At 41.3% G+C, this 61,580-nt stretch overlaps 6 protein-coding genes across 7 annotated transcripts; 4 read left to right on the top strand and 2 right to left on the bottom strand.

Annotated features, from left to right (window-relative positions):
* Positions 1-20,375: 20,375 nt before the first annotated feature.
* cplx3b (complexin 3b) lies at positions 20,376-23,971 on the top strand. Its single transcript, XM_079554878.1, has 3 exons — positions 20,376-21,094; positions 23,087-23,174; positions 23,272-23,971. The coding sequence occupies exons 1-3, from the start codon at positions 20,937-20,939 to the stop codon at positions 23,494-23,496; spliced, it is 471 nt and encodes a 156-aa protein (XP_079411004.1). The 5' UTR covers positions 20,376-20,936; the 3' UTR covers positions 23,497-23,971.
* Positions 23,972-26,373: 2,402 nt separating this feature from the next.
* Positions 26,374-28,870, top strand: LOC306962635 (growth arrest-specific protein 1). Its single transcript, XM_079555845.1, has one exon. The coding sequence runs from the start codon at positions 26,879-26,881 to the stop codon at positions 27,632-27,634; it is 756 nt and encodes a 251-aa protein (XP_079411971.1). The 5' UTR covers positions 26,374-26,878; the 3' UTR covers positions 27,635-28,870.
* Positions 28,871-32,054: 3,184 nt separating this feature from the next.
* Positions 32,055-39,748, bottom strand: ulk3 (unc-51 like kinase 3). Of its 2 annotated transcripts, XM_079555737.1 has the most exons (17): positions 39,663-39,741; positions 39,191-39,327; positions 38,958-39,098; positions 38,763-38,883; positions 38,575-38,670; positions 38,327-38,470; positions 38,147-38,229; positions 37,435-37,590; positions 37,150-37,255; positions 36,973-37,013; positions 36,764-36,866; positions 36,540-36,604; positions 36,374-36,452; positions 35,307-35,347; positions 33,192-33,239; positions 33,055-33,118; positions 32,055-32,385 (listed from the first exon to the last, which is right to left on the bottom strand). In XM_079555737.1, exons 2-17 carry the CDS (start codon positions 39,293-39,295, stop codon positions 32,369-32,371), a joined length of 1,410 nt encoding a protein of 469 aa, XP_079411863.1. In that variant the 5' UTR covers positions 39,296-39,327; positions 39,663-39,741; the 3' UTR covers positions 32,055-32,368. The 2 variants fall into 2 exon arrangements, with proteins under 2 accessions (XP_079411863.1, XP_079411864.1); XM_079555738.1 differs by lacking the exon at positions 33,192-33,239 and having other exon boundaries at positions 39,663-39,748.
* Positions 39,749-40,203: 455 nt separating this feature from the next.
* tars3 (threonyl-tRNA synthetase 3) lies at positions 40,204-47,412 on the top strand. The gene is made up of 19 exons (XM_079555302.1): positions 40,204-40,519; positions 40,676-40,756; positions 40,859-41,046; positions 41,131-41,254; positions 41,728-41,852; positions 42,013-42,130; positions 42,196-42,260; positions 42,342-42,420; positions 42,511-42,657; positions 43,498-43,596; positions 44,048-44,214; positions 44,295-44,457; positions 44,705-44,842; positions 45,100-45,177; positions 45,255-45,355; positions 45,665-45,769; positions 45,864-45,936; positions 46,005-46,119; positions 47,162-47,412. Exons 1-19 carry the CDS (start codon positions 40,208-40,210, stop codon positions 47,308-47,310), a joined length of 2,427 nt encoding a protein of 808 aa, XP_079411428.1. The 5' UTR covers positions 40,204-40,207; the 3' UTR covers positions 47,311-47,412.
* Positions 47,413-48,058: 646 nt separating this feature from the next.
* On the top strand, positions 48,059-51,488 carry tm2d3 (TM2 domain containing 3). The gene is made up of 6 exons (XM_079555174.1): positions 48,059-48,192; positions 48,450-48,551; positions 49,440-49,600; positions 49,694-49,868; positions 50,414-50,489; positions 50,573-51,488. The coding sequence occupies exons 1-6, from the start codon at positions 48,084-48,086 to the stop codon at positions 50,736-50,738; spliced, it is 789 nt and encodes a 262-aa protein (XP_079411300.1). The 5' UTR covers positions 48,059-48,083; the 3' UTR covers positions 50,739-51,488.
* A 4,611-nt stretch (positions 51,489-56,099) lies between these two features.
* On the bottom strand, positions 56,100-60,679 carry larp6a (La ribonucleoprotein 6, translational regulator a). Its single transcript, XM_079555964.1, has 3 exons — positions 59,809-60,679; positions 58,432-58,630; positions 56,100-57,988 (listed from the first exon to the last, which is right to left on the bottom strand). Exons 1-3 carry the CDS (start codon positions 60,558-60,560, stop codon positions 56,882-56,884), a joined length of 2,058 nt encoding a protein of 685 aa, XP_079412090.1. The 5' UTR covers positions 60,561-60,679; the 3' UTR covers positions 56,100-56,881.
* Positions 60,680-61,580: the final 901 nt, after the last annotated feature.

The raw sequence follows: 61,580 nt of genomic DNA, 5'->3' as shown, positions 1-61,580 counted from the left end.
CAAGACTGTGCTGCTGTCAGGACAAATGTCGACACTTCGACTTTGTCATCTTATCTGGGCTGCACGTTATTCCAGCCCCTGGCGCCGAGGCCCAGGACGAGTCCTCAGCTATGCAAAAGCTGAAATCATAAAACCAACGCTTTAGTTTACCTGACTGCCGAAAGCTACCACTGGGAGGCGATATACAATGCAGAAATCTCAAGGGAGTTTGAAATGAGCATCACCAGGGTTTGAATTCTGGAGACAGTTTTATTTTTCGGGAAAGGTGAAGCTGGAGACTCTGCGGTGAACATACAGGCCTATCTGAAAACCATAGGGCATATGAGGTTATGACAGAATGACATTCAGATCTGATTTAAAGACGAGTTTCTCAATGAGTATAAGGCATTCCTCTATTTTATGTGTTATTATTATTATTATTATTATAATTATTATTATTATTATTATTATTATTATGAATAAGTCATTCTAGCATTTAACCATCCGACGTCCTGGTGAGATGAATTTCTAAATCCAACTTGATGAGAGTGCGTTGATGGCAGTGTTAATGCACAGCTCACATTTCTGGTTGACTCACACTCTGGTTCACATCATGACACGCGCTCATCTCAGCACTAGCAGCACAAGCAGGAGGATTGATGTGCTAATCAGCTTTTGATAAGTTATGGATGGACTGACAGTGCAGCAGCCTCATACCACTTACTCTGTGGCAACAAATGAGCTCCTGCACTAATCTGATTACTTTCACCACACGTTTGGAGTAAGATGCTGAGGGTAGCACGTGTGTTTTGAAGTGTTGTAGCATAGTCCACCCACTGACCAGACGGATGAACGCGTATGTGACAGAATGAGGATGAGCTGCAGGTGACAGCATCAGGCCAAAGGGCCACACTGACAGTGGTCACTGACTAGTCCGAATTCAGGCAAACCGCGTGGCCAATATAACAAGGAATAGTTTGATGATAGAAGAGCAGGTACAGTAAGTGAGCTCCTCAAATGTTGAAAACAAAGATATTCTCCGGTGAATCGGTTCCTAACAGCTGAGAATTGCAGTTTTGAGGTGCAAAATGCTTTGGGTGCTGATTTAGACTGAGAACTGGACAGCAGTATTCAGGTAAGTCACATAATGTTGGCTACTGTCACATAGGAGCAGAATCTCAAGCTCTGTGCATTTTACATCCAAAATAAGCATATGACAAATGTCTTTTGTATAGGTTCAGTGAATAGTGTTCACCAACACGGTACTTGCTACAAAGAAGCTATAGCTATTTAGATTGTAAGGTAAGTTCACAATGATAATAATTGATTATAACAGTTCATATCCTCTTCTCACCTTGATGTGAATACATTAACATCATAACTGGATGTCTCACCATTTGGAATTTTTTGTTCAAGCCAGCTGTTAAATAACACTTTTAATCACACAGAAAACAAAACATTCAGTTCCCTAAAGCACTTATGAAAGGAGAGGGCCACTCAGAAATCCAACATAAGCCGTGCAGCCGATAATGAGTGGTTTGGGCGACAGCACATACAGTATAAGGGAACACTGTTCTACCCTAAGCATCATGTGTTTTCGCTGAATGTCTCTCTGTTCTTCACCCCATTCTCCCAGAGCTGTCCTACTCCTATCAAACACAGCCTACACCACTGGCCAAAAAGTGTTGTTAAAAAAATAACCTTACCATGTTGTCACAGTAGGCTTTTTTCCAAGTATTAACATATACAGTACTAATATTTTCTAAAACTAAATGTGCTCTTTCCTCATCACGAAACCTAAATGCATATGCAGTACATAAGGCCAGGACCAGAATATGGTTTGTCGCATCTCTGAACATTTTTAAATTAGATCCACTCGGGGCTTTGTTTATACAGCTTGTCTTGCTTTGGCTGGTGTGGGAGTGCACCATTCCCTGCCTGTTGTGGTGACAATGTTCATGCCTCCAGTTGAGCGAAATGATATTGACAGTATTAGGTCAACGTGGGTCCATGTCAAAAGTACACAGCCTAAGCAACTCACCACAAGCCTTTTCGTGTCTGGACTTTACCACTTTGTCGCAGAGCCTTAAAATAAGCTGATGTTTCCTGCTGTAATTAGCGTCTGTTTGGGGAAGTCGGTAATGACAGGGAGGTTAACACACGTCCTTGTACCGTGCTGTATATTTAGCAGCCGGAATCACTGGCTGCAACTTGCAACATATAGACTACCGGTATTATACAGCACCACTAAATGTCTGACCATTCGCTTCAACTTATCTTTAAATTCTTGCTTTCATACATTTACGATAAGACTCTAGACCTCAATTCGACTTCACAGCATCCTAACCTTTTCCAAAGATGCATAGTTTTGTGTTCAAGTGAGTGTACCTCTGTGTCATTTGGAAATGTCTTGTTCATTCAGCGTCCACAGACTGTATTATGTTAATTTCCCTCTCAGCAGCTCAGACCAAAGTGAAGTGTTTTGCTAAAAAGATACAGTGTGGTGACGTGTTTTGCCTCTCACTGTGACGGCAGAGGTTGTCATGGTATTTATTCAGAGATAAAAAGTGCATGTGTGCTAAAAAACACTTGATAAGATCTGTGGAGGGTATTGCACACCCCAAAGCAAGATTAGTCAGATTATGCGCATCCTCTCACCACACTCTGGTCTCTTTTCATGAAACACTGTGTGGATGGTGTGTGGATTAATGAGATTCAAATTTGAATGCACGTCTTAAGCCTTGGTGTTGTCCTGCAGCTAATCAAAGCTTAGTGCCATTGCAGGATCCAGATAACAGTGGGTGAACATGGGGTGAGAGGGTGCAACCTCCATGTGAAGATGCACTAATGGGGATAGTGTATGAGTCAGGGAGCGGCCCGTGGCTCACAGACAGAGGCGCTGGATAACAACCACAACAAAGGCCACGGAGCAGCACGTAAACAGTCTCACTGCTGTGATGTAACACCAGTATGTTTCTGAAGCTCTTCTTTAAATAGCCTTGTAGTTGCCCCCCAGTGTTGGCTGACATGTTCATTTGACTTTGTGAAATATCAAGGTTCTCCGAGTCGCTGAGAACATGTTTTCTGCACGGCCTGTCAGTATGAATTTGCATTTTCCTCCTGACATTTCACCTCGCCGTGCTCTAGGCCCACGGTCTGCTGCTTTCCAATGGGGAGACCCGTGCCAGCACATATCCCAGCGAGCAGAGTCGGAGGGCCCCAAGGAGCTGCCGCCACTATGGCTTTCCTCAGCTTGGTGTATCGTTCGATTGAAATGATGTGCAGTACAGTAAAGCACGTATTATGTTTGACAGTAGTAATTACTGACTCACTGGCTCATTTGCTCCTTTGTGTCTTTTGAGAAAATGGAAAACACAAACAGGAGCGGAACTTCACACAGAAGTTCCCTCGTGGCCATCAGGGCTGCTAGTGTGTGAAGTTTTAGTTGAAGGATCCTCCATGCTGACAGTTGGAGGCTGGCAGATGATGTGAGATTTATGCTCACAGTATGAGTCAGAGCTACAGTCTCACACTAAAAAGCCGTTGTGCTTGCTGTCACTCAGGGGTAGGAGTTTGATTACACTTTTTATAGATGAACAGGAGGCTGCTCGCCAGTCTTTCTAAGTAGAAGAGGATGGCACGTTTGTAATAGTATCAAGCTTGACAGACATCTCTAAAAATGCAACATTATGATGCCTGGGCTCGTAGATTTAAGCATGTCTATGTGTAAACACTGATATCATGTACACATGTATTGATGAACAGGTTAAGTATACATACAGTATCTTCTCTCAACACAGTGGTGACCCAGGCTTTCCGGCCAAGAGTCGACAAAGGACAGACTATAAACTGTTGTGACACTCGAGGAACTGCAGCCAACTGAGAGTAATGTTCAGGTTCACAAAATGCCTTGGAGGCAGCAAATAAACCATGTAGAACAGCACCCAAAAAGGTCTTCTCAAAACTATTACACTATAATTTCACTTTGGAAAAGACAATCCCATATTTACCATTGTATTAATTACTCATTTTATGTTATTGGGAGATTTTTCTCCCAACAAGTGGGGGTATGCAAATACCTAAGTTTGACAATGTTTGGCCAAAACAACATCTACCTCCTGCTGGCACACGGTGGCAGAACCTGGGCACCATACAGCTGCTGATTTAACCACAAAATCCACTGTAAACAGCAATATTTTCAGACAAATGGGAAGCCATCTGTCCCACAGCAAAGGTTTGGTCCAAACTAGATAATCCCACTGGACAATGGTATGGAAAATACATTGTATACAGACATTGTATTTCTGACATTAAATGAAACTGATGCGTTGTGCCAACGTGCATGTGAATGCACATGTGTATATGTTTCACATGACATCAAATAGACAACCATGCACAGTGGTCGCTATCGCTCTTCTATGATCATGGCCTGTCTCCTTTATTTTGACCCTTTGTTGTCAGAATTTGACACTGCATCTGCAGTAATAATGTAGCACTTGACTCTCAGATCACCGCTGGGTCATGATTATTGCAGTGATTGTAAGAATGGAGACATGAAAGATAGTTATTTGAAATGATTGTAATGACAACAGCATGCTACCAGCCTCTGTTTCTACTGTGCAAGTGAGTGCATATGCTGACTCTCCTAATTGCATGATTGTAGCTGAATTCTGTCTCGTTATAATTAGAACAAACATAATATCCAATATGAATGATGAACAAATGAGGAAAATTAACATTTCCTTTCCAACATTCCGGTTATATGAGATTGGCAAGAAAGATAACGAGGCTCTCTGGATGCAATGGAAGATTGCAGTCCCAGCCATCCTCCCACTGACTGCCCTTAATCAGGGCAATTGTTTTGAAAAGACACATGTCAGTAAAACTTTTTACTCCATTTCCTATGGACCTCTTTGTCTCTGCAGGAACAAGTGGATAGTTTAAATGGGTTTGTGTTATCTGGTGCTTGCAAGTTTTTGCAGTCAATTGATAATAAATATTTTCAAATAAAAAGTGATGCCAAATAATGAAACAGCCAAAAAAACAAAAACAAATCAAAAATGGAATTGAATAAAATAGCCAAACTGCTTTTGCTCTGCCCGATCCCGTCAGATATCGGAAACTAAGCAGGAAAGGGCCTGGTTGGTGCTTGGATGGGAGATTGCTGGAACGTCAGAAAATTAGTAAATGTAGTGTGTGAGAGAGAGGTTGATGGTGGTCGGAGGGACCGATGGCGCAGATTAACAACCTCACTCCCGCCAATCTACCCCAGGGCAGCTATGGCGTCTTGAAAAGCTATATAGAAGACTAATGCATAATAATAATAATAATAATAATAATAATAATAATAATAATAATAATAATAATAATAATAATAATAATAATAATAATAATAATAATAATAATAAATTATATATATTACATATATTATTATAATAAAGGTAGAGTGGTGCTGGATTGTCAGTGCACAATGGATGCCACATTTTTAGCCTGAGATGTTGCAATGACAAATCATTACGGTCAGGACATACTGCAATATAGCTGCAAGTTTCTAGTGTTTTTTTGTGAAAATCTAAAATAACAGCGCACATTAAAGGAAATTTTGAAGTTCTACACAATAGAACATCTTTTTCTGGTTCCTGTCTGACCCATGGTTCATCTGATATAGTCGCTTTTGTGCAGTGATACATGTTATGTAAGAATTACATGAAACCTCTGTTGTTTATTCAGCCTGCGGCCTCTTGTACTTCACCATGTTCTGGTAACCTCTTCACTGAAGCTTGTGTTTTTCTTTGAGGTGATGGTCACCTGAGTCATAGTCTTCTGTTTACTGTGAAATATATTTCAGTTGATTGTATTTTGAAACACAGGATTAAAAAGTGCTTTCTGGACTAGTTCTTCTTTCTCTTATTCTCCCTTAATTTCCCCCTCTGCAGTAATTCAGATTACTCATCAGCCCCACATATAGATGTGGGCAGCAGCATTGAGTATGACTCAGGTGGCTCTAATGCCCATTTTAATTGTGAGATGGATCAAAGGAGGAGGCGGAGGGTACGACGGCCAGGGGAGACAGATGACTAATGTGGAACCTAACATGTATACCGTCTTTCAGAAGAATGCAAATACATATAAAACTCCTCCTCACCCTCCACAGGTGGTCACTTTTTTCTCCAAGCTTGGATCCTCTAGGAGGAGGTGGGGGTCTTGAGGGGTCTGTGCAGTATCTTCACTGCTTACAGCTGAGAGTAATGTTCAGGTTCACAAAATGCAGTTGCTGTTTATGGATGTTAGGACCCTGAGCTTCAAGCTGTTTCGAAGCTAGTGTGGATTGTGGGTTTCAAAGTAACCATTTTTCCCACATTCTTTACATGTGACTCCTCTGACAAAGGTTAATGGAGCAGAAGCATATTTATAAATTACATTATTTGCTATATTAGTCAGAGCATATCCTCCATTGTTTTATGTGGAAAGATTTAAATTTGATCGAATATATATATATATATTTTTGATAAATGACGTCTCGTGTTAAAGCCTATGCTACACAATCATATTAAAGAGTATGTAACCACACACCCGCCTTCTCTATAACCCTGAGCATTACTATAACCGTGTATTCATAGCAGCCTGTTTCCGATGACGTGTCTCACTGTGCAGAAATACTCTCCTCCTTAATGCCTATGGTAGTGAAAGAACAGGAATGACAGCACTTAGTTGCATGAGCACTCACAAAGTACGTCAATAACTCATGCCTCACCTAAGCATGATGCACCTTTTTGCCAGCATTATTCCATTTTCCTTTGTACTGTATGGCAGGGTTCTAGTCGAATATGACTGGCTTTTCTGCACATGCTAATAGAAGCAGCACCTTTGAGGCGATGTGCCAGGTGCCGTGGGACTTTGACAGGCCTGGCTTCACAGAGACAGGCCGTTACAGACACTCTTCATGACTGACTGTGAGCGGAGCCATCTGAGTCACGTGTCACCAAGCTAACATCTCCAGGCAGCTTGTCGCATAAGTCCCACATCCTCACCAACCCTTACGAGCCATGGATTTCACAAATTTCACAAAAAAGTGGACAGTTCGCCGTACCTTCAACTTGGGCAGCGTATGACGTAACCGGCTACTCTGATTGCGCCCCAGTTAATTGAATTGAGTGAGTAAAGGTCCGATGGAGGGGAAGGAAAGGACGGCGGTGTTCCAACCGGGCTGAAGATGATGAGTTTGCCTTTGGGGCCAGGCTTGAGTCAGTAGAGCATATGAACCATTTTCAGGGGTTTCGTCAGCATTTGCTTCATGTTAGAGCAGGACCGAGGCAATATAGAATGCTGCATTTTATTGATACTTAGTTAAACTTCTTCCCACTCCTTTTTGGACATGTGCATTTGTAAACAAGTTTGCTTTTGTTCTTATTGATGTGTAACCTCCTTTATGCTCAAATGATTTGTAGAGGTGTGTTGTGTTGCTCACATGTTCAAAATAAAAATAATGTATTCATTCATTCATATTTATTGAACCTTGGGATGTAAGTGAACTAGAGAACTAGGTAATGTAAACAAAGCAATATGCACACACAACCTTTTGTCCTCTCAATTTGACTTGACCAGCAGGCAGCCTCTGACACGGCAACAGTCGTAGTTATCAGTCAGAAATGATATCCAATACAACAGTATTTGTTGTGTACTTAAAAGGAACAGGCCACTGTTTTTACATACTGAGATATATTCTTGTGTGTGAGATATGTTCAAGTGTTGTTAGCATTTAGCCTCTCCCAGCAAAGGTATAGCTCCAAACTGGAGTGAAGTTTGAAGCTACCAAGCTGTTCGTTACGCAAAACTAAACATTTCGATGTTCTAAGTGGATAAAATGGGGCACTATATTGGGAGGCGTAATAACACCTGGATTACTTCAATGTCCGTGCAGTAATATCGTCAAAGTACTATTTTGTGTATCTAGACTTGGATCATGTAAAGGCTCACGTAACTGTATTTAAATAGGGAAAATGTGGAACAGCTTGGTAGCTTCTAACTTCACCCCAGTTTGGAGCTATACCTATGCTGGGAGAGGCTAAATGCTAACAACATTTGTGTGAATGAGCGCACCCGCAAAGACCAGACAGGTACACATCAACTCGTCTAACGTAACACATCTCAGTATGTAAAAGCGGTGGCCTGTTCTTTTAAGATTAACAGAGTTAACCAAAGTGCTGAGACATTTTAAAAAGACAACAAATAATACACATTCAAAAGTCAGAGTTGCAAGCTGTCTTGAAAACCAGAGGTAAAATGTGCTTTAAGGCAAGAAAACAAAAGATTAATTTTGTTAAATGTCCTGGGTTCCACAGTTTTGGACCAACAGCTAAAAATTATTTTTCCAACAAAGAGTGATGTGCTGACCTGAGGTGGCGTGCAGGAGAGCAAGGCTGTATGTCGGACAGACACTGGAGGGCAAGACCATGGAGTCATTTAAAAACAAAAGGATTTTAAAATCAATGTGACAAGAAACTGGGAGCCACACACTGCAAAGACAAGTTGCAGGCAGGCGTAATAAATGAGTGAATGATGGCAGTAATGAAATGGCTTTGTTTTAGGCAGTTGTCTGAGCTGATAAAAACTGGTCTTAAACAGAGCCAATCTGTGAATCGAGTTTCAGAGCACTTCACCCCAAGGTTGGTCAATGTGGGTTTTAGATGTGGACCTAATGCCGTCCAGCCTGACTTTCTCCATGTATCTTATACATGAATTCACATGAGAGGAGGGAGCATCATTTGGACAAAACAACGACAAATCTATTACTAAAATGAAGAAAGTTTAAGGACATCCAAGCTTTACTTTCCTCAATACACTTTAAAACTGTTGGCACAATAACCATGTTATGCTTATAAAGGCACATAAATTTGGCTCTTATCAGCATAGAAATGAAAAGTGAGCTATAGGGGTAAAACATCAATTTACTGTTTTGCATAAAATCTTAAACTTCAACACCTTTTGAGATCTTCTGATAAGATATTCCACAATCCCAAAAAGGTAGAATCTCACAACTAGATAGATGTCAAATCCCAAATACAATTGGTTATTGGAACAAGACACATCTTGCCTTGTCTGATCTTCGATATGAGAAGGCTAAAGGTGTGAGACGGCTCGGCTCTGCTACATGGTGTTACATTATACAAGTGCTGCTCTCTCCGGAACAGTGATTTACTTGATTATTGTGGGCTGTATGAACAATCTGACACACTGTCACCATTTCTCGTAAAACTAACACAATATTGTGCTATAGGGCAAAAACCTCATCTGAGTAAATGCCAAAAAACTCAAATTAAATTCAGCCGTCACTTTTAGTAGGAACATACTTTGCATAAACAGAATCAAATTGAAATGTTGGGGAAACATGGGAGTGGACTCAATTAACATACTGTAACTTGGTCAGAGCATGGTGGGAAAAGCATGGATTGCTCACACTGAAGGAAGCTAATCCACAACCTCCAGTCCCCAATTTCACCATCTAATTATATTTGGCAGGACAGCGAATAGTGCTCGTGCTTCACAGCTAGAAGGTGCTGGGTTGGATCCTTTCGGTGTGGAGTTTACATGTTCTCCCCGTTTCTGCATAGGGTTCCTCTGGGTACTCCGGTTTTCCCTACCACTGAAAACATGTACAATAGGCCAGGATGTGTAAGAGTGTGTTTGAGTGTGTGAGTGATATATATACTATAGGTTGCTAGCAAATGGCAACCTTGAAGAGGTGACAAGGAAAACGGCTACAGCCAAATACCTCCAAAGAGTAAGGCAGGTCCTAAGAAGCCAGCTACGCCCTGCCAGTAATCAGATACCCTGCAGGAATAGTAAGAAGCTGGCCAAAGGATGAGACACAGACCACAGATGTTAAGACACGAAAGCTCCAAACCATGCACGGAGGGTTCCACCCCAGATCCAGCAGCCAGAGACTGTACGCTAGCCGTAAGGAAGGAGGCCGAGGACTAGTGAGCGTGAGAGCCACGACGTGCTCAGTGAATGTCTCAGACAATGGGAAGATGATCCTACCAATGGCTAGACAGAGCCGGACTAAAGGACAGCACAGAGGCTCATCATGGCTGCACAGGAGCAGGCCTTGAGCACCAGAGCAATAGAGGCCCAGATCTACCACACCAGACAAGACCCCAGGTGTAGACTATGCAAAGAAGCCCCTGGGACAATCCAGCACATAACTGCAGGGTGTAAGATGCTGGCAGGGAAAGCTTACATGGAGCGCCATAACCAAGTGGCTGGCATAGTGTACAGGAACATCTGTGCAGAGTATGGGCTGGAAACCCCAAGGTCAAAGTGGGAAACACCTCCAAAGGTGGTAGAGAATGACCGAGCCAAGATCCTGTGGGACTTCCAGATACAGACGGACAGGGTGGTAATGGCAAACCAACCCGGACATTGTGGTGGTGGACAAAGAGCTGAGAAAAGCCGCTGTGGTTGGCATAGCAATATCAAGCGATTTCAACATCAGGAAAAAGTAACACGAGAAACTAGAGAAATACCGGGGGCTCAGAGAAGAGCTGGAGAAGGTGAAGGCATCAATAGTGCCCGACCGTGGTCATTGGGGCACTCGGGGCAGTGACCCCCAAACTGAAGGAGTGGCTACAGCAGATCCCAGGAAATACATCAGACATCTCGGTCCAGAAAAGTACAGTTCTAGAAACAGCAAAGATACTGCGCAGAACCCTCAAGCTTCTAGGCCTCTGGCAGAGGACGCGAGCTTGGAGGAAAAAAGAGACCACCCTGTTTGAATATTCGGAAGCAGCCGTCATGTGGACTCACTAGCCTGGCAATGATCTGATCTTATGTTGGAGCAGTGAGAACATGTCTTGAGACACCTCTTTGCAAGAATGAATTAACAAGCTGAAAAAAGCCTGCATTTTGTTTTGTCTGCCCCTTATTGAAAGTGATGCCACTGGAATGAAAGAGGAGCCCTCTCCTGCAACCTTCATCACTCAGGCGCTTAAGTCTGCTCTACCCTTCAACTCCAGCACCTGGGACACACACAGGTGACCGCTGTGCAGCACACAACATTCTGTGTGGCTGTCTTCTGCAAAAAAATCTATTGTGTGAAGTGAACAGGTAAAACTGGCATTCATGCTTTATCACTAATATTTTCAGTCACATGCATATGATAATAAACCTGGATTTTAGGTTCCTCCATGTGATGAAAAACTTCCCATTGCAGCAGACGTCTTCATCTTAAGTAGCATTTGGGAGACTGTCTTCTTTGCAATAACCATGTATTTAAATAACCATATTTTACGTAATCCTTCCTTGATAAATTATTTATTTATGGTACTCCAATTTCATTCAAAAAGATGTAAGGGGTGCTTTTCCCACAGACACAAGTCACCCACAGTAGCCACATGTGTAAATGACAACAACAAAAACTAACTTGTGAAATAATGAAGGTACAAGACAAATCTTTTAGTTCACTGTGTGGGCCATCTGAGGCCCCTGAGCCCAAAGCAGGCGCCGCAGTTTTGAACCTGATCTGTGTGTGGTCTACTGTGTATGCTTCCCCAGAACCTGAGCTCACAGAGGAACACAGGAAGTGACAGGATGAGGGCGATTAGCCCCGCCTCCCTCACCCCAAGGCACGTGCAGCACTTCTGACTGAATGACTCATGGCCCTCCTCACATGTGGAGCAGCACGACCTCTTCCTAAACCACTGCAAATGCATCTTCGGCGTTGACTGATATGAGGCTTCGAAGGATAACTGGGATTCAGAGGCACTGATGTGTGGGCCCTGATCAGATGAGGTCAGAGGCTTTGTTTTGAGTGGCAGCAGAAAGAGCTAGCCAGGTCAGAGAGGTCATCATAGCTTAAATGTCCCATTTGCAGTGTAGACATTTTGAATGAACTGGTCTCTGCCATGGCATTACCCATCTCCTCTTCTTTTTTTCCCTGATTCTGCAAACTAACTAATACAGACGAAAACCTGGTATACTATCGGTATTTGCAGTGCACATTCCCTCCAGCATCTGTTTTTTCCCCCAATAATGAAAGACATAATGTATATAGAATGTTTATTTAACGATAGAATTATTTTACAGGTCAGGGGTCATGTAGCTCACTACTGTGTCATTGAGGCATACTTTGAAGACCACTGACCATGTAAATGAAATATGCATATAATTCACCTCATTTGCATTCGTTATGCAACAAAATAAGTGGAAACAAACACTGGACACCTATTAATAGCCACAGAAGAAGAGTGTTGGCAATGAGTGCGAACACACATGTCTGCACATATAGGCATCATCCGCCCCCATCGCAATCTGTCCCAACCTCCACAAGGCTTCACGTTCAGCTGTTTTCACGTTGAGTATGTCCACGGAGACCATTATGAGCTAGCATCAGTGCTCTTGGCTTTCCAGTGACTAATAGGCAGACAGGCACGCAAAGCCAAATAACACACACAAACACACACACACGCACACACACACTCTCCATGAGGATGTTTTGATACGAGTGGGGTCAGTAAGGCAGAAATGGCTGCAGGAGCAAGTCCAAAATAAAAACATGCTCTGTCTACAGTCTGCTGCTCCCTTTCAGTTTGTGTACTCTACATTTTCACGAGAGTAAGCTAATACTGAATCGAGGCGGGTTTTTGGTGTGAGTGTTCGGGTTCAAGTGTTTTGAAATCGAAAAGTTTATAGCGATTACTTCTGTGTGCATAGTGAGGCTACATGTTACATGTTACGGTGTATGACAGTAACGCCACTGAGGTCCAAACTTGGCATTGCACGTTCGCTGGGGGCGGCTTATGCAACCAGGAGAGATGGATGCATGTTATTAGCATGATCACACACGTGGGAGGATGAGGATGAAAAAATCTGTGAAGGTGTTATTGGATTTGTTCTTCATTTTTTATTTATTTGATAGTTTTTTTTAGTGGGGGGACCCTTTTTTTTTGCATGTGTTAAGTGCTGCAAGCCAAGCCTCCAAGTACGCAATATTAAGATTTGTTTTTCTTGTCATACTGTTTGATTGAATCTTGATCTGAAAAGTGCCAATTGTGTAAAAATGTGTGAAACAGAAAAGCAGAGGCAGTATAGAGGCCTTTCCTATATTAGAGTCGCCCACCATCCAGAGTTTAATTACAGTCTGCATTATATTAGTAAGCATTTTAATGTATAGAGCATAGAAATGTGTAAAGTGTGCATATTCTTCCATGTGAAGAATCATAATGTGTGGAAGGATTTGTGAGAGCTATACAACAAGTTGGAGTTTAAATTTAACTTTCTGCTTCTGTCACTGTCTGAGAATGAGAGAAATCAGGTGCAGCATTTTGTGCTTGACCTAAAACAGGATTAGGAGAGTTTGTGTCGTGGACAGCCGCATTTCTTGCCAAAACGGCAAGGGCCAAAACTCACAATTGTAGCCCAAAGTAAAGCACATTTTTTCTAAAAATATTAGTTTTGTACATCATATATATGACCTAATGGGGTGTTTTGCCAGAAAATGTGAAAATATTGACCGTATTTTCCACATTTTAGAGTCCTTTATCACGTATTTGGGCTCTGACTAATTTCTTCAAAATCCTCTTGTGGGCCAAAGGTTTTATGCTGGTGGGCCAGATTTGGCTCCCGGGCCTAACGTTGCATCCCACACTCTGACCGGACTTGGCTGAAGCTCATCACTGTCTCGTATTTTTTTGACAAATGAGGTTATTCCATTGAGTATCTTAACAGTGAAATAAAATGGTCATTTGGGCTATTAGAACACATAATTTATTTCATGGTAAAATGACTGACCCTATTGCCCCAAAGACAGACAGCAATGTTGTATTGTAATGCATAGTGTATTATTTTCTTGTTAAAAAAAAACTTGATAAAAAAACAAAACCATAATGGACCAAATGTAAAATCCTTCATCTGTCGTTTCTCTGACAAACCATGTGTAGATGCTTCACGGTAGATGACTTTCAGATGAGCAGATGTTACAGATGCTTGGGCTTCAGGCCAACTGCAGGATCACTACAAGAAGCTGAACAAAAAAAACATACCCGCACCATTACCACTGAGGGAAATATATATAACACATTGACTCAATTGAGACTTCTATCACAGATGAACGTTGTGACAGCACCGTGGGAAATAATCCTTAGGGAATGCTAATTAAACAAGAAAGTCCTGAAATATCACTCACCAGCGAGCGTTTTATACTCATATTGACTGAGTTATTTCTAATTTAAATGATTCTGTTGGGACACCAATGCACTGTTATATTATACTTACACTTTTACTGTCGGAGAGGATTTGTGACTTAAGTGGATTTAAAACAATGGACAATTCACAAAGGACATTTTTGCGATGTGGGAGAAACGTATCGTTCTCTATTGATTTAGCCAACTGGTTGCCACAAATGCCAAATGTTCTCATAAGGGTTGTTTTGACATATTCCAATCTCTACTGGTTGCATAGTGTCATAATGTATTCCATTGATTCATATAAAGATAGATGGCAGTTTGTAGAATTGGACATTTAACTGTCATGTTTATGTCATCTCACTAATTATGGACTTATTCACATGGAAGAAAAACTGGGGTAAGGTTAACATCTTCTCTGTCAGCACAAGATGACGTTTGTGCTGATGAGAAATACTTTACTCACACGTGTGTCAAAAACTGATTGCATTATGAATGAATGAATTCAACGTCATTGTCCCTCTAAAATGAAGATGTGCAGAATTGTACAATGCAATAAATAAAAACATTTTAAAAAGCAACAAACCTGATCATCCAACCGACGATGGGCAAACAGATAAAGCACATGAGCGGAACCAAGGGGATGTTGCGAATCCAGAGCAGCGATGAAGAATATTCAGAGAGTAATTATTCAGTGACCAGATTAATATGGCACGGTTTGTTGAGCCAATCCCAATCAAACAGTGATAAGAGGACGGTCGCTAACACCCCAAAGTCTACTCGCCTTAAATCTCACCGCCCCCTTACTGGCCAGCCCAAGTCTACCTGGGTCAAAAACGAAATGGAGGGACCAGTGGAAATCTTTGTAAACATCAAGGCTGCACCGGTTCATTAAGGACCCCACAGATGTATCTGGCCAGCATCTGCCCCGTAAGCAATAGACCACACTGCTGCGCTGGGGTCTCACGGACAGTGCCCAGTGTCAATGTGGTGTCACAAACTGTGGACCACATACTGACCAGCTGCCCAAAACACTGACCGTCTGAGGACATACAAAAGAATGACAAGAGGAAACTTTTGTCACTCATTCTCAAAGAGCCTTTGTGAGATCTCATAGGATACTAACAACAGCCCTAGGTTTAGGTTTTTGGAACTATTTTCCCAAGGCTGCCCTGGGGTAGACTGACAGACTCGAGGCTGCCCAACTGCGCCATCAGCCTCTCTGGCCACCACTCACTTAGGCAACTCACAGTCTTCCATGCTGGTACCAAGCCTGTTTCTGTTTCCGTCAGAGATCTGCCCGAGATATGGCCACGATTTAGTCAAGGATTATGCAACAAACATTACACCTGCATCATTTAGCCTATATAACATTCCCTGCCCATAGCTCCATCAGCCAGCGTTCCCCTCTCTGTCTACACTTCCTTTTGTCCCGGCGCCCTCTCCTCCATTCACCCTCACACAGCCTGTATCTGGTCATGAAAGGGAATTTTCCGCTTTTCTCATTCCATTTAAGCTCAGCCTGCACTAACCCATTGTGCTCTGATGTTCCTCTCAGGCAAGAGGTCTAAATCAGGCAGAGGAAGACGGGGGAGGGATGGGAGGATGAAGGCAGGAGCCATGGATGGGATTTGAGGAAGAGAGGGGGGGAAAATGGTGGATGAAGAGCACAGGGGGAGGGGCGAGCCAAGTGCTACAGAGAATGTGACAGGGAAGCAGTGTGTAAGAGATGTATGAATAAGCAGACAGGGCTTAGCTTGATGCCACACGCACTAGAAATGTGTCCTCGAATCTGACCTCTGACTTTTGCTGCTGCCAGTGCACGTTTCTCCCTCTCCAACTGCCCCCAGTATCCTCTTTGTGTCCTGATTTGGTTGAGGATCGTCTCATATGTCAAACACTTCTTTCTCACTGTCTCATCGCAGCCTTTGCACTCTCTGAAGCACGCGCTATTACTATGTTAATACTTGGAGCCTGCACTAGATTAACTCAGCTGCACTGAGTTGGAGAGTTAGTTCGGAAAGCACACGTTCACAGAGCCAGAAAGGAATGGCTTTAAATTAGGGTTAACACATTGGCAGCAGTTTCACAGATAATAAAGACCAGAAGGGCTAAGAGTGCAAAATGACAATTTATTTTAGCCACTGAATTAAAGTAGGAAGATTGGAACTTTCATATTTTCACTGACTGAAAATGACTTAAAGGGACTATACGGAGTTTAAAAATGTAAAAAATTAAGTATTTTCCTCCCCTACATGTTCCCGCAATGTCCTAATGTGTAGAATGAGACCAGACCTGTTCACCACAACTGCCTCTAAAATCCTGCACTGTCACTCATAAAGGTGTTACTTTGGGTCCGAAGTGCCGTCAGCACGAGCTTAGAAGCTGCAGCTACGCACAAGACCAGAGGTGGCAGTAGTGAGTATAAAAATGATCAACTTGCATTGAGTCCCTTTAAGAAGGAACAGCACTGTCGACATATCCAGATAGTTTCTTGGCATAAAAAAATTAAAATGATAATAATTGAAGAGTTGAATGAAGAAAGTTTTAATTTAAATTTGTATTATTATTATTATTTATTTTTATCAAAGAGCCCTGTATTAGCCCTAAGCCCTGTATACTTATGTCCGAGCCTTGATTCCGGTCCAGTGGTGAAATTTGATTATGCATCTGTAAGTGAATACAAATATACATATTTTTGTATAACAAGTAAACTAAAGATTTGCATGACATATCATTGGCCAAGGCCAAACTGAAGTTGAAAATAATAACTTGAATAAAACTGTATATTTGTGCCTGTTGTATGTCCTATTCTATCTGTCTTGATATCAACCTGCCATGGGACTATGGATGAAAATTAGCCTACATGGCTAACTCAGGCACATTTACATGTAAAAAAAAACACATGTCGATTAATGTGCACTGTCCCAATTCAAATAATGATTAAGATTCTTTTGTTTTAAAACCAAACCCTACTTGGTGTTGAAAGTAAACTAATCAATAGTTTCTTTATTGACTGACTGCCCTTGTGTCTGAAATAGATGCTGTTGTTCTTTTTTCCTATGTTCTATCCAGAAAATATGACCCGCATATAAACATTAAAATTAGTTATCTCACCATGACAACAGCAAAAAGTGTGTATGATATGAGGTTTCTACATATTGTCTGTCATATCCCTTCAGAAGAGCGATGGATGTCCACCATGTATCTATACAATACCTCCCTTTGGGAACAGCGTGTGTGTTGTTGTTCTGAACAATATTTTGTTTTGATTTGTCCTGTCAATTTCTGCCTTCCATTTATCTGCGATTGCAATTTGGACAGCAGCTGCTGTGTGACATCTCTGACCAGTTTGTGTTCTTATTTTCAGTTCACACTCAATTTAGCAGCCTATTCCAGACAATCCTCTGAACATTTGCGCTTCAGTTTCTTCAACTTCTGTTAAAAGCATTTTTCTGCTGCGAATGTCGTCACCAAGTGTGTCTCTTAGCAGCTTGTTTTCACAGCTTCCGACATGCCAATGTATAATTTGGGTACCAGTGTCGGACCAAGTCGTTATTCACTGAATTCTCAGGAAAGTGCTTTTGCGTGATGACAAAGACATGCATTAAATATACAAGAAACTGCCCATTAGTTTTGAAAATGTGTATATACTTAAAGGAATAGGCCAGCGTTGGGACTGAGATATGTTCTTACCTTAGACGAGTTGATGTGTACCTGTCTGGTCTTTGTGCGTGCGCTCAGTCACGCAAAAGTTACCAAGCTGTTCCACGTTTCCCCTATTTAAATATAGTTACGTGAAACGTTACACAATCCAAGTCTAGTTACACAAAATGACACATGTTGATTTTCTAAGCAGATAAAAAGGGGCACTCTGAGACTTAAGAACACCTGGAATACTTCGATGTCCGCACAGTAATGTCGTTATTACGCCTCACGGATTGTGAAACGTTTCACGTAACTGTATTTAAATAGGGGAAACGTGGAACAGCTTGGTAACTTCTAACTTCCCCAGTTTGGAGCTATACCTTTGCTGGGAGTGGCTAAATGCTAACAACATTTGCATGACTGAGTGCACGCACAAAGACCAGACAGTTACGCATCAACTCGTCTAAACTCAGGTAAGAACATATCTCATTATGTAAAAACGGTGGCCTATTCCTTTAAATCACATTTCCTCCATTACATTTTGTGCTATCATCACCTCGCTGGTGCCAAAAGTAGCAGGTGGCTTTGTCTTAATAGGGTTTCTATAATGGATAAAAATGCCATCTTGATCTGAGAAAAGAGCAACAACAATATCTCTTAAATTAACATCTTATTTCATGAATGGCTCTTGGCAGCTCTTAAATACAAGACTAAGCACGTGTTCTAAAAGTCGCACATATTGATTTTATATAGTCCTACAGTCAGATTCTCTTTTTACCTTCTTGGGGATAGGATAACAACACATATCCTTTCAAAATATAAACTGGATATAGCTTGCGGCATCATGTTTGCGTTTACAAAAAAAAGAAAAGGAATAGCCACCTCTTGCACTTAAAGTTGATGTTAGCCAGAAGGACAGTTTCCATGCTGACATGCTGTGCAGTTCAGCACCTCCTGGACAGCCTGCGGGGCATCAGACTTGTGCCTTGTGCGATTGACTCTCTAACATATGGTGTCACTCTTCTGTGGCCCCACCTGTTTACACTGCTCATAGTCCTATCAAAAAATCTTCAGCACACATAGCACTCTGCCCTTGGCACATAGCAGTCTCACTTCTTTCAGTATTACTATAATATAATGTCAGGACATGACGGAAGCACCGCATACTGCTCTCTGTCAAAAGCTTTTTAATGGGGTCAGCTCTGAGTGCACAATGTTTGCTGCGGGGTACACTCATTGGAAAACTGTAATCCCTTGTCTGAACAAGAAACAAAGGTGTAACACTCTCACTGCAGATGATCAGTGAGTGTGAGTCATAGTAATTTAACATTCATCTTTCCCCCTTACACACATATTTCTAAACCTATAGAATCTATACCTCCAGTGCTGGCGTTATCATCCCCCTGTGTTGACTCACTCCATTTATTTGCATGATGTCACCATGATTAGGCAGAGTGAAGCGGTCTTTGGGAATAAGTGCTTCAAACGTGGAGGTGCAAATGGAGAATTGCATGAAAATACACTTTTTTCTTGTCCAGCATTAGTTAAAAGAATATGTCTGAAAATGAGCTATCCTGTGTCAGTCAGACCCAATGCACTTGACAGCAAAATGAAACCCTACGCATGTGTATTTACCTATTTACATACCAAGCACCAGCTGCGGTTTACTAAGGTATTGTGCACACTCCACCTGTAAGCCTGAGAAATATACATCATCAGGGATTAAATGCTTCCACCTGCTCTAGTGCACCTGTAGTTATAGGACTCAGTCATAATCCGAGAGAGGCCTCGGAGAACCAGTTTCCATGGCTTTGAATATGAAAAGCAAAGGGATTTGATAGTAAAACATGCTGGTAAGGCAAATTCCCTTTTTATTGAATTTCACAGATTTTAGTTCTGATTAAGACCCTGTTCATTGTCAGCCAGTCACAGGTGGCAGATTCAAAATGTGTGACAGATATGGTAGCAGGACCAGGATAATCCTATATGGCAAAAAAAAAAAACCTGAAATGTTGCTCTGACGCCTCCAATCCACAGAGACCAGAAAACTAGGCCACTCTAGGAGTCAAACTGCTGTGAGGATCAGCATGCTGTTGACTTGAGATCAAAGTATCCACACATTGGATGTCAAGAGACTTCCAAAGAGGGAAATATCTCACAAACATGTTGATGCCGGCTAAGCATGGCATCACCATATCGTCACAGGATGTAATGATGTATTTTTAGTCTGAGCTCAGAAATATGACGCGACACTATATACATTATCATTTTGAGCCGGTTTAGATTATATTATAAAGTCACTCAGCTGTGGTAGCTTCAGACACATGCGTCATTGTGTTACATGGCTATGTAACTGGAGCCAAAAGGTCTAATTTTAGAACATTCCAACTGCCAGCATGATTCTCTGAAATAAGGCTGCTTCGTATTCACAGCTAGGACTACTTGACTGTGATTCGTGCAGCTGTCAGACTGCATTTTCTAGGATGAGTCTTCTGCATAACCCAACAGTGCAAGACGCTCTGGACATCGTTTACCATTTATTATGCCAATCTAGTGAACTTGTGTCTGGACAGGACATGCAGCCATTTGAAGCTGTTACAATTAAGGGCTGCTTGTGGGTTGACAAAATCAGTTTGCTTCATGACCCTCATAGAGACGCCGTCACCAAGCCCAGGAGACGCTGTGGGCATGTCACGTGTTGTTTGTCCTCGTCCCCGGAGCGCAGTCAACTGCACGCCTAGATACAATCAGACGGCGAATCACTGGATCCCGTGCAGCCCACGGTGCAGGCGCGCGCCCAGTCGGTCAGGGCTGGGATTGGGCAAAGGGAGGGAGCGCCGCGCGCGGATTGAGCGACAGGATTGGTAGAGATGAGCGCCAAACTTGTTGACTCATAGCGGAGCAGCTCGTCTCATCCTTCACGCACGGAGCTGTCCAGGTCCAGTGGTGCTGAAACTGCCATTTCCAGACGCGCTCTTGGATTGATACTTCTCCTGATTTTAATTCTCTGTGTCATCACCCATTACGACATCGCACTCACTTTGAGCGGTACTTTACGGATTTCTTTACCGCTTTACAGTAAGAGTTCAACTTCTCCTACGAAAGGTGTAGGTCTGCCTTGGACCAGTTATGGCGTTTATGGTCAAGCACGTGGTGGGTGGCCAGCTGAAGAACCTGACGGGCGGACTGACAGAAGAAAAACCTGAAGTGGAGAAAACTGACGCGGCCGCGCACGGCATGACTCCAGAAGAATTCGAGCAATATCAGCAACAGTTAGAGGAAGAAAAGTAAGATAACTATTATAGCATGTGATTCTTAAACTGTACGCCGAAATATAAAAGATCAAAGCACCTAAACCGCGTAATGACAAAATTCCGTGTCCGAAGCGCGCGATAAAGCAGACTGTACACGGAGCTTTTTACGCATCAGTGCAATAATGCGAGCGCTCCACGCACAGCTGCTCCAGTCGCCCTGGGAGTTCTCCGTCTCTCAGCGCCAGCAAATTATGTAGTCTCACTTTTAATTTGGAATTCCTTTCAGAGTCGTTCGTCTGCAGAAATGTCTACTGGGTTTCTGTACATACAGCATACTTAAGTTTGCGTTTAGACGTTCAGACCTTCACAGATTAAAGGCTATAGTGTGTTAAATATAATATGATGCTGTGAATAACAAAAACAAAGCTTTGGGTAAATATTAAAAAAGAGCCATTATATTGAGTTTCAACATTGAGACTAAATGTGTATTTATATTGTATTGCTTTTATAATCCTTTGCGAGTAAGAGTGATATTCCGTGTGTGTCCCTGGTCCCTGTCTAGTTGTCTAGTTTAATGCTTATTAGTGTTTGAATTGTCTTTAATCAATCCCCTGGGACAAGGGAAAGACCTTCAGTTTATCAGTAACAAGGTCATTGGGCAGAGTTCAAACAGTGGTGACTATTGATTGGCTGATCAAGTCTTCAGAGGTCACGAAGCAATGTACCCAAGTCTAAATTTACAATGACTGTTAACATCAGTCACGCTGTGTACACTGATCTTCCATGTGTGAGGCAAACACTCTCTTCAGTGTTCAGCATGAGTAAGACATACAAATCAAACCTTGGCAGCATTAACACCAAGCGTCCAGCTCTGACTCTTTGGGAGGCAAAGGCATGACGTCCATAATGTGACCTTCAGTGCAAGTGAGTTATTTGTCAAAGGTGCTAAACAAGGGCGTACATCACCAAACTGCCCATTCTGCCTTGATAAAGTGCTGTGTAGATGGGGGGGTGGGATGCACTGGCATGTCACAGAGAAGCATTTCATCACGCTCCATGCCAGGGTTCGCAGACAACTGGTCATCTGATGCCCTTGAAAATGTGGACATAGGCCTTTGTTCATTGGCCACAAGAGAGTGTCATGGGCCTTGAACCTCGAGGAAAAGCTTCTTTATGTTAATACACAGCATATATCGAGAAACAACAGCCTGGATATAGATGACCTTCCATTGGCAGAACAGTGTGTAACCAACACTTGTGTGTCCTCTCAAGATTGTGTTACTGATTTGATATTTTGGGCGCACACAAGATGTTATTCACAGCATCAGGGGGAAATGTATGCTTATGCAATGTATTATTTTAATGTGCTTTCATACACAGACATCAAGTTAGTGCACAGTATTGATGAGAAACTCTGCTGTTGAGATAATTAGGTGAATCCACGCTGTGCAAAGTCTAGTCTGTTGGTGGTCAAAAGCACGCCCTCTGCTGGACACATCAGGTCTTGGCCCTGGATCGTCAAACTCAAGAACTGAAGAAATTACATGAATATTTGAATGGAAGAAATGATAAACCATGTTTGCATTAATTGGTTTTAAGTGGTTTCTTGCACGTTGTGTTTTGGAGGTAGCCGTTTGAGAGTATGTGTCCTGCTTAAGTAATCCCTTTTGGATATTTAATGAGCTTCCACCACTAACACTCCAGGCTTATGAAGATGAAAGGATCGTGGAGAGATGTAGGCTGTGATGAGATGTATGGGCTGACAGTTATCCTTGTGGACTGCTAATAGTTCAGATCCCTTTGGGAAAAAAACAGGAAAATGTGCTTTCTAGTTGCCTTGTCTCCTGCATAATATTCCTGCCCCATAAAAAACAATAAAGAAAATGCTTGATTGTCAGCTACAAACTTGGACTAATGTTGTGAGTCATCTTTTCATTCTCAGCAGCTCATTTGCTACTTATTTCCTCATAAAAGACTGTGTTGCAGTAAAACAGTATCACCGATTTTGCATTTTCTTTCTTGCAGAAAAGAACGAGAAGCTGAATTTGCACAAAAGAAAGCTGAAAGGGCCACAGTTAGGACCCATTTCCGAGAAAAGTACAAATTACCCAAGGTAAAATGGAGGCATATTTGGTGTTCTGATGCTGTGATGAGCGAAAAGTCCAAGTTTCCTAATGTTGGGTGTTTTTTGCTTGTGCGCTCACCTTTAGAATGAAAACGACGAAACGCAAATACAACAGGCAGGAGACGACATTGTGTTGCCCACGGAGCTGGCCAAGATGATCGCCGAGGACAACCAGGAGGAAACGCACAAGCAGTCGGTCCTGGGCCAGCTGTCCAATATTCAGAACGTGGACATCGACCAACTGAAAGACAAAGCCCAGGCCACACTGGAAGATCTAAAAAAGCAGACGGAGAATTGCAGTCTAATGTGATTTGGCAACAAAAACAAACACACTCTCTCTCTCTCTCTCTCTCTCTCTCTCTCTCTCTCTGATGACTACAGATTTAGTTGTACAAATATTTAATTCTTTTCTCAGAGGAAAAGCTGCTCACAAGGTGGAAATACTCTAGATGCCTTAGTGGAAGACATTTAGTGGAGCCAAACATTTTTTTTTATTTTTTTTTTCTAGCTGTGCACAATTAGACTGAAGCCATACTAGAAAGAGGCAAACCGTAGGACTACTAGACATTTGTTACTCATGCATAGCCTTTCAGCATTGCGTTTTCATACCATGTCAATAAGGCTCTACCCACTCATGTGTAAGTTGTTTCTGAAGAGCAGTATCCTCTCTTAATACAGAGCCCCTCTTTCTCCTAGTCCAAAGGTGCCCCTCTCTATACCTTACATGAACGCCATTAAAACAATACTACAGAATATGGAGACAAGTCATAAGTGTGTAAAGAATGGAGAGCTGTTATCTGGGGTCAGCCCATTAATTAACCACTGGGGCGGATTTTAAACATCTTCCGACCGCACCAACAGTGGCTCCTGAGGGAGGTTCGTTGACTTGTGGCTGCTTGACATTGATTATGATACTATACAAAGCACAATATAAAGAAGGCAATATTCAATCAAATAATAGTAGATTTGTGTAACTGTGTAGTTCCTGGGGTTATATAGGAAGCTGATCTTTTCTGTACTCTGGTGTGCCTTGGACGTCTGTGCAAGGTTTATGTTAAAGCTCTACAAACTACATGCTGCTTCCACCAATATCAGGCCCTTTGATAATTTCCACTAAAGCCTTGGTGATTTTAAGTAACCACTCTTTTGCTAGTTTGTTAACAGGCAGTAACTTACAATACTTGGGTTTACTAAAACCCACACAGTGTGCATTTAAGTCGCAGCCCAATGGCGTTGTGATACATACTTCATGAAAAGGACAAGCTGCTCTTTACATGATAAATATAGCTATGTTAGAAGCCAAAGCCTTTGCCGAAACAATTAAATAAAGGAAAGAGCACAAATTCTATGTAAATGCTGATGTGAATAGAGCCGGTGGGTTTATAAATAATCGTCGTTTAACATGTATCTGCTGCCGTCTATACTCTCAGCAACTCGTCAGCTCACCACGCCTTGTAACGTTGCTATCTTTCTCCTGACCTCTGCCCCGTCGTCATTGACCCTTGCATCTCTGTGGTGCCGTTTTGTGCTTGTAGATTTGTGTTTGCCGATGTGAGCTGTCAGTGGTGTCTCTGTGAACTATGTCCCGAAGCTCAGAGTGCTGTCAGGAATGATGGTACATGGGCACTTACTTGGTGTGCTGTCTGCGTAGTTTGGATCATTTAAAATACAGGAGTGACGTACGAGAGAATGCTGCTGTACATTGAAAAATGTTTAGTCTTGGTTTTAGTTTGAAATGAATGTGTACTGTGCAAAATTCAATAGCTTTCAATGTTTTGTCAACACATTTTGGTCCGTGTCTCCTGGATGCCACCTTAGTGAATGAATGAATGAATAATTCAATACTTTGTTATTACTGTGGTGGTTGATGTAATGAAAAAGAACAGTATAAGCAGAAGAGGAGATTCAGTAAGTTCCTATATTATATACATAGCCTCTATAATAAGGCTATGATAAAGAGTGGAATAGAAGCCATAAAGCAAGAGTTTGCTTTGTATGAGTGTGCAATATAATCAGTATTAATTACTGTTGTACTTGTGTCTTGTCATCCTGTGAACTAGACATTTAAGGAAGTTGCTGCCAAGACACACTTTTCATCCTGTGTTAATTTATTTTTTTCAATGCTGATTAAAATGTTAAAGTGTATCTGGCATTAATTCTGCAATAAACCTATTTTTAGGATCATACAGTTCTTTTGTGTGTTATCCATGGCACCACACTGATGAGCAGCTTGTGCGGCTACTTGAACACCAGATGGAGACATTTGTGCATTTAAATATAGACACCTGAAACTATAGATGATTAGGCCAAGTCCGTAACCACAAAAAGGCAATTATTTACAGAAAAATGGCCAGCACATCATGGATTTTTGGGTGTAAATCAAAAGTACAACAGATTAGGTGCTCATTTAAATGATATAAGAGATGTTGCCTGTGTGTGTGTGTGTGTGTGTGTGTATATGTATTTATATATTTAGATACATAAACACACACAGGCAACATCTATGGATATATAGGCTATATAGCTGATTTGCATTTGAATAGAAGGGGCCATTGATAGTTTCAAGTGCGTTGTGAAAGGGTTTAGCTGTAAAATATATTGATGCTTAAACCCGTCCCCATTGATAGGCCTTAGTGCGTGAACAATCTTCATCTGAAGAGACACTGGGCCACTGCATGGCCAATCTGACACAATTGGTGTGAATCGGGCCAGAAAATACTATTCTCTGCTATTCTTGTCCATCAATCAGGGGGGCTTAATGATATGCAGAATAACTGGCAGGGGATGCAAAGGGGGAGGAATCGACAATTACAACCTCCAGAATGCACACAACATGCATTGAGAAAGCTGGGCCCTTTTTCATAATGTTTTCTCGCTATTATGTTAAAGTCAGGTTACAAAGGAATGTGTCTTACGGCTCCTTGTTCACGCTTGCGCATTGCCTTTAAAACTGACCACACCGGTCGGGTCAAAGTTTCATGCAAGGCAAATGATGAACATTTTCATTAATCTTTATCTTCGTGTAGGAAAAAAGTTTTTTTGCGCAGATATGTCTGACTACGGGCCTCGAAGTGAGACCCAGCCGACTCCTGAATGACGACCAATCATTGGCCAGGGTTGTAAATGAGAGCCGGAGAGGGGGGAGGAAAAGTTTTCTTTCTTTTTTTCAACAGAGGGAGGGGTGTTGTGGGGAAATGTTCGGCGGACCGTGAAGCGTAACAGCAAGAAAGAGGACAAAGACGCACATAGCAGGACAGAATGCGACAGAGAGACATATTAAACTAAAATCACGGAGCGCTATAGCGGTAAGCGCTTGTGAAAACGGACATTTTCAAGTTGAAGAAACCATGGCAAGCAGCAAGAGTTCCAAGTGGGTTTTGGACGATAAGCGTGGTTAAGTGTGCGAGTTAACTTTGGACAGCCCCGGAGGGCATTGGGAGCTGCTACAGCAGACGACCCGCCGCTGGTCTGGAGGAGCTCGCCTACAAGGTTCTCTGGATGTGCATTACGCCCGCTCCTCTTATAGGTCTAACTCAAGCCAATTTCTACTTCTAATAGACTAACCCTACTGAAGAGGTTAAGTTAAAATACGCTGATGTGAGCAAGTTGAAATGCTCCATGAAGTTGCACTTTGGAGACGCCCATTGAGTGTTAGTTGTCCTAATGTTTTGCTGAACTAAATACATTTGAGAATGAGATGGTGGTGGAGAGCCCTGGCCCTTTTCCCATGGGTGCTTGTGGCCCTGGACGCTCAGCTCATCTGCTGGCAGGCGCTGTTGCGGTGCCACGAGGAGCCGGAGTGCGAGCTTGCCTATAGTCAGTATTTGGCAGCGTGTGAAGGCAACCTCAGAGGAACGAGGCAGCAGTGTCCGAGCCACTGTATAAGCGCACTAATCAGACTGAACCACACTCGCAGCGGGCCTGACCTGGAAAGCTGCGAGTGCGCGCAAGACGCAGAGTGCGTAAACGCCAAGCGAGCTATAGAGCCATGCCTCCCCCGCAGACATCCCAGCGACGCTGGGGGAATAGGCTGCATGGAGGCCCGGCAGCGCTGCGAAGAGGACAGCAGCTGCCACACCTCCCTCACGGCCTACTTGTCATACTGCGGCCAGCTGTTTAATGGCAGGAAGTGCTCCTCCAAATGTAAATCCACCATTCAGCAGATGCTCTTCATCCCAAATGGCATGTTGCTAAACCGCTGTGTTTGCGATGGGGTGGAGAGGCCCTTCTGTGAAGTGGTCAAAGAGAACATGAGCAAGCTCTGCTCCATAGGAGATCAGAGCGTCATTTCAGACCAGCCTGATGTGGAGGACATCTATGAGGACGAAGACTATGATCCTAGAAGTGACAGAGAGGACGTGTATCTGGACTACTCCTCTGCTGCCGACAGACTCCCCAGCTGTGTGACTCTCCTGTTTTCTTATTCACTCTGGATATGGATTTATTAAAGACAGTCCGTCTGTCCCTCCACTCAGCTCTATGCACTCGGGATCCGGGGGGGATTTGCCTCAAAACTGTTGAGCACAGCATCAAAGCCGTTCAGCTGGATAAGGCCAGGGAATTTATTGTATTTTTATTTTCTTCAGCTTTGGAACAATTTCATTCTAGTAGTGCACTGACAGTAAGCACAGTAGCAATTTTGGTAGGCAATACACAAACATACAATTTGCAAAGCTTTTTTTTTCTTGCACCAACTCAGGAAATGTATTTTGTACAGCACAGTATTTTTGTATCACCATGGTAAAACTATGAATACAATGGTTAAACTTTTCCAAGCTAAATGAAATCCTGTAGCCAAACTAAACCCACAGAACATGCAGATGTAATGCTACTTTGTGTGCCTTTAAAGTGTTTGTGTTTGCTTGGTTACGCCGTCAGTGATGTGGTGCTTGAAGTTTGACTTTATTAAGACCTTAGACAAACATTGGACACATCCATGCTGTTTGCGCTGCTCTCCATTTGATGGGGCTGGGCATTGTTGCAGAAACCACACTTCAAATATTTGTGGGAAAAGTCAAAGGACAGGCGAGGGTGTGGGATCAAGTACTTAAATTAACTAAAGCGCCTCTCCAGCACTCTGTCTGGGGCCCATCCCCCCTGCAAGATTGTTTTATTGAAGTTTTCCTGGACCCTGGTCCTCCTCCCTCCTGTGTGCCCCCTGCCCCTGCGCCTTTAAAACACCTCTGTTTTTATTGCTGCTTTCACACCAAAGCAGCAGCCCAGAACAACGCGTTTGTTGCTGGTGAGAACTAAATATTTCACAACTAGAAGACTTTTCTAAAGTGCAAAGAGAGGACAATTAAACGATAGTTTGTTGACCCTATGGTGTAAAAAAAAAAGTCTCCATATACATTGTCCAAGCAAGTCTTTTGAAAACAAAAACCTAGTGAACCAGGTTGTGACTAAAACGGTCCAGATGTGCAGCATTAGTCATACTCACTTTTTTCAAGAAAACTGAGATTGTGGTTTTCTGATGTGTTCACATTTAGCCAGTTTTATTGTTGCTGGACATTGCGATACTTTGTAGGCACATTTGGTCCTCAAACCTTTTCAGTCTTACAAGACATTGTTGAATGTTAAGTTATGAAGCTACATATGAAGAATGTGTATATATTATAAGTTGATGAAGTTTACTCAGAAAAGCCTTTGTCTGGCCACTGTACAATGCTGTACTGTACAATGTAAGGGCAAAATTATTTAGACTTTTGAGATTTTATATAACCTGTTAAAATAACAGATTTTTAAAGTGAAGTGCCTGAGAAGACTGTATGTTTTTATAATAAATGTATAACTTAATTTGTATGTATTCTCATTTTTACAGTCACGCTAACAAACTAAAAGTACAAAGCCACAACTCAAGTAAAATAAAAATTCAGGAAAAATAGCTTAGTCCACTTTGTCACATGAGAAGAAAAAACACAGTGTGCAGCTGTAGTATTACATCAATTACAAACATTGACATACTAGCTATGCATCTTTCCTCATGGTCTATAAGAACCACCCAGTCTAAGTCTGGGATCTGAATCAAAACAAACATGAGTAGAGAGGCCTTAGGTAGCGGAGAACTGGCGTGGGGCATAATCGCGGTACAGAGTCAGCTCTGTACTGGAGCCATTTTCTAAATTATCTTTCTTCAGCATTTCTCCAAAACAAACTTTCAACTCCTTTTCAGAGTTTTAGAGTTGGAGTGACCAGAGGATTTACGCGGCCCTTGTTTGTCAGAGGTACAATGTTCTGCTACAATGACAGGCTGACTCTGAGAGGGGGGAGCTGTGTCAGTAGAACACAGAATCTATAACACGGACATTCTTTATGGATGAGGTTCAACCCCCGAAAAGATTCAGGAGTCATTTGGAAACACAGGGGCACCAAGACACGACAAAAACAGGCTGATTAAAGCCACAATGCGGTAGTTTGTGGTCAAGCAGAGGAGACAACGGGATATTTAGATCACAGAATAGAAGAGGTTTCCTTTATAGAATCTTTGAATTTGTGCGTTGAAAGATCTGAACAGATAATTTAGAAAGTCTTTTTGCTTTTTGAGGGCAGTATAAACTGGCACAACTCCCAGAAACAAGCAACAAAGCAGAAAAAAAGGGTCAAATCTGCCTCCAAAGTTTCCTGGCAGCAAAATGCTCATGTCATAATTAACCGGAAAAAAAGGCTGAGCCAACAATGTGAGCGCTCAAACCAATTACAGCCCGTGTCTCCATGCGCCGCTGTGAGTGGGTCTGGTGCTCAGGACTGTGCTGTTGTACAGTCTGGCACCGATTTACACCTGGCAGGTCAGGTGGGCGTCATTAGCCAACTGCTGCCGCCAAAAGGGAAAAAAAAACAAAGCGAGATCCGGAAACATTTTGTGTAGTTTGGGTATTTTTTTCTTGGTATAAATTAACTTCACAGCATTTTTTTTAGTATATGGCTTTGAATAGTACAGGAAAACAGCTATTACTTCCTCAATGTGTACCCAGAAATTGACACAAGTCGTATAATTATGAAATGTCCTTACTTTCCCTCGCCTGCCCTTCTCTCCGCCCTTGCGCACATAAGCCAGCTTTCTTCCAGACTGCCCTGCCAGAGGATGACGACGGTGGCCAGAAACACGCAAAACTCACACCAAGTCTTTCCTTTCTCGTTCTAGATCAGAAAACAAAAGTGTTCATGCATTTGTGAAATCACTGTTGTCAAGACGAGCATTCATTATATACATTTTATTTTCCATAAGCATTCCTTCTTTTATGATAAATACATTGTAAAAAAAGAAAAAAATCACAGCTGTCCAAATTAAAATTTCAGCAGCGAGGACACCTGGCCAGCACAAACATGAACTTGGCTCTTGTTACTGTACTGTCAGTTGTGTAAAACAGCATGGAAATCCAGTTACTATGTTATTCTCAATGCTATAGTTTTAAACAGTACTAAATTATCGTAAAACACAGTCCTTTTCGCAATAGAAAAGCCGGTTTGATCCCAGAATCATTCGCATCTCAGCATATCCCTGTTTAGATCTAGTGCCAAAAAAAATCAAGGCTAGTTTTACTCTCGAGTGGTGAACAGGGCGGGATCTGTGGCAAATGCATGGCAGCTTGTGGTTAACCCAAAGCAAAGGCAGCTACTATGTGATTGTAAACTCAGGCAGTAATCTCTCAAATTACAAGTGAAGATCACAAGTAAACTGTTGATCTGTAAGTATTAGGATATTTTAGTTTAATTATATATTTTCTTACCGCAAGCAATCACTGCATTAGTAGAAGCTGTAGTTTATAATTTCAAGATAAAATGTAAAACCTCTTAACTCTGTGACGGTGCGCTGCATTTTGTTGCCAAAGCTTCCCTTTAGTTCTGCATGAAAATGCTCATGGGATATGTTTTTTTTTGCAATACAACAGCGTTATAAAACTTTTTACCAAATACACAATTAAAAAGTTCAAGTACTAATGCGTACTCATGCTTTTTAAAACCACACTTGATACAATACTTCATGTTTTATAACTGAACCTCTTAACCCCTGCCTTAACTGAGTGTATTTTCTTCAGTCCCAAATCTAAAAGCTTACAGCCTATAGGCCAGTGTAACACCTCATATCAAAGCTAAGACCTACAAAATTCATCAAAGAAAATCAGTTTCTTAACGTTTTTCCAAATTGTCACTTTTTTGACATTTTTTTCATTGCGTTTTTGTTGTGTTTTCATCACACATCTTTTTTGTTACTCTTTTGTGGCTTTTTCATCTCTTTTTTGTCACGTTTTTGACTCATTTTAGTTGCTACTTGGACAGTTTTTTACAGGTAGCTTTTATATTTGAGTAAAGCCAAACTGAAGAACATGCTTGATTCAGGTGGGGTTGAAGAGGTTAAAATAATGTATGAAAAACAACAAAAGAGCTTTAATTTCTAAGCCTATGAAAAGCCTGGACTTTTCAGTCACAGAGGGGTGAGGATCATTTAGTATATTAGCAAGGTATAATGTGTAGTTGAGGCAATTTGAACACTTAATGGATCTGCTCAAGTCCAATGAACCTGTTGGGACTTTAAAAATACTCAGTTGGTAAATAGGTGGCGTTCACGATTTAGCATGTCCAACACAACTCTCAGTTCATATGTCCCGGCAGAGAGGACGATGAACTTTGTGACCATTTTTGTTTCATGTGGATTCTCCCAATAATGACTGAGATATTAACCAAAAACTAAGATGAAAAAATCAGCAGTTCGCCAGTTACCGCAGTTACTATAGTTACCGCCGTCCACCTCAATTTTAAACTATAGGCTCTTTAGAACGTTGTGATGTCATGTGAACACAACCATTTTAGGCTTTTGACAAAATGGAGAACCTAAAACCCGATTGAATATATGAAGTTTGTGAGAAAAGAGCTTAAATTAACAAACAAAAATCATAGGTTAATGATGAAACAATGTCATAATCTCAAAATAGTCGTTTTGCATAACATAGGACCTTTAAGACACATGTGTATCTCATGTTTTCCTTCCATGAGAATAAATACTGCACCAGCCAAAATCATGAAGAGAAAACATTCCACAAAACAGGAGCCACTTCAGCTTCAGCAGTGAGAGCGTGTTAAGGTGCGCTGTTATTTGCCTCGTCAGGTGAATGTTTGGCTCCGTGTCCAGTCTGCTCCCAGACGGGTGGGTGTCGCTCTCAGCTGGGAGCAGTATTTCTCCTTCTTTATTGTAAACAGCAAGCTGCGAAAAGGAACATAAACAGAACAACTAAAATATGAAAAAGTATAAACCTTCCCTATATAAAGAGGTGGGTCAAAAATAAAATTATATTGAAAATAGTTTTTTTGTACTTTACTTTGCAGTGCCTTATTAACATGGCAGTACGGTGGAAATATAAAGGTGAGAGTTTCCAGGTAATATACAGCCTTTTTACTGATGAAAAAACAGAATGAACCATACCATGCACCATACTTTCCATCTGATTACCGAGCCATTCCTATGATGTAAACATTTACTATTAGTTGTGAAGTATGACTATTGTGGTGCTATGTCAGCATTGCTTTCCTTCAAACTCTCGTGCAGCTGCAATTGGATTCACGCCAAGGGTTAGACTGAATGTAATGTGGCCTTTATTAAAGTAACAGCAGGAATATCACACACTGTTCTCCATGAGACGCGATCATTCACAGGAGACGTTTGTGCCCTTCATTTGGCGCCCTTTTTTATAACCCTCTTAACACCGCCATTTCCCCCACTGTGTCATTATAAACAGGCTTTCGACTAGACAGTTGTGACCTTATGAGCAATGTGGAGCTGCAGGAAACACGCAGCAGTCGCAATAACTTTACAATTTAAATATCTATACACTGATTATGATTCATACGCTCAGGATTTCACAGGGACACTTACAGCTTTTCACGGAGTCTGCAAATGGTTCACGATCCATAGATACGTCACTCTGAGTCTCCCGCATCTGTAAACGGTCATATGAACATGTTTTAAAAGGACTGCATTGTGCATTTCAGTCATTTGTCATGCGCACTCACCTTGATATGCTTTTTGAGGTATTCAGCTCTGGACATGAGGCTTTTAATCTGATGAAACACATAATTCACACAGGAATGGAATACTAACACATCAGATAAAGACAAACAATGGGATTAGCAATCTGTGCACTGATCTGAGCAGTGTTTACAAGTACTTCAATAACTATAAATGTTTCCGTTTGCCAACTCTGAACTGAACCCTGAATTCCTAAAACCCCTAGACACTTAACCATATAATCTTTACCCAACAATAAATATGGAACACTCAACAAGAGGTTACAAAAATGCCCATCTCAAAATACCATTGCGCAATGAAGTAAACTAAATAAAAATGTGTGCAGTAGATATGAACACACATGGAGGCCAGTCATACTGCTCGTGTTGGGTCTTGAAGGTTCTCACACACATATGTTCTCAATCTTACCCCCCTCCCGAATGCTGAGTTAGATTATTACAGCCGCATCTGAATTTACTTAGACAAGCACCCGTAAAACTTCAATAGGGCCTACCACTTACTATATTCTGCAGACTGAGTCGTTCTGAGTACAATAACTACAAGTGCAAACTTTCTTAATATCTTTTTTATCAGTTTAATGGCTGCCAGGTTGTGTGTGCATCTTCACCTCGTTCGTGTGTTCATGTACATACAATTAAAACCTAACTGCTTCTATTATTTGCAATGTGGGGTAGTAACTGAACACATGCACTGTATGAATACTCATTTTAGGTAGTTACTTTTTCATTTATAATCAATGGAACACATCACACGCTACATAAAGAAGAAATGCATCTTGTTTTGAGCCTTTTTGAGCCTTTTTTCCTGATCTGACCAAGTTTGAGGACATTTCAGAATTGTTCTATGGTAATCCCGCTTGTAATAAGAAAGTAAAACTGAAAATGGGGTAAGACCAGACATGTCAAGCTGGCGGCCAGTGAGCTGTAGAGCATAAATTCCTGAGTATGTCAAAAAAAAGAGCAAGTCTCTAGCCCATTCCTGTGCAGAGTTATGAATTTTGAAGGAAATAACCAGAATGCTAATTTCAGCCACTAGGGGGCATCTTAAATTAAAAAATAAAGGGAATCAATCCACACGTGTCCAGCAGAGGGCACTGACATAATGAGAGATCAGGATATAAACAACACATTATAGTCAAGTGGTAAATTAACAGTCTGCCCCAGGGTGGCTGTGGCTATAATGGTAGCTTACCACCACCGAGTGTGGAGTGAATGAACAATGACGACAGTGTATATAAGAAACTCACAGAGTGAACCATTATTATCACAGTGCCAGGCTTTTGACCAAATCAGAAATATTTTAAAATCACAGCTCAATATAATTCCTTTATTGAAAAATTATTCTCTCAATAGTATTTTCTTGTTTGCAGTCAGCGACCTGCCAAGGAAGCTGGATTTCGGCCCACAACCCAAATGAGTTCGACACCCCTGGATAAGACCAATTTTCTTCATTTTTAAGACCAAATTACCTAAAATAATGACGAAATGTATTGAAACAAGTCAAAACAACTCAAATTTGGATTATTATTATTATGCTCAAATTGAGACATTTCATTTAATCGTTAATTACTTTTTAAATTAGGTTACTAAATACATTTTGAGGCGAGTATTCAGTAATCTGTACCTAAATCCAATTTCAAAGTATTCTCCCCAACACTGGCAATTAGTTAACACTGATCAACAGGACCTTACATACCTCACATGACATTTATCCTTGCAGTTTTATTAAAAGATTGTTGTTTAATTGCGCGTCAGTAGCATGGAAATAACATGGTACCTAAAAGTTTAATAACATGGTAATCGTAGTAATTACTGGGTTGTGACTCATCAATACAGGGCAAACAGCATCATCCTTCAACACCCCCTCTTAGCTTCCTAAACGGTCCTATTACGTCTACTATCTTTCAATATGACAGAGTGGTGTAGGTGATTAATATTGTCAATTTAGCAGAAGCTACAAAACATACTGAAAAGCCTTGGGTCATGTGTGATGAGGAGTGCAGTACTTTGGTTTGATGTAAGGGGTTAGCTAAAGGCTTTGCTAGGCTTGACAGATAGTTCATCCTGTGACTACTCAAGCAGACTCCTTTCCGCACGTACCTCATTGTGGAGCAGTTCTTTCCTACGGCCCGGGGTCTCTGCTGCTCACCAACGTAATGAGAAAAAGAAAAGAGGAGAGAGTATTCAATTGTTTGCTCAAGAGGTCCAGGTTGTATTTCCTACAGTGTGCTCGGAGGCTCAAGAATGAAAATGTGCCAGATATGTGCCAGTGTTCATAGTTTGTGGTGAGAGGCAAAAGGAACGAGTGCAACAAAAACTTTTGAAGACCTATTTTTTCCCCCTGAAGTTAATCTTAGTTGCATTAGAAAAGATTCACATATACTTTTGAGGGAAAGCAGAAGGGTTTCCACAAAGAAATTCTGCAAAGCAATAAAAGTGTGTAACCTGAGTGGAAACGCAAAGCTCTGGGCCTCATTCCAGCTCAAAACCACATCTGGATCAGTCTGTCCCACCTCCTCCATTAGGCTGATCCTCCAGACAAGATCATGAGTGTGATAGACAGTCTATACTTGAGCGTTTGTGAATTACTTTAAAAAAAAGATTTGGCTTCAAGGTTTGCGCTCTACCCTCGCAGCATTAAGGATTGGGCTCTATCCCAGTTCAAACATATGAATGCAGTGAATCAAACCAGTCTTAATGAAGCAGCATTTGCTGCTGATTGGATCAAGCACACTGCAATTGCATTAAATATTCAATTCAATTTTCAGAAAAATGTTGTGTGTGTGTTTGTGAGCATATAGCAGAATACTTGTAAATGTTTGTCACATGACGTTACTGTGACATCACTCGAACACCATGTGACAAACTCTGAGGAAGACCCGCAGAAAGTGAGCAGTCGAAACTGTCAGGTATGAGAAAAAACACACTGGTCTGATTTAAAAGAAAAGGTTAACAAGTTAACACAAGAAGACTAAATGAACCTTTTTGGAATATGTAGCAGCATACCTCTTATGCTTTTGTCGTTGTTGCATTGTTAATTAGCATCTATTTGGCCCAAACCCCTCTTGGTTTGGTTTCAAACAGTGCAGTCAGGAGTGGTTCAAGATGGATTCTCATGTGTTTGTGAACTCACAAATACTGCAAGACTTCAGCTTGAAGGCAAGTACCTGCTAATGCCAACAGTAGTTCTCCAAGACACAGCTGGTATAAATCGAGGGTCTCAAAATCATCTGTTCCACTCTCCTCCTACAAAGACAAGGTCAAGAAGAGGGAGCATAATTATTATTTGCAGTAAACACAGTAAAACATTCTAGCAATATTAAAAAAAAAAACCTTTGCAATGGCGGTAGAGGCCATTTCTAAAGCAGCCAGCAGTCGTGGGCGGTCCCTTGACATTTCTGGAAACATAGTAAATTACACACTTGCACTATGAAGCGTGATGTTGCTTTTCAAATTATGGTATTATATGACGATAACACAATATCATAGCACAATTACTAGGATGCCAATGCATCATTGCAGTATCAGCAAATGTTGGCTGCTTTGAGCAGTAATACCTCGCAGGACATCTCTTGCAGTTTGAGCCTCTTTAAAGGTCACTCTGTTGTCAGATGCCACTAGTGCTTTCAGTTCTTCTGCTCTGGAAACGTACTGGCGGACCTGTGAATGGTCAAATGCAGTTATATTACAATGTGATATAACAATGAACATCTAAAAGAAATGTGTGTAATACAAATTGTGATTATTTGTAAGAGAGTTGACTTACCTTCTGCCTCAGAGCATCTTTTCGTAGTCGATCTGTTTCATCTGAGGATGGAGGCAAGTGAACTAATTAACTAACTAATTTAACATCAAATATAGTTTATATGATGGTTTATTGTAGCTAAAGAAGAGCATTGTTTAAGGTAATATGACAGGATATGAAGGCGACTGTGCCACTTACAGTGAATAGCTGGGACAAAGTGCTCAAGTGCGCTGCAGTAAAAAGAGAGTGCAGAGCTCCTATCCCCCTCCTGGTCCTTCTGAACAGCCTGCATCACCAAGTCTTTCTGAAAGGAGGAAACAGGAACCATAATGAATACTAACTGCGGCAGCTTTCTACCCTCATGAATGTATGGATAGAACTGAGTGAAAGCACATGCTTTCCAAGTATGAATGGAACATGTGCTCAGTCAATCACACCCATTCACCTCTACACACTTGTCTCTCCTATTATATATTCTCTTACCGCTTTACTTAGACTCTCTGCACTCGGCATATGCTCCAAGTCCACAAAAGGGTGCAAAAAAAATTCTGCAAAGGTGATACGGGTGTCTGGATTTCTATCCAGCAGGCGCAACAGAAGATCCCTGCAGTCCTTGGATACCTTCGCCCCTAGGGGGAGCTACAGCACAAACGTTATCAGTTTAATATAAATACAGCAGTTTGGATATTGAATTTAAGCCATGAGAGATTGTTCATTATGAAAATGTATAAAAAACAAAACAAAAACAAGCTGTACGTATATCAAAGCTGGGGTACCTGATTTTTCCTGTTAAAAAAATGGCTCATTTGGCACATTTATAGCTGTTACAATCCCTCCTGCACACCCGAATTGTTGTGGAAAAGTGGAACCACCCCCAAAATAAATTGCACTAATTTAAATTTTACTTCCATCTTATATCGCTCAATACAAATTTGGGTGAAGACAATGCAATACGATCTGTTTTGCAGTGTTTACAACATATTTTCTGGTGGCAAAAATAAATTTGACTTTACAACAACAAAAAGTCAGGTACCCCAGCTTTAAGAGTATTCTAGATCAACCTGGGATAAAAATTTAAATGAAATGTTTATCAAAAACTAACATAAAATAGGGTTAACTCATAGTAAAATTGCGCCATCTAGTGGTTGAGATCATGAGAACGAGACACAAGTTCAGTGAATCAGTGAATCCTGACCTCAATAGGCTGGTTGCTGCGAATTTTCTCCTCCAGTTCAGCATATGACCTTGAAGCAAAGGGTGCTCGCCCAAACAATGCCTCTGAATCAATGCATAACGAGTTTGAGTGAAATGTAATCGCTCATGAAGATGGTATTTTTAGTGAGGCGTATAACATTACAAGACACCGCAAACTCACCATAAAGGATCACACCCACAGACCAGAGATCAACTCTAGAATCATACTGCCGCCTGCACACCATTTCAGGAGCCATGTAGAGTGGAGACCCTCTCAGGACACTTTGTTCATCCCAAGGGGACATATACTGAGCAAAGCCAAAATCTGAAAAGAAAAAAAAAAGGCTAAGACAGCAAACATAATACAATTGGTATCTTCTGCATTGTACTTTTTAGTAACTACATTGGTTTAAAGCATTTATTACACACCTGCTAATTTAAGAACAGACCCACTTAGAAGAATATTCTGCGGTTTTAGGTCAAGGTGTGAAATGTTTTTCTCGTGAAGGAACTGGAGTGCACAAGCTGTTGGTACAAGCAGATTTACACCTCATCATTTCTCCGTAATTACACAATATGGAACTTATGAGTATAAATAAACAAGGACAGAGAATTACCAATCTGTTGCAAAAAACGCCTGGCAATCCTTTCAGGCAAAATTCTGCGACTACGTATGAAGCGGGAAAGGTCTCCACCGGAACACCACTCAAGAATCAGATAAATGTTCTCGGCATCCCACTGCGAGTGCAATTAGAAAGACTGCAATTAGACTATTCAGAGCTAATAAAAACACATTTAAGGGAAGGACTTACTTGAAAATCTTTAAGCTGGACTATATGCGGGTGTTTCATAGTTTTGAGGATTTCAATTTCTGTGAGGAGATTTTCAGTAGAAGCCTTATTCAATGTCTTTTTTCCAACTACCTTCACAGCAACCACCTCTCGGCTATCCCCCTGAAGTGTAACACAAAAATAGACAAATATACACATCAAACATGGCTATAGATTTTTCAAATGTGAAGTACATACACATACAAGACACCCACCTTTCTGTAAGCCTTGTAGACTGTAGCATAGGTCCCACTACCCAGACGCTCTGTGAGTATAAATTCTGCAAGTTTAGGTGGGGCAAAGCTGGAGGTCGTTGCCATGCTCACGACACCATCAGTTGTCCATGCCACATCTAGATAATATACATCATAGCAACATTAAAAGCGAGAAACTTAATGTATTGAGAAATAAAATACTCTGACTTGGCAGCTTGTAAATCAAATGTTGTAAAACCCAAATGATGAATTCCTTGTTATTAGTTATATCGTCGAGAACAGCAAGGGAGAGATTGGTGCGGAAGCCAATGAAGAATAATTCTGGACTCAGAAGTAGTTGATAAGCTAATGTTTTATAGCTTAAGCCACAGCCTCAAAGTTAGCTCTTCATGCAGCTGTATAAGTTGACGAAATGAAAGCGCCCGATTTCAGATGGCTAAACCTTTTTGTAGACAATAACACAGACTGTCACTTGCCTGAAGTTCAATCCCATCTACATGAGCTGTGTTTACACCTTGTTTCTGCAAAGCTCACAGCAGCTACAGCGCTCTTCTTCTTCTTTCAGTTTCACTGGCGGATTAGCATATCGCCCCCTACTGTATCGAGTGTGCTACTACACTAAACAGTTTTATTCTATGTTCTGCTCTTTTTTGTTTGCTTGCCTTAAATAATTTCTGAATTTTAGATTAACGGAGTGATTAAAGTTTGAGCAACAGTAACTGAGGAATTTACTACCTTTGAATCCAAATATGTTTCTGTCTTAAAAGAATAAAAAAAGAAATGAAGCAAAAACATGTCCTTGATGTGGTGTGGCTGTTGTAAATGGGGCACTGAGGAGAACAGTAGACAATAGACGAGTTATTATAAAGTTAAATAAATTATACAGATTGGGAAAAACAGAAACAGACGAGGAAACTGTCGTTATAACATACATCCGGAAGGTGGCAGTAATGACAGTAAAAAGACATGAAGCCCCGCATGTCTCCACAGAAGAAGAAGCCCGTTGATCATTTAAACATGGCGGAGCTCTTAGCCGCACGCTTGGCCACTCAGGAGGACCAAATTCAAGCTCTGACTCGGGAAATAACTAATCTCCGTGATGTGTTGAGCCAAGGTTCTTGTGCGAACAGTATAGACACTGCTTCGCCTGCGCTGGAGACCCTGCGGACCGAAAACGAGAAGCTTAAATACCGGCTAGTGCACCTCCGCCGCGGGCTGCAGGCGGAGCAGCAGCAGGAGCAGGGGGGAAGAAAGCCAGCGGCAAAGTGTGACACAGCTCCCAAGAAGGCCTGTAACCCAGACCAGCTACAGAGACCAGCCAATAAAAAGGTGGAAAACAGCCTTAATATAGTGGAAAGATAGATTGTAGAGTGGACTTGTCAAAACTGAACATTTCATTGTACTACTCGTGGCTATATATGTGTGTGTGAAGTAGTACAGATTTTTGTAATTGACAAATATGAACTGTATGACTGTCCACAGCAGGCATCAACTGGAGAGATAAAGTCAAATGCTGTCAATAAAGAAAAGAAGAAACAGGAAAATGTGGCTGGAGGTGTGAAAGAGGTAAAATGAATAAAACATTACCAGAATGCGCACCTATTATAGGCTACTAAAAGTTGTATACTCATGTCAAATTATCACCTATAATTTTCTTTACTTGGGCAGCATAAGCCATGTCCAGTGTATATAAATGATCGTCTTAGCCTTTATGAGGAGCTCAAGAGAGAGAGCGATGCCTTGCTAGCTATGAAAGCTGCAGACAGCAATCCCATCACAGTGGAGCTTCCAGATGGTCGTAAAGTGGCAGGCAAAGCATGGGTCACAACTCCATATCAATTAGCTGCTGAAATCAGGTTTGTTCTTTTTAATACTATTTTTTTCTTTTCAATAAAGCATTTGATATTGCATATACTCACATTGTGCAATTCTGTGTTTAGCCAAGGTTTGGCTGATAATGCTGTCATTTCTCGGGTGAATGGCGAGCTTTGGGACTTGGACCGGCCACTTGAAAAGGACTGCTCTCTTGAGATTCTCCGCTTTGACAATGATGATGCTCAGGCCGTGAGTCAAAAAGCCTACCTTCTGTGCAACTGAGCACTGTCTGAAAATGTTTAATACCAGTTTGTTGGGCTGGGACAAAATATCAGATCAGATTGCAATACTTTTTGCTGCAATACCAAGTATTGCAATACTTTTAAGTTTTGGAGGCATTTTTCTTATGCACTCCTTTGTTGTTCAGTAACGGTTACACCGCACTTTGTTACATTTTTTGTTAATGCACTTTTCAATCTTATCACCTCAATAAATGTCAAATTGCATGTGGTTTATAAACTACTTTTTACACATTTTAAAGTAAGCCATATTACCTGCCATAATTGCTGTATCGCAATTCGTATCAGGTCGGGCCCCAAGTATAGTGATACATATCTGATCATGACAAAAGTGTATCGTCCCAGTCCCACCAGTTTGTTTGAACATTTATTTATACAAGTTGTTTGTACTAAAAAAAAAGCTGTATGTGTCATATTTGCCAGGTTTACTGGCACTCAAGTGCACACATCCTTGGAGAGGCTATGGAGAACTTCTACGGGGGCTGCTTATGTTATGGACCACCTATTGAAAACGGTTTTTACTATGACATGTATCTGGATGGACAAAAGTGAGTACAGTCTCATCTTCTATTGAGATTTTCTTGTACCATATTAATGTGTAATTTTCTATTAGGTATTTGTTTTACAATCCAATCAAAGTACATGATTGTTCTATGGATATGCCAATAGTCAACACACACATTAAATGTTTGTCTTTTACATTATTAGGGGAATATCGAGTTCTGAGTTTGGGGATCTGGAAATATTGTGCAAGGCTGTAATAAAGGAAAAGCAACCATTCGAAAGACTGGAAGTTAGCAAGGAGACTCTGCTGAAAATGTTCAAGGTAGTGTAAAACAAGGGGATTTCATAAACCACGTAAACAATGTGTAACTGTAACTGCATTTACAGTACAACAAGTTTAAGTGCCGGATTCTGAATGAGAAAGTAACTACCCCAACTACTACAGTCTACAGGTATTTAGAGGGAATATTTTAAAATGTGTGGCAATTGGTCTGGGTTTGTAAATTGTCATGCATTCTTCTGTTTTGTGTCAGATGTGGACCCTTAATTGACCTCTGTAGAGGTCCTCATGTTAGACACACAGGCAAAATAAAAGCTATGAAAATCTATAAGGTATGTATTGCCATTGAATGCATTTGAAATGTACTGGATTTGGATCTCGTCTCTGACTGCTATTTTTCTTGTTTTATAAATGTCCATCAGAACTCTTCGACATATTGGGAAGGACGCGCTGACATGGAAACACTACAGAGGATCTATGGCATTTCTTTCCCAGATTCAAAAATGTTGAAAGAGTGGGAGCGGTTTCAAGAGGAGGCCAAGAATAGAGACCATCGCAAAATTGGCAAAGTACGTAAGTGTAGGCAGTGCTGTTAAATCCACTGAGATGCAACGTGAGACCCGAGTACTATTTATGGCCAACAACACAGATGGATCATGTTAGTGGGTGCTAAAATGACTTGAATCTTTGGGTACTTGTCTTGATTTGGTGAATGAGTCAGTCTTTCCATTTTCATAGCAGATTGGCTTCATGTTGCTACATTTAGCTAATCAAGGCATTTTGAAATGGATGTTTCTGTCTAAATGCACTAGAGGGCACTAGAACATTGCCCATCAACATTTAGAACAGCATCTATTCATCTTAGCATCCCTTCTGCCTCCCTCTTCTCACATTCAAAGCAACCATGTCTCAGAAAGAGTAGTAAACAAAGGTCCACAATGGGCACTTCAGACATAATGTTGCTGTGAAACCATCAGCTTGACAGTACTTGGCAAGTGCACCAAATATGGCCCACTTATCAATCATTTTATTTAAATAATTTGTGTAATCTGTCCTATATTGTGAAATTGATTGTATGTAATAATTTCAATAGTCCCACAGTTTAAATGCATTCTAGCATAGCAGACTATTTATGCTTGATCTTTATTCCATAGTACCTGCATATTAATTCAAGCACAGAATCTCTGAAAGCTCTTTTTGTAGACTATTCTTTTTCATCATATGACAAAACCCTGCCTGACTTATTCAAGCTTTCATCTGTCGGATATTAACAGACCATGGTTGTCAGATGTGTGGATAATAGATCCACCCCTCGCTGTGCAGCTGGAGATTCTTATTCCTTGATGTACCAGTGGAGTGGGTCGAGGATGTGTGAGCTTGTTAGACCATCTTTCTGTTTCTTTTTGCAGGACCAAGAACTTTTCTTCTTTCACGATCTCAGTCCTGGCAGTTGCTTCTTTATGCCACGTGGCGCATACATCTACAATACATTAACCGACTTTATCAGGGTATGTCTTCTCTTCTTCTACAGTATATCACCACCACCAGTGCTCATAAATGTGTCCTTGTTATTTATTTTCAGTTTGCTTTCAAATACACTGACTGGCTAGAATACATTTCCATGACATGGTAGCTTTGTGAGCTGCATTTAGTAGACCATAGGATCTAGCAAACTTTCTTGTCAATTAAATTGCTGGTAGTTTATTTGGCTGTAGTACATGTGATGCAGTTTCACAGTACAAGCACGGCCAAATCAAGCAGACCTCACATACATTACAGAGAAGGTGCAAGATCATTAGCGTGCCTCTCCAATCTGTCATCATGGTGTGTTGAAAGTGACTGTGGTGTCCATTGCTTTTTGCTATGAAGGTTTTTATGATTGCGGATGTGCAGAATAGTCCAATGCTAAAACCACATGTAAAGTATTACGTAAATGGTCTTGTCATTTGTTTTTTTAAGGGTGAATATTGGCAAAGAGGTTTTCAAGAGGTTGCTTCCCCCAACATATACAACAGCAAACTGTGGGAAACATCTGGCCACTGGCAACACTACAGTGAAAACATGTTTTCTTTTCCTGTGGAAGAAGAGGTGTTTGCACTCAAGCCGATGAACTGCCCCGGACACTGGTGAATTTTCTTGCAGATTTTTATCGTTGGTTAAATAATCAACTGTGATTTTGATGCATTTCTTCTGTTTGTGTCCCTAGCCTCATGTTTGGCCACAGACCTCGCTCATGGAGAGAACTTCCTTTAAGACTGGCAGATTTTGGAGTCCTTCACAGAAATGAGCTCTCAGGAGCGCTCACGGGACTGACTAGAGTGCGCCGCTTCCAGCAGGATGATGCTCACATTTTCTGCACAATGGAGCAGGTCATATAATATTTTTTTCTCAGAACTGAAAGTAGCGCACATCGCATTCTTTACACTCAGTGGTGGCAGATTTCTGACATAGTCAACTGTGTGCTCCGTTCAGAGCTGTGATCGAGCCTCTGCCGTACTTGCAAATGAGTTCAAATGTGTTAGAGGATAACATTAAATCACTCTCTAACGAAATGTATAATTTATTTGTCATATCCAACAACACTTTTAATTTACTTTACATTGTTGTTGTTTTTAGATTGAGGGAGAGATGAAGGAATGCCTGGACTTCCTCCGCTGTGTGTATGATGTGTTTGGATTCTCCTTCCAACTCGACCTTTCCACTCGTCCTGAAAAATATCTTGGTGACATTTCTGTGTGGAACCAAGCGGAGAAGGTGTGTTTCATTTCTTCAATATTTTTCTATCTCTCCCTATGAATTCCACTCGTTTTATTATTGGGAATTAGGGAAGTGGGAGAAAGTTTTTTATTTTACTTTTGAAATATAAACAGTGGAGAGCAAGAGCAATGGAAGCACCGCAGAGTGAAATGATTAATTTACATATGAAGACTGACCACCTAGCTGAAATAATTGATTTATTGGATGAAGATGAAAAAAGATGATATAACAAAGTGATGCTTTTCATATATCAGCAACTGGAGAACAGCCTGAATGAGTTCGGGGAGCCATGGAAACTAAACCCTGGAGATGGTGCTTTTTATGGTCCCAAAGTTAGTACTCTTTCAATCTTTGATAATTCCAATTCATTTAAATGGTTTGAAGGACCTGACATTTTTCTTCCTTACAGATTGACATAAAAATCAAAGATGCAATTGGACGCTATCATCAGTGCGCAACCATTCAGCTGGACTTCCAGCTGCCTATTCGCTTCAACCTGACGTTTGTTGGGTGAGTGAGTGTTGATAAACTTTGTACTGGTGTGTTTAATTTGGTAGTGCATAGACAAAATCCCTAGTGAAGAACAACACAACTATGTGCTCTATGCAACAAGGTATTTTGGTGAAACAAAAGAGTTGTATGCAAATTTCACTTCAGGAGAGATGCTATTCATCACTGGAACTGGAAAGGGTGTGTTTTTATTAGAATAGTATCTTCATTCAGCAACTGTGATCACTGCAAAGAAGCAAAGAGTATGTGTGAAAAGTGAAACACTTTTCAATTTCAGATTAAAAAAAGAAATGTATTTTTTACGAACAGAAAAGATGGAGATGACAAAGCCAGACCTGTTATTATTCATCGTGCCATTTTGGGATCAGTTGAGAGGATGATTGCCATTCTAACAGAAAATTATGCAGGGAAGTGGTAAGTTCAATACGTATTTGCTTCATTCTTTTTTTTTTTTTTTTTTAAACATTCCTTTGTCAGATTGATATAATAAAGTGTATGCTTTCTTCAGGCCACTGTGGCTCTCTCCTCGTCAGGTGATGTTGGTACCTGTAAATCCATCCTTGGAGGATTATGCAAAAATGGTAAAATGTCATGTTCTATGTAGTATTTGAATTCTATTACCTTTTTCATGGCTACTTTTTTTCTGCAGGTGTGTAAACAGTTCACAGAGGCCGGTTTCAATGCAGATGCTGATTTGGACTCTGGTTGCCTTCTCAACAAGAAAATCCGTAATGCTCAGTTGGCCCAATATAACTTTATCCTTGGTAAGTTATACTTTGCTGTACAAAGGCCAACTGATTTCTGATTATGTGGTTCAGTCCATTTGCAATCACCACCTTAGACGCAGGCTACGGCATTACTTTGGCATTGTAAGACTCTCTTTAGACACTTGAAATGGACTCAAGCTGTGCAGAGTTCTGTTTTGTTCAAGTTTGTTCACGTTTATTTGCATCAAGCACAGGGTAGCAAAAGCAATGAAAAGAGTTTTGCCCTGGCGCTAATCTACATATAAAAACATCAAAACAACACAACATTGAGCCATAAAAAGCATAGAAACCTCAGCTCTCCTTAAGGCTGATGTTTATGAGCCTCATCTGTGAAACGAGATTTCTGAGTTTTGAGGCTCCGCAGACGTCTACCCGAAGGTAGGTAGGAGAAGAGGGAATGTGCAGGATGGCTCGGGTCCCCCATTATACTGAGAGCCTTTTTCTCACAGCTTTTACCGTACAAGTCCTTTATCTGAGGTATGAGGTATCTGGTCATGTGATGTGACATTACCAAACCACACCAACAAACTTCCTGTCAAAGCACTTTCAATCATACATCTGTAAAAAATTGAGTGTCTCTTTTTTTGACAATTCATATTGCTTGAGACACCTTAAAAAATATAGTCTCTGCTGAGCTTTCTTAATTGCACAGCTGATGTGAAGAGACCAGGAGAGAGTTTCACAAATATGAATGCCCAGAAACTTAAAATTAAAGGAGTGCTATTAACATGGACAGGCGTATGAGGTGATTTCTGCTTCCTGAAGTCTATAATGAGCTCTTTAGTTTATTCTACAATCAGGACCAGATTGTTATGTTTGCACCACATGATCAATCTGCAATCAAAAGCTGCATTCTGTTTTCTGTACAATCACTATAAGCACTACGTTGATACCGCTAACATCTTAAAAACAACAACACAAACATCAAAAAGTGGCACATTCATAAATAAATCTGTACATAGCACCACCCTGGCATGCTGCTGTTATAAATTGTACTGCAGCCAATGACAAGCTGTTTATATTGCCCTTGTCTTGGCAGTGGTTGGAGAGAAAGAGAAGATGACTAACGGTGTCAATGTGCGCACAAGGGACAACAAGGTCCATGGAGAGATGTCAGTAGCAGAGGTTCTGGGTCGCCTGACATTGCTCAAACAAACCCGCTGTCGAAACGCCGAAGAGGATTTTTGATGAATTTTAAAATAAACTTGTGTTTATGAGATATGTATTGAAATTCAAGTTGATACTGAATGATTATTTACTCAATTTAAAAGAACTTGGCTCAAGTTTGTGTGCATTGGCCAAATAAATAAATGGTAAGTGATCTTGTGATTGTTTGTCGGACATGTAAGTGAGTGATTTGCCTACTTAAAGGTTCATTATGCAAATTTCTGCTCTACAATGCTCCAGGATTATTTTGTAGGTTTTCTGGAGGGTCCGTCAGCAGTGAAAGCCTTCTAATTGATCCTGGAGCCTCCTAAAAACCACCAGGATGGAAAGTGAAGGTGCCATGCTGACCACTCGTACAGCATCTGGGTCACTACAAGTTCAAATACGCACAGATATCATTTTCACATAAAAGTTGCATAATGCACTTTAAATAAAAAATAAAATATATTTACTTCGTCTTGAAATTTAGTAGCCATAATGTGAATATGCTTTTTTTTACTTCAATATTAACAGATTTGTGGCTTTACATTTGAGCTTTGAAGTGTATTTATGATTGCACTGAGACTGGTGTTAAGATATTGTCATTGAGTGGGTCGTTTATTTTTAGGATAAACTGACTTTTTCTCCTTTTTTTTTTTAATCGTAATGCAGTATTTTGATACGTGATAAAACAAAAAGCGGTGGAATTTTTGTTTTAAGTCCTGTTTGCATAAGATGGATATTTTTCGTGCTTCCCGTGAATGCAGCACAGTGACTTCCTGCCTGGCAGCGGGTGCGCTGCTGTATCAACAACAATGGCTCTTGGTCAGAAACCGGACCGGGGACGATGCAGCAAAACCGTCGGACTAGTTGCGCTATTACTCATGGATCTAGTTGTACAATGTGCGCATGGTATGTCAGTGCGTTTTTAATTTAAAAAAAAGTTTCGGTTATTGTCTCGTTACAGTGTGGTTAGCATGGTTGTTAGCTTACCCTAGCTTAAGCTATGTTTCCCATAGAAATAAATACGAACTGCTCTAAGCTACCCTGCTATTTGTGTGTATCATGTTAATATCATGACACACGATTTTTATTCTGTCTGAAAGTACCCTTTACGACGCCTTTATCTAAAGTGTTCTCATTGTGCTTCATTTGTGTCATATTTTCTGTTTACCTGACAGGATATTTGAGGTCTTCGCATGTTGGTCCAGAGCAACCTTACGCTAGAGATGCTCAGCACGGCCCTGTGTTCACCAGTCCAGTGGTGCCCGCAGCAGCATCAGGTATGAAAATACTGATTGAAAGGGCTGAGCTAAATCCAGGGGCGGACTGGGGCTAAAAAAACAGCCTTGGACTTTGCTGACCAACACCAATGGTATTGCATTCAGGGGCCATACCTTTGGTTTGGTGTGTTGAGGGGGACCCAAGTGGTCATGTCTATGGTCATGCCCCGGGAATTATTTTGGCATTTAGATGTGATTTCCTGCATTCTGGTGCATTTCAAATGATAATATATATATATATAGATATAGATATAGATATAGATATAGATATACTGTATAGATATACTGTATAGATATAGATTTAGATATTTCAGCCGGTCCTTTCTACAATGAGTAATTGTACACAACAGTCTTTTATGTAGCCTGGGTCTGGATGAAATGCGTTGTACATGTGTGAAAATGCATGCCTAGTTCACTGCCAAATGAGCTGCTGGATCAGAATAATGTAATAAGTCCATAAGGGAGGAGAGCCGAACCGAACCAGAGAGACGGTGGCACTCATGGTAGAGCGGGTCGTCTCGTGATAAGAATGTTGTGGGTTCGAATCCCAGCTCCCGCAAATGCACACTGCCATTGTGTGTATTTCACGTAAATTGTGCTCTTCATGTTTTAGTCTCCCTCTCCTCACTCACCGCCACCGTGTCCTTGGTCGCTTTGCAGGTCTACCTGCGTAACCGGCGTGCTCTGAGCAACGGCACGGTCTCCTTTTCATTCAGCTGTAGGTAGAGAATGCATTAAATTGTGTGGCTGCACCCTCTCTGTCCTCCGGAATGGCCACTGTCATGTGCTCCTTCAGAATGCACATATGGCCAGTCCACCCCTGTGTAAACCTCAATGTCTCTATCGAGTTCCGAAATGTAAATATTTTGTTCACTTTTTATCTGCCAGTATCATCTGTGGAAGAAGAAGGCTACATGGCAAAGTGTCCAAGTGGTGATGCCTGTAATCGTCTGGCAGCTGATTGTATTTCCTGTAACTACCAACACAACTGCACGTATGGAAAACCAGCCTCCTTCACCTGTAGACCTAAAAAGGGCGTCCACTGTACTGTGTGTACATTTTTATATAATTGTTTTAATTTTTCATCATAAGCTCTTGCAACTTGCATAGCCGGTGACTAACGTGTAATTCTGCCTGTTCAGAATGCGACAGGACACCAGCAAACCAACTTCTCTCTGGCCATAACCTGTCAATTCTGCTGGCAACTGGATCCGTCACTTTACCGCTGTTCTAACTCCACGAGCTGTATGACTGTGTCCTGTCCAAGGAAGCGCTACAACGCCACTTGCAATGTTTTGGATCATGTACATTGCTTAGGTACTGTAGAAAATTATATTTACTAAACAAATCATCAATGAGCTTTGACTATAAAATGTTTAGTTTAGTTATATCCACGTTATTTATTTTTCTATTTACTTATTTATCTGCGCATGTATCTATTTTCTTTGCTTACTGTGCTTAACTCTTCTCCTATGTAGGATTTTGTGGAACTCAAATGGTCAAAAAAAAAATATGATGAAGGCCACACCGTGTAACATTTTACCCAATAAGTAGAATAAAATACAAGCATTTACTTTATTAAAAAGTGAGACAGCAGGACAAGCCCCTGAGAATGTCTTTGCTGTGAGCGGCTCACCTCTTCTAAGTTCTGTCTTGAGATATTGACTAAAGGCAGCCAAATATGAGATTTAAATAAGTTAGGTCCTCATCCAATTCCATCCTTTGATTTCCCACTGCATAATATATCACTTTCTGTGTGTAGCTGATCATTAGGAGCATGTTTTGTATTGTGCCTTTAACTATTGGTTACATGTTTGTGTTTTTTGAATTGGGCATTAAATTTTTTTTGTGTGTGTTTTAAGGTAAAAGACATTTTCAGAAACGATTATTTTGTAACTGGACGGGAGGATACAAATGGTCAACGGCATTAGCTCTGAGGTATGGCCTTTATCTCATATTGAAATGAAAAGAAATGTTTCTGTCATTTCACTGTAACCTCAATGTCTGATCTATTTTTACAGCATTACACTTGGAGGATTTGGGGCTGACCGGTTTTATCTAGGTCAGTGGAGAGAGGGTTTGGGCAAACTGTTCAGTTTTGGAGGCCTGGGTATTTGGACATTAATAGATGTTCTTCTAATTGGTGTTGGTTATGTGGGTCCTGCTGATGGTTCTCTGTACATCTGAAGCATAGCTTTGGAAACATGGTTAGGAGCTCTGGCCCCTTTCCTGCCTCTGACGGTTTCACCATCTTCAAGACTTAAGATGCTGTGATCTTAGCACGTTTGCCTGCCCAAGCTTGCTGTGCAACACGTCCTCATCCCATCTGCTCTCAGGCAGGAAGCTCATCGCCTCAACGATAACTACCCACACAAGTAACGGATTGATCTCCATCACTACGTAGATGGAACTGTGCAGGAAGTTGGGGCGAAGCTTGAGAAAGGGCCTGGCGTGGCACTGCACTGAATTTGACTGGCTACTCCAAGTGCCACCCCATCCAGGATGTCTGAAAACCTACAACTCATTGTTATATGTAATTAATTGGGGATACAAGGCACTGAAGCCCCATTCCCCAACCCCCTCCTTCCTGACCACCTTAGAGAAAAATGTTGGGCTTCACCACTGGGAGACTGAGAAGCAGTCAATATGTGTCTGTCTGTTAGATTGAACTTAATAGGCTCACTCACTCTAGATAGGGTTGGTGTCCTGCTGAGCTCAAGGAGACAAGTTTGCACCTTAAAGCCAAGCGTTTTCCTTACAATTTCCTCCTGGCGGCAGTTCTTTGGCGTTATTCTGAGATGTGGCATAGACTTTGAATACTCTACTTAAATGCTTATACTATGTACGAAAAGGAAAATTTAAAGATGCTTCTCAATTACGTGCACTCTGTTATGTACATGCATTTTGTTTGTGTCCAAATTTGTATTGCTGTATCTTTTAATTTATACAAGTAAAAACTTGAAATACATACTGTTACAGGTTATTAATACATTATTTTGCTGTAGGTATTGCGGTAAAGGGGACAAAAGTGTAGCTATAAGCTTTTTCTTATGTCGGTCATGTAAGGCTGTCTTTGAAAGTACTTCTCCATAACTGGCAGTTATTTTCACAGCTGCTTGTTTTTTCACAACAGAGTGTTGTGAGGACACTATCCGGCTAGCATGTGAAACGAAAAAAAACAGACGTACAAAAAAGGCTCAAAGATATAGTAATGTAGTATTATGTATAGTAACACTATAGATAGAGAGATACACTTCCACTCACATTTAATGTGACAAAACAATGCAGTTTCTCAGTCATCCAGGTCCAGGTAATCAAACTCAAACAAAAGGGTGAATCAACACAACTGGATTTACTTTTAAAAGATTTGATGTGACACTTTGCTATTGGCTGCTGCATAGTTCAGGCTGTTGCACCCTCCATATTCCACCAGTTACATCACCAGTTTCTTCATATATATGAGAATGCCTGCCTACTCCCTCACACTAACTGATGCAAGGATTTGCCATAATTTGTGGGTCAAGGGAAGTTCCCAATATTATTGGCATGGAATTTGCTTATAAAAACAGTAACTATAGCAAAGTAGGCCTGGGGTCAAATGCTGCTGCATCTAGCCCTTCCATCTGCCTCACAAACATACAGTAATCAAACCCCAAATGCATTTGCAAAAAAGGAAGAACAACACTGATATTTTAACGGACTAAAGAAAGGCAATGTATAACTGCTGCAATTTTTTTATTGCTCTTTTAGAAGATGAGTCTATTGTACTCATCTAAAACACCCAAACCCCACATTGAAACCCTCAATGTGGCTCTTACATCAAAAAGTTTGCCCATACCTGCCATAGGCTAAACAATCTTATATGCCCTACTTACTAATATATTACTGCAGAAGCTTTTGTCCATAAATCAGTAGTTATTACAGATAACAACTCGGCAAATAATGCCTTTGAATACCTTTAATTTTCTTTGATCATTTCAAAGTCCAAAAATGTTTTTTAAAAAAGATGATAATGATCCAATTTAGTTGCCTTTACTTCAGTCATTCATACTACAAAAATTAACTGTAATTTGGAGTTGAGATGATGATCATCTATGAAAGACACAATCATGGCTTCCAGCTTTTGAGCAGCTAATTATGCAAATAAGAGAACAAAAGTTTATTCACACTGAGCTTACACAATCCAATCTGGTTGTATCAAAGCTGTACATTTCAAAGTACGGGTTGTGGCCGCAGTGAATTTCACTCGTCCAGGTGAACTCTCCAGGACAAGGGGCATTTTTCCACCCCCACCCCGCACCGCTTCCTTTTATTTCACATTTCAATGGTTGCTAAGGAGCCCCTGAGGCAGTGCTGTTAATTACTGTCTATATTTAAGAAAACAGAGTTGGCACCCTATGAATGTGCAATGACGTATAACACTGAATCAGTGCATTAAATAATGATGTTAGATTCCCCCCCCCCCTTCAATTATTGAAGAACATTTATTCATAGGATGCACTGTTTGCCACATTCAATTAGTTTATGTCAGATTTAGTTTATTTACCAAGAGTGATCAGGCATAGCATTATGGAACCTGTTAGTAGTAGTGACCCACGGTAATTGCTTAAGTAAGAGTAAAAAAGTACTTGGATAAAATGCTACTCAAGTACTGTATACTCGAGTGGTTCTGAGTGTCTGATTTATGTTTCAGTGGTGACATAAATAAAATAAAACATAAAATAATTATATTTTCTGATTTTTTATCTCATAAAACCCATATGGAAACCCATACAGACACAGGGACAGAAACAGGACCTTCTTGAGAGGCAAGAGAGTGAACCAGTCAGCCCACGTGCCACCTTATATTGCTTTTAAGATGCGAAGATGCTTCGCATAGGCAAATCTTGATCTGTTTTGTCAAAGTGAAGCTCTTGTCACAAAAAAAGCTTTTTTTGTTACGCACGAGCACAGTGCAGTATTTATACTACATGATATGGTCACTAAAGCAGAAGTAAAAAGTATTGTGTGAGAAAACTACCTACAGTTACTTTAAAACTGAAGTACTGTTCACTGTACTGAAGTTTGTACCACCACCTTTACCCTGCCCGATCCTGTCAGACCTCAGAAGGGATGGACACCATTTGGGAACACTTGGAAAGCCTGGGTGAATGTAGTGTGCAAGTGAGTGGTTGATGGTGATCGGAAGGGCAGATGGTGCTGATTGGCAGCCTCACTTCCATCAGTCTACCCCAGGGCAGCTGTGGCTACAATAGGAACTTACCACCACCAAGTAGAGTAAATGAATAATGCAATGTAAAGCATCTTTGAGTGTCCAGAAAAGCACTATAATACATTTACTCAACATGACCCGCCCATACTCACCTCTCTCTCTATACAACAGACATATTCCTAAACCCTCCATATACACCCTTGAACACTCACACATGCACACTTAGTGTATATAATTCATATATACAGGTCCTTCTAAAAAAAATTAGCATATTGTGATAAAGTTCATTCTTTTCCATAATGTAATGATAAAAAATTAAACTTTCATATATTTTAGATTCATTGCACACCAACTGAAATATTTCAGGTCTTTTATTGTTTTAATACTGATGATCTCTTGGCATACAGCTCATGAGAACCCAAAATTCCTATCTCAAAAAATTTGCATATTTCATCCGACCAATAAAAGAAAAGTGTTTTTAATACAAAAAAAGTCAACCCTTCAAATAATTATGTTCAGTTATGCACTCAATACTTATATATAATACCAGTGGTTTTGGCACTGTGAGCAGGTGCCAGGTCGTGCTGAAAAATGAAATCTTCATCTCCATAAAGCTTTTCAGCAGATGGAAGCATGAAGTGCTCCAAAATCTCCTGATAGTTAGCTGCATTGACCCTGCCCTTGATAAAACACAGTGGACCAACACCAGCAGCTGACATGGCACCCCAGACCATCACTGACTGTGGGTACTTGACACTGGACTTCAGGCATTTTGGCATTTCCTTCTCCCCAGTCTTCCTCCAGACTCTGGCACCTTGATTTACGAGCGGCATGCAAAATTTGCTTTCATCCGAAAAAAGTACTTTGGACCACTGAGCAACAGTCCAGTGCTGCTTCTCTGTAGCCCAGGTCAGGCGCTTCTTCCGCTGTTTCTGGTTCAAAAGTGGTGTCAGGTCGGCAGTCTTACCCATGATTGCAGTTTTGAGTAATGAACCAGGCTGGGAGTTTTTAAAAGCCTTAGGAATCTTTTGCAGGTGTTTCGAGTTAATACGTTGATTCAGATGATTAGGTTAACAGCTCGTTTTGAGAACTTTTTCATGATATGCTAATTTTTTGAGATAGGAATTTTGGGTTTTCATGAGCTGTATGCCAAAATCATCAGTTTTAAAACAATAAAAGACCTGAAATATTTCAGTTGGTGTGCACTGAATCTAAAATATATGAAAGTTTAATTTTTATCATTACATTATGGAAAAGAATGAACTTTATCACAATATGCTAATTTTTTGAGAAGGACCTGTATTTCAGTTTTGTTTTCATTTACTTCATTATTATTTTATCATTATTTTTGTGACTATTCTGGTTTTCCCCTTTGTTTCTATCCCTCCCCCGCTGTGATTCCCGTTTTCCTCAGCTTGTATGCACTCACTGTAAATATGTACTTGTCACCTGGTTTAAATAAATAAAATAAAAAGTATGTACCAAATGTATAGTGAATGTAACTGAGTAGAACCTGCCTCTGGTGGAGCCAATATTGTATGTATATTCTAAAACCCCAACATGTATGTGCTTCAAAGTGGTGACAAAACAGCGATCCGCGACCCGATGGCACTTTGAAAAATCCACTGGACATAACAGCTGAGTGGGAACAAATGGGACACCAGACGCTTATGGTCTGGATTTGTAATCATGGGTCCAGAACCACACACAAGGTGAATGTTTCTGCTCACACACATACTCTAGATGGGCACAAATGGAGAGCTTTTTCCCATTATCAAACCTCTTTTGCGTGAAACCCGCCAGAAACACAAACACAGGGAGAGTGCAAGTGTTAATGCCATTTTTGCAGAACACAAGCTGTTTTCAAAGGCCTGTGAATAGAATAGAAGTGGCTTTGAGAGAAATGTTGGGTTGTCAGAAGAGGCTTTTCAGCAGCACTGGCCAAACAACCACCATGAAAATGCCCTGAAAACAAATTGAAATTGCACTTTCAGCTGTGTTAATCCTTTGAAGAGTGTTAATTTTATAATGTCAGTATTTATTATGTGCGAGTTCTGCTTTATTCTTGATAGAATAGTTTTTTGTATATCGACATATAAAGGGATCCCAAACCAAAATAATAGCCAAGATTTTACCATGCTGGAATTATTTTCCCAAGGAGGCTTAACCATCTGTGCAGCATTTCACTGCCAACTGTGCTCTCCTAGTGTAGAAATGGCTTTGGTTTTGGCATACTGACAAATATCTCCAAGTCATTGGTTACATTATATGAAAAAGCATCATCCAATCTAAAAAAAAAAAAAAAAAAAAGACAATAGCAATTTTAGTGATTTATTTGTACAATAGATTTTGCACTGTACAAAGACCTCAGTTCTTATACAAAGATAAGAACAAAAGAGCATCTATAGTTACCTTTTCCCTATGATCCCTCATACCACAATGTGAGCTTAAACTGGTGAAAATGTACAAAGAAAAAATAAAATATATCTAAAAAAACAAAATGTAAATAAATAGTTACCCGCCGAGCAAATGCAAACTTACAGGGCCAGGTGCTTCAGCAAAGTGCTAATGAATAATTAACATTTAGAAATTAAAATTGTCATAAAAATGTCAAATTATGTGTGTCCAAAGTAAAAGGCAGTGGAGCAAATGGCCACTGTGTAACAGCATGTAAAAAGTAAACTCACAGCCGACATATATACACAAAAGGCAAATGGTGACATTGCTCGTCTGCTATGCCTTTGCCAAATACACTCACACTACATACCCCATCCACAAAGTCATGAGAGGACACTTGATGAAAAACAAAAATCTCTCTTGACAAAAGGGACAATGTGGGAACAACACAATCTAATGTCAATGCATGTTTTTTTTTCTTCTTTCAGAGCAAATAATCGGATACATTCAACTCATGGTCCTTCAAACAAACCACCTCATCTTATCAAGTTAATAGAGGGTGCTGTATAAAAATATAACAAAGACTGAAAACTCAAAAACAAAAATATATCTACATAGTTTCAAATTCTGCTTACTTGGGGTTGACTGACACTGCCAAGAAAAACAAGAGTTCAACGTAACCTTTTCTAATGAGAAATGAAGGCTGCAAAAAGGCTCAAAATCAGGTCTGAGTAGCAGCGGTCTTTCCTCTCTCTGCAATTGTAACACAGTGAAAGCCACGCGTTCCATCTGGGCCCCTGGGGAGTCTCATCACACCAGGTGGCAGGCCATCGGCGTTCTGGATCTTTCGGCCCATCATTGGGCTGCCCACTGGGCTGCTCTCCTGAGATGCCACCTGCTTTCTACGCTGGACCCAGGGGCTCCCTGAAGGAGTGAGGCTACTGTCTGAAGAGTAGTCTGCCCATCGTCGACCAGCCTCAGGGCTAAGCCGACCCTCGCTGGCCAGAGGAGATTTGTGTGAATGTTGAGCCTTGCGCTGAGAGCAGGGACTGGCTCGAGGACTGGACCAGGGGCTGTTGCGTGGGGACATCCCGGGGCTCAGGTGATTGTTCTGAAAGCTGATGCCTGCCGTGGTGGGACTGAGCTTGTTACAAGATAAGGACTTTCTGCCAAGCCTGGGTGACGTGGGATTACTCTCAGTTTCTGATGAGCTGCAGGCCGAGTCGTCTCCATGGTACTGGAGCTCTCTGACTCTGCTATTGAGAGAACGACTTTTGCGCATTCCTCCCTCTTCACGCGGCCGCTCTTTTGGCACTTTTTTCTTTGGTGGCTTAGTGCCAATGAGGACAACTTTTAAACCAAGAGAACTAGTCCCTCCATCCTCGCATCCCACAGCTTCGTTAGCTTTGACAGCAGCCTCCACTTCCTCAAACTCAACAATAGCACATTCCTCAGTGCCAAGCTGGGAGTAGCGACCACTTAACCTCTTCAAATCTGCAGGCAGGTCTTTTCCAGGTTTCAGGACTCTGACAGAGGCTATAGCTCCGTAAGTTCCAAAAGCTTTAAGTAATAACTTCATTAGCTGCTCCTGCTGTGCAGCACCCCCCTCGCTGCCTCCGTTTTCTTTTGTGGTCCCAGTCAGTCCAGCCAGTTCTGGCCACCTCTGCAAATCACTTAAAAGTAGCATGCGGCTTGGCAGAGACTCACTGGCAAAGACAGGAACCGCGGACTTACGGCGCACTTTGCGCCCTTCATCATTCAACTCCAGTAGGTTGGAATGTCTCAGAGCATAAGCAGTTGTTCTCCAGTCACGAGTCAAGTGCTTTACCTGCAAACACATATCGCAAAAAAATAGTAAAAGCTAATTTCCATAATGTTTGTTCCTCACATACCCTCTATGATGCTGACCTCAAACCATTCCTAATAAGAATAGGTTTACATCATTTTGGCCAGATTGCTCGAATGACTAAATGTGACTAAACCAATGACAACATTTGCTAATGGTTAATGCATAACCATAGGGTTATGAAAACATTGGAGTCTATTGTGGAGGGTGACAATGAAACAATTGAGAACAGAAATAAACAGTTATGACTTATTTTAGATTTTGATTATTTTAGATTTTAATCTTTAGATTAAAATGCAATTTGTTGTCAATGCTACTTCATAATGATGATGTACTTGACACTCCTTGGCTTTTAAGTTTATAATTCTTATCTATATATTGTTTTTATTGTCTAGGTACTGTACAGCTGCATAAATTGTGGTTACCTTTTTGAACGAGGTGAGCAACTTGACACTGACGAATCCCAGTTTGTTACGTCGCACATGTTTTAGAAGAAAGGCATCATGTTCTAGGTTCTCATCAGATAGGTAGTATTCAATCTGAGCAACCAACTTGTGGATGAGTTCTGGGTCCGGGGGCTGCCAGCTCTCCTCCTCCAGTTCACCTCCACTGGTCCCAGCTCCACTGTGTGGGAAGACAACACGCAGGAGTCAGAACAGAGCAAAGTCTACTCCTCACACAGCATTTATTCGGATTCACAGTTGCTACACTTCATTGTACAAAGCATTTAGTGTACAGTGTTACGGTTATTGATGCTGCTCAGGTCATTGACTACAGTGACCTGCCTAAACCTGTACATTTGATTTGACATCCATACAATCTTTCACTGCCACAGACAATAGTGCCTATTCCACTGTTAGCAATACTGAAATAACTATCTGAGAGATACCTGCGTGAAGGTGGAGAGCACCATTCGAGTCAAGAAGCTTTGCAGATTAGAGAGTGGGTCTGAATGAAATGTTGTGGATGACTCATCACACCCCCACCCAAAACTCATATACACCCACAGTTTACTGCACACTATTGGCACAAAGCCGCTCAGGACATCAGGTGCAGCTTACTACAGGCATTCAAAGCCACAGAAAAAGATGTGTATGGGATTAGAGTGCACAAGACATGGAAATATTGTACCCCAGACAGCTGACTTTTTTTGTTTAGTTCAGATGTCTAGAAACACACCATTGTTTGCAATAACACAAGTCACATGAGACTTTGCTTACGTATTTCCTTTCCCTGTTGGCTTCCTGTGTGCCTACTAGGTTTGAGTTACACAGCATGTGTGCTACTTCTCTTCTTGTGCCAAAGCGTGGTTGTGACCTACAAATAAACTAAAACAATGGCTATAAGAAAGGAGGGACAGTGGCGATGCATTTTCCCCAATGGCCTTTCAATCACTGACTCACTCTTTGCACACGTCTGAGCAGGAACTTGCCCTATAGGACACAGGATAAATATAGCAGCCCTGACGTAGGGAATTAGATTAAAGTGAAGGTGCAATCCTTAGCCCATCTCCCAGGTGTCTGGCTTTAACGGGATGCTGCTACAGGTGGCTCACTAAACACAGGGGTGAACAATAAGGGGCAAGGTGGTTTGTGTGTCTAGGCTATTTCAAGTTATGTACCTTATGTGGTCTAATATAGATACGAGCCAAAAGCGTACCAGAGTAAATAATCACAGCATCACAACCCTTGTAAACGTGTTTTTAAAGCACCAACTTCACGCGTTAATCCCAGAAAGTGATTCAATCTCTCATTGCATTGGTAAATCAAAGAAGGCGAATAAAGGTGGCTTGTTACTCAGACCTGGATTTGTCATGCCTTCCCATTTCGTCTTCACTACAGCTGCCCCCGAGGATGTCAATATTGTTGGATGACAGTTCCTCCGGCTCCTCGTCCTCCGCAGCTTGAATGGCCACAGTTATCGTCACGGTCCCCATCTCCTGTGAGAGCTGATCCACCGTGATTACCTCATCGACTCCGTCTGAAATGCACGTCGATGTCTTCATCTTGTGGATGCCCACAGAGCCACTCATGTTCTTGAAGTATGACAAGGTGCTTTCATAGATCTCCTTGACTCTTTGGCTTGTAGTGGCGGCAGCAGCAGTCCCTTGAAAGCCTGGTCCCTCGATAAAGTCGAAAGAGCGCACAGGATACGGGGCGCAATGTTTCTTGTTTTGGCACCAGTTATGGCGGAAAAAGACCCACGGGGCTCCGAAGACGCGCTCCACGGCTCGCCAGAAACCCCTGATCCAAATCCGACCCGAGGCAGGGCCCTGAAGAATAGTGGGGCTTGTAGCAGCCAGCGAGATACAGCCTGGACCTGGTGTTAGCGACGGGGGTGGACTAGAGCCTCCGTGTGCTTCTACTGCCACCGCCGCCGCTGCTTCTGCCGTTTTTACTTCCTCATATGTAAGAGGCTTTCTGCTGTTGAGGCGAGCTTCAGGATTGGTCTTCTCGCACGCATTCCCAGCCCACAAGCAGGAACTGACACAAAGCCAAGAGGGAGGTAAAAGGAAAGAGAGGCAGCGCATAAATACATTAACCAAGGCGTGCATTTTGTCTGCTTATCCCCACACTATTTTCTTTTCATGTGACGGCACGGGTGAACATTTCAATGCCTCTAAGTAGGCAACTAACTGCACGTGTTACCATTTAATTGGGGAAACCATTGTGCCATGGGCCACCACCACTTCCCCAACGCTGCTAATTGGATAATAGTCTTCAAACGTCTGGGGGGAGGAGGGAGTGCTTAAGGCAGTGATCACCAATAGGTGGGCCGGGGCCCAAATCAGGGTCCAGAGCACACGTATGGTGTCCCTTGGTCTCTTTCTTACATCTCTATATACATTTCTTATGAACCTACAGGCCTGCTCCAGGTAATATATAAAGATGTACTATACGTTGTATGTGTATATATATTTAACACACTCACACACCAAGATCCTGTGAGATTTCAGATACAGGCAAACAGAATGGTTAAGGTGAACCAACCGGTCATTGTGGTGGTGGTGGACAAAGAGCAGAGGAAAGTGGTTGTGGTTGACATAGCAATACCAAGTGATTGCAACATCAGGAATAAGGAACATGAGAAACTACAGAAATACCGGGGCTCAGAGAAGAGCTAGACAAGGCCTGGAGGGTGAAGGCGTCAGTGGTGCCTATAGTCATTGGGGCACTCGGGGCAGTAGCCCCCAAACTGGAGGAGTGGCTACAGCAGATCCCAGGAAATATATCAGACATCTCGGTCCAGAAAGTGCAGTGCAAGGAACAGCAAAGATACTGCACAGAACTCTCAAGCCTCTGACCCATGCTTGGAAGAAGGATGACATTTTCATGAAAAAGGAGATGTTTTAGAGGTAGGACAAGCTGCTCAAAGTTTCACAAGTTGAAGCCTGCACTGACTGAAACTTGGACCAAATTTTCTGCACTTTACTTGCTTTCTCCACCTCTGCTGGTGTAAGTGAGATTGCTGAGTTGAAAGAAGACACAATTTCAGTTTGTGATGAAACAGCTCAGCTCTGGGATGTTAAATGCCATTCAATACAATGAGTTTTAAGCCATCCTGGGTGCGATGG

This window comes from Gobius niger (genome assembly GCF_951799975.1).
Source record: "Gobius niger genome assembly, chromosome: 4".
Taxonomy (NCBI): domain Eukaryota; kingdom Metazoa; phylum Chordata; class Actinopteri; order Gobiiformes; family Gobiidae; genus Gobius; species Gobius niger.
The sequence above is the reverse complement of the archived record's forward strand: the minus strand, read 5'-3'. Positions and strand labels throughout refer to the sequence as shown.

What these genes read in the sequence shown, in the direction of transcription:
- cplx3b (XM_079554878.1), top strand. Translation starts at nt 20,937, where the DNA reads ATGGCGTTTATGGTCAAGCACGTGGTGGGTGGCCAGCTGAAGAACCTG. An exon ending in CAACAGTTAGAGGAAGAAAA is followed by an intron (nt 21,095 to 23,086) that starts GTAAGATAACTA and finishes TCTTTCTTGCAG; the next exon opens with AAAAGAACGAGAAGCTGAAT. An exon ending in AAAAGTACAAATTACCCAAG is followed by an intron (nt 23,175 to 23,271) that starts GTAAAATGGAGG and finishes GCTCACCTTTAG; the next exon opens with AATGAAAACGACGAAACGCA.
- ulk3 (XM_079555737.1), bottom strand. Translation starts at nt 39,295, where the DNA reads ATGGCAACGACCTCCAGCTTTGCCCCACCTAAACTTGCAGAATTTATA. An exon ending in TCTACAAGGCTTACAGAAAG is followed by an intron (nt 39,099 to 39,190) that starts GTGGGTGTCTTG and finishes GTTACACTTCAG; the next exon opens with GGGGATAGCCGAGAGGTGGT. An exon ending in GTCTGTTCTTAAATTAGCAG is followed by an intron (nt 38,471 to 38,574) that starts GTGTGTAATAAA and finishes TTTTCTTTTCAG; the next exon opens with ATTTTGGCTTTGCTCAGTAT.
- larp6a (XM_079555964.1), bottom strand. Translation starts at nt 60,560, where the DNA reads ATGCACGCCTTGGTTAATGTATTTATGCGCTGCCTCTCTTTCCTTTTA. An exon ending in GGAAGGCATGACAAATCCAG is followed by an intron (nt 58,631 to 59,808) that starts GTCTGAGTAACA and finishes CTTCCCACACAG; the next exon opens with TGGAGCTGGGACCAGTGGAG. An exon ending in TGCTCACCTCGTTCAAAAAG is followed by an intron (nt 57,989 to 58,431) that starts GTAACCACAATT and finishes ATGTGTTTGCAG; the next exon opens with GTAAAGCACTTGACTCGTGA.
- tm2d3 (XM_079555174.1), top strand. Translation starts at nt 48,084, where the DNA reads ATGGCTCTTGGTCAGAAACCGGACCGGGGACGATGCAGCAAAACCGTC. An exon ending in AAAAGGGCGTCCACTGTACT is followed by an intron (nt 49,601 to 49,693) that starts GTGTGTACATTT and finishes CTGCCTGTTCAG; the next exon opens with AATGCGACAGGACACCAGCA. An exon ending in GGATCATGTACATTGCTTAG is followed by an intron (nt 49,869 to 50,413) that starts GTACTGTAGAAA and finishes GTGTGTTTTAAG; the next exon opens with GTAAAAGACATTTTCAGAAA.
- tars3 (XM_079555302.1), top strand. Translation starts at nt 40,208, where the DNA reads ATGGCGGAGCTCTTAGCCGCACGCTTGGCCACTCAGGAGGACCAAATT. An exon ending in TGGAGGATTATGCAAAAATG is followed by an intron (nt 45,937 to 46,004) that starts GTAAAATGTCAT and finishes TTTTTTCTGCAG; the next exon opens with GTGTGTAAACAGTTCACAGA. An exon ending in CCAATATAACTTTATCCTTG is followed by an intron (nt 46,120 to 47,161) that starts GTAAGTTATACT and finishes TTGTCTTGGCAG; the next exon opens with TGGTTGGAGAGAAAGAGAAG.
- LOC306962635 (XM_079555845.1), top strand. Translation starts at nt 26,879, where the DNA reads ATGAGATGGTGGTGGAGAGCCCTGGCCCTTTTCCCATGGGTGCTTGTG.